At 37.8% G+C, this 72,089-nt stretch overlaps 5 protein-coding genes and 3 long non-coding RNA genes across 38 annotated transcripts; 1 reads left to right on the plus strand and 7 right to left on the minus strand.

The window, feature by feature from the left end:
* Positions 1 to 9,756: 9,756 nt before the first annotated feature.
* On the minus strand, positions 9,757 to 10,704 carry LOC118480229 (N66 matrix protein-like). Its single transcript, XM_035974963.1, has one exon. It carries the CDS (start codon positions 10,702 to 10,704, stop codon positions 9,757 to 9,759), a length of 948 nt encoding a protein of 315 aa, XP_035830856.1.
* Positions 10,705 to 11,653: 949 nt separating this feature from the next.
* LOC110866445 (SH3 domain-containing protein C23A1.17-like) lies at positions 11,654 to 12,244 on the minus strand. Its single transcript, XM_022115592.1, has one exon. The coding sequence runs from the start codon at positions 12,242 to 12,244 to the stop codon at positions 11,654 to 11,656; it is 591 nt and encodes a 196-aa protein (XP_021971284.1).
* A 2,964-nt stretch (positions 12,245 to 15,208) lies between these two features.
* LOC110866446 (probable CCR4-associated factor 1 homolog 11) lies at positions 15,209 to 16,410 on the plus strand. The gene is made up of 2 exons (XM_022115593.2): positions 15,209 to 15,817; positions 16,387 to 16,410. Exons 1-2 carry the CDS (start codon positions 15,209 to 15,211, stop codon positions 16,408 to 16,410), a joined length of 633 nt encoding a protein of 210 aa, XP_021971285.2.
* A 4,155-nt stretch (positions 16,411 to 20,565) lies between these two features.
* Positions 20,566 to 21,615, minus strand: LOC110866191. The gene is made up of 2 exons (XR_002551213.2): positions 20,859 to 21,615; positions 20,566 to 20,783 (listed from the first exon to the last, which is right to left on the minus strand). It is a non-coding gene; the product is annotated as an uncharacterized LOC110866191 (long non-coding RNA).
* A 5,143-nt stretch (positions 21,616 to 26,758) lies between these two features.
* On the minus strand, positions 26,759 to 27,739 carry LOC110866192. Its single transcript, XR_002551214.2, has 2 exons — positions 27,052 to 27,739; positions 26,759 to 26,976 (listed from the first exon to the last, which is right to left on the minus strand). It is a non-coding gene; the product is annotated as an uncharacterized LOC110866192 (long non-coding RNA).
* Positions 27,740 to 35,421: 7,682 nt separating this feature from the next.
* On the minus strand, positions 35,422 to 40,906 carry LOC110867757. 31 transcript variants are annotated; one of them, XR_004862331.1, is made up of 14 exons: positions 40,750 to 40,906; positions 40,477 to 40,662; positions 40,263 to 40,361; positions 40,120 to 40,159; positions 39,899 to 39,997; positions 39,425 to 39,490; positions 39,251 to 39,314; positions 39,030 to 39,114; positions 38,644 to 38,733; positions 38,138 to 38,258; positions 37,628 to 38,071; positions 36,473 to 36,633; positions 36,189 to 36,343; positions 35,422 to 35,850 (listed from the first exon to the last, which is right to left on the minus strand). It is a non-coding gene; the product is annotated as an uncharacterized LOC110867757 (long non-coding RNA). The 31 variants fall into 31 exon arrangements; XR_002551860.2 differs by having other exon boundaries at positions 39,046 to 39,114; positions 39,385 to 39,490; XR_004862333.1 differs by having other exon boundaries at positions 39,037 to 39,114; positions 39,385 to 39,490.
* Positions 40,907 to 41,401: 495 nt separating this feature from the next.
* On the minus strand, positions 41,402 to 45,049 carry LOC110867756 (PI-PLC X domain-containing protein At5g67130). Its single transcript, XM_022116759.2, has 7 exons — positions 44,917 to 45,049; positions 44,714 to 44,839; positions 44,489 to 44,626; positions 43,251 to 43,349; positions 42,565 to 42,868; positions 42,262 to 42,485; positions 41,402 to 41,799 (listed from the first exon to the last, which is right to left on the minus strand). Exons 1-7 carry the CDS (start codon positions 44,992 to 44,994, stop codon positions 41,515 to 41,517), a joined length of 1,254 nt encoding a protein of 417 aa, XP_021972451.1. The 5' UTR covers positions 44,995 to 45,049; the 3' UTR covers positions 41,402 to 41,514.
* Positions 45,050 to 54,538: 9,489 nt separating this feature from the next.
* On the minus strand, positions 54,539 to 56,577 carry LOC110867758. Its single transcript, XM_022116763.2, has 3 exons — positions 55,973 to 56,577; positions 55,686 to 55,871; positions 54,539 to 55,175 (listed from the first exon to the last, which is right to left on the minus strand). Exons 1-3 carry the CDS (start codon positions 56,414 to 56,416, stop codon positions 54,888 to 54,890), a joined length of 918 nt encoding a protein of 305 aa, XP_021972455.1. The 5' UTR covers positions 56,417 to 56,577; the 3' UTR covers positions 54,539 to 54,887.
* Between the last annotated feature and the right edge of the window lie 15,512 nt (positions 56,578 to 72,089).

The raw sequence follows: 72,089 nt of genomic DNA on the forward strand, positions 1-72,089 counted from the left end.
TAAGTTTAGCGCTGGTGTCCTTCCCTATCCGAGGACAGTGGTAAGTAGTCTAGTAATGGTGTAAGTATAAGTTCTGTCGTAGCTAATCAATCCCATTCCCAACCCACCGGGAATCCCATGCCTTAGGAGTGTGAACTCACCTTGGTTTGCTCGGCAGATACACGAAAAGGTCACTTGAGCTATATGTGGTCAACCACGTCCTAACATGGTTACCATACAAGTCAAGTCTACGTTCAAGTAGTGCACATAAGTTTACACATAAGCTAACAGGTTACGAACACGTATTGATCATGGCAAACATGTATAACACATTAGCAGTCAATGGTATAAAGGCCTAACTTGTGCGACTCGGGTGATTGGGCCATCGAGCTTGTGCGAGCCCAATCATCTTGTGCGATTTGGTAACAGAAGCCCAAAATGCATTCCGCCCAAACAGATAAACAAGGATCACTTGTGCGGTCCGGATGGACTTGTGCGACTGACCAGTCCTTGTGCGATTGGGATTGGACTTTGAGGCCCAACAGTGAAACAGTTCAAGTAGTTTGTGTGTGGCCCAAGCCTTGTGTGATCGACACTGTCTTGTGCGATCCACAAGTCTTGTGCGATCATGCATATCCTGGTTGTACACTGTGCTCTATGTGATTGTACCCAGCTTGTGCGATGCACCTTGTGCTATCAGATCAGATCTTGTGTGATCTGATCTTGTGCGATTGGGAGCTTGTGCGATTAGTTATGTGGTTTCCTAAAATCATGCAATCCGTTTCTCTATTCTGACAATTTCCATATTTGCAATTTATCAATCAACAAAATCAACAATTTCTAACCATCCATTAATCGATCAAAACAAGGTTTTATCAATTGATTTATATGAACCCTAATCCATTCAAGCATGAACAAAACACAAGCAACAGTCCTAACACTTATGCATATTAACATGATTCATGATCTCGATCTCTAGCATGCATACTAACATAATCAATCCAACCAATCCTCCATACAGACTTGTCTACAGCCGATTAATCATGCAATCGATTCTAGATCATCATCAGCATCTAATGTGCGTTAGGTGTAATATATTTTTGATGTATATTTTAAGCTCTTTTTACACTTTTAGCCAAGTTTTAAATTTATAAAACACGATATTTACTAACACTAAACACACATATGGGCAACTGCACCCATCGTGGACGTAGTATAGTGTTGGTAAGATACCGAGGTCGTCAAAGGACACAAGAGCTTTTAGTACCGGTTTATCCTCAACGTCTAACCAAATCAAAAAGTTAGAAAAAGTTTTAAACTAAGAAAATAAAAACTAACTAAATGCTGAAAAATAAAATAAAAACAGATAAATAAGATGAATCACTTGGATCCGACTCGTGTATTAGTATAACTTTGATTATTTTTGCACTTTTGCACTTGTTTAAGAGATTATCTTAGTTATTGTAGTAGGCCCCTCTTTTGAAGGCGACGTTACCCTCAACCCAGTAGTTTGAGTCAGCAAGGATACAATCCTAAAGGGTCGGATTATTGAAAGATAATGAATTAAGTTATTAATGAAAATTATGGTAGGCCCCGCTTTTGGCGGTGACGTTACCCTCGACTAAGTAGTCTGAGTCAGTAGGGATACAGTCCTAAATAGCCGGGTTATAGTATTAATAGTAGTTAACTTATGAGGGGGTCAAAGAGTTTGGATCCCCGCCATCCAATACCCATGGGCATTGAAGGAGATCCTACTAAATTTGACCCAGGTCCCTTGCAGGACCTCTAAACGCTGAACAAGGGCAAGACCCTTACCAAACCGTTCCCTTAACCCCCGACCAGGTAGCCAACATACCTCCATATAGACCGTGGAGATATGAATGGTGAAAATCTTTTATTTTATATAGACAGTAAAATAATGCCAAGACACCACGGACAAACGATAAGGAAAGATCACCTTCAACATAAGCAACTAGTTATTAAAGTCACTAATACAAAACCAAATAAAAAGTGCAAAAGATTAAAAATAAAAAGTATTATACTAAACACTTGTCTTCACCATGTGATGTAAGAGACTTAGGCAAACATGGCCTTGATTGTCAAGAACTCTTACGATCAATCTTGGATCCCGAGACGACTCACACACTCTACAATGGACAATGGATGATGGTGGTGGATGATGGTGTTATGGTGGTGGTGGGTGGTGGATGAAGTGTGAGAGAGGTGGTGTGCCAAGGGATGAGTTGAAATGAAACCAAGCACTCCTATTTATAGGCTGAACAGAAGGCTGGGCACGGCCCCGTGTCCGCTGGACACGCCCCCGTGCCCGTCTGACACTCTCTCTCTTCATTAATTGTAATTCGCAATTACAATTAATGCGCCTGCTGTACTTTCGCCACGCCCCCGTGCTCACTGGACACGGCCCCGTGGTGGGCAATAGAAGCTTCTATAGGTTTGTCTTTTCTGCTGCTTCTTGGGCACGGCCCCGTCCTGGCTGAGCACGGGGCGTGTTCAGTCTTCTGACTTCTCTTTTCTGCTTGGGAGGATGCCGTTGAGGGGTCGGGCAATCCACTTTTGTTCCTTTTGTTGTATTTATGTTAGAATTAGTTGTCTTTTTGCTTCTTTTGTGAATTTGAGCTCATTTTATCCTGAAAATACAAAAGGAAGACAAAAACACTCTTTTTCCAACATTAGTACTTAAAAAGGGTTAGTTTTATGCCTCAATTGATGTAATTTATATGTTGCATTTTACACACATTAAATATCCCCACACTTGAACTTTTGCTTGTCCTCAAGCAAAACTCTTTAATATGTGGCTTACACTCTCAAATGGAATGGGTAAAAGAGAAGGTTTTTGGCTTGTCATAGAGTGTCGGGAATCCAAGATCTTTTTGGGTTTTATTTTTATTTATTTACATTCCTGTTCGTCATGATTTATTTAGAACGTTTCATAAGAGAAATTACTTATTTGGGCATAGCATGCCTTTTTTAAAATTTCATTTATATACAAGTTCACATACCTCACGGGAGAAATCACTCAACACTCGGCCGAAGGTGTATTTTTAGTGAATCACTCGAGAGCGGCATGGAACTTATTCCTACCATAAGCTTGCCAAGCAATCAATCCTCCTCCTTTTTAACTATATACCTTTGTAAATATCAAGAGGACTTTTTGGGTGAAGGGTTAGGCTTGGGCTAAAGGTGGGGGGTTGGGTTAGTGGTTAGTAAAAGGGCGAAAAGCGTAAAAAGCGTCAGTTTTCGTAAAACACTTTGTTTTAGTGACTTTTTATTTCGAAGTATTTCTCCAAACAAGCTTTCATTTTAATAGCTTTGTTTGTTTATTTCTAACTTCATCATTTTTTTTGGTCATACGAAAAACCGAGCTTGTTACTAAAATAAAGGGTGAAAATAAAAAGGGTTTTGGTGGGTAAAAAGGTTTAAGGGTAAAGAAATGAAAGGTTTAGGCTCAAAGGGGTTAACTAGGGGGATTTTGGGTAGGTGATAAAAAAATTGAAAAATAATGGTGTAGAAAGAAAAATGGTTAGTCCTAATGCCTCCATCATTTACTTACTTGGGTTTAAGTTGGTAAGGACCGGGAATGAATCGTCGTGGCAAGTTCTAGAGTTGTAAGAAACAAGCGGCTATTCACACAAGAAACAAAAAATGAGCATTTAGTCTAAAGATGTAAATTTGTATGCTCAATAAAGGCTCAATACTCACTTTTGTGGGAATGGGTTTTTATGTGATCAAGTATATATAATCAAATTCTAACTAAGCTTGTCATGCCGTTTCATAATTTTCTTTTGTTGGTTCTTGTTATCACGACGCTCTCGGTTGTAAAATTGTAAAAATATAACCTTATTAATCTTAGGATTCCTAACTTAAACTTTAGACAAGTAAAAAAATGAAAATTTTTGAAAAAATTTGGGGTGTTTAGCGGTTCCAATAGAGTTTTGTGTAAGGCTTGTTATTAGGACTTACAAAATTTCAAGGTTTTAGCTTCCCCCCCCCCATACTTAAATTACACATTGTCCTCAATGTGTCCCAAAAATAAATTTTTAGGTTGATTGGATGTGTAATGTGGTGTTAAAAAGAAAAAAATTATGTTTGTCTTTTCTGCTGCTTCTTGGGCACGGCCCCGTGCTGGCTGAGCACGGGGCGTGTTCAGTCTTTTGACTTCTCTTTTCTGCTTGGGAGGATGCCGTTGAGGGGTCGGGCAATCCACTTTTGTTCCTTTTCTTGTACTTATGTTAGAATTAGTTGTCTTTTTTGCTTCTTTTGTGAATTTGAGCTCATTTTATCCTGAAAATACAAAAGGAAGACAAAAACACTTTTTTTCCAACATTAGTACTTAAAAAGGGTTAGTTTTATGCCTCAGTTGATGTAATTTATATGTTGCATTTTACACACATCAGCATCATATGATTAACAAACCCTATATTGATCTACAATACTGTACATGTGAGCCGATTTTATACCAAAATCAATCATATATCATTCATAAATCATTGTATGAGAACATAACAATCACAATATCATTTAATAAAACAATAACCATTAGACACTAACCGATTCAAAGGTAGAACAAGAATGATCCGAACAAGAAAGCATCGGGAGGTGGGGATAACTTGCCGTCGGCTTCGAGAGGAGGGAAAGAGAGAATAGAGAATTAGGGTTTTGTGTGTTGTATATTTTGCAAGTAATGAGAAGCAACCCCCACACATGGGTGCTTGTATTCGCATAAAAGGGAGTGGGCCGTACCCGGCTTTAGGCTGCCCTTGGTTTGATTACCAACGAATGTGGGCCAAGAGTGATGTGCCCAAGAGGGCTTGTGCGATTACATTATATATACATATATAACACATATTCACTTAACATGTAATATAACATTCAAACTCATGATATTACATTGCAACAAACACATAAGTTAATCATAGCACGTTTATACAGGTTACACCAAAGTACAAAGAGAGGTTTGAAATACGAGTTGTCACAATAACAACACATATTCATCAAGATTTCTTATGTATTCAAGTTTATGTTCAAGTTTCTTTCTTGTGATTCTTAGTGTTCTTCAAGATTATCATTATATAACATCTTTTAACCACTAATATAAGATGCAAGATAGCAAGATCAAGGTTCTTACCACTAGCTCAGGCTAGGGATGATCAAGTGAAGATAAGAGATGGATAAAAGCAAATGAAAGAGGTCCTTCAACTTCTACAATCTCCTAGCTCCTTTGTGCACCTTCTAACACACTTGCATATGCTTGAAATGTATGAGGGATGATCGAAAATGGTGAGTGTGTGTGTGTGTTGAGTTTCGGCCAAGAGCACAAGGGGAAGAAGGAGAGAGTTGTGTGTGTTTCAATGTGTGTAAGAATGAGCTCATGACCTTGATGTGATATACTTATATCCAAATTGTGGCTTTAACTTATGGTTTAAGTGTTCTTAAAGAAGGAACACAATCTAATATTTAATTGCAAGAAAATCACAAGTGTGGGGGCCATGTTGGTCGTCCACTAGGTGGGGGGGGGGTAGTAGGCTAGGTTTGTAACTAAGTTAGCTACTTAGGTTAAAAATCAAGTATGTAGTTAGGATTTAGTTACTAGATATTTTATGAGGTGTTATGATGTTCGGGGACCATAACTAGCTTGGTAATGCTAAAACAGTGCTTCTAGTGTAAATTTGGTGTTTCGGGTAGTGTCCGGTTATTCGGTTGGTTACCGGTTCGTTAAGGTGCTAAACTATGCAGTTTAGTGTGCTTTATGTTACTTTTTGTGACACTTTTGATTCCCGATACTTAGGAAAGCATCCAGGGCCATTTAACCATATTTCTGCATGATATTAGATTGTCTAAATGCTGAAAATTGCTGATTTTTGCTGAATTCAGCACTTTGGGTGAGTTTTAGACACTTCCCGGCACTTAAACTATCACTAGAAAGGCATTTTTATGATCCTTACTTTCCTACACACTATACTAGTGTAGTACTTGGTTTCTGGCTCATTCTGTGTCTCAACACACTGTCTGTCTATGTACTGAACTCCGTCAGCATATTTCTGATTTATCTGATAACTGTGCTAACTGTGTTTCGTGCATCATTTGAACTAATAAAGTTCTCATGCAATAATGATATGACATTAAGCAATATGTGATGCACATGTATGTGTATGGCAATAATAAGGAAACAATTAAAGTCATTAACTGAAATTCAGCACAGTCATTAAGCACTAATCATGGTTTAATAGTTGTACGGATACCTGAAATTTTGACAGTTGTCAAATTCTCCCCCTGTTAAGAAAATTTCATCCCGAAATTTTAAGCTTTACTACTAGCCGCAGGGGTGTTGGGGAATAAATGTAGGTACTTTGCTTTCATGCGGTCTTCATGTTCCCAAGTAAACTCTGGGCCGTGACGCGCGTTCCATCGAACCTTGACAAGTTTAACACTACTTCTCCGAGTCTTGTTAAACTTCCAATCAGTAACCTCAACGGGTTCTTCTGTAAAGTGAAGTGTGTCTTCAATGTGAACTTCGTCAGCAGGAATAACCACTGTTTCTTGTGTTTTACTCTTCTTGAGATTAGATACATGGAATGTATCATGAACGACGTTCAGTTCCGCTGGTAGCTCCAACTTATATACTACAGGACCAATCCTTTCCAGGATTTTTAACGGTCCGATAAATCATGGGTTTAACTTTCCACGCTTCCTAAAGCGTGCCACATCTTTCCAAGGTGAGACTTTTAACAGAACCTTATCACCCACTTCAAATTCCAAAGGTTTCCTTCTTTGGTCCGCATAGCTCTTTTGTCGATCACGAGTCGCCTTGATGCGCTCTCGGATCTGCATGAGCTTATCTGTCATCTCTTGGACCAGTTCGGGACCAACCAACTGTCTATCACCTGCATCTGCCCAGCATAACAGTGATCGACATTTGCGTCTGTAGAGAGCCTCGAACGGTGCAGCTTGAATGCTTGTATGGTAGTTGTTGTTATAGGAGAACTCAACCAAAGGAAGATGAGTGTCCCAACTGCCACCCAAATCCATTACGCAAGCTCGCAACATATCTTCAAGCGTCTGAATCGTTCTCTCACTTTCACCGTCCGTCTGTGGATGAAATGTTGTGCTCAAATTCAACTGAGAACCAAACGCTTCTTGGAAAGATTACCAAATCCTTGACACAAATCTTCCGTCTCTGTCAGATATAATCGAGATAAGCACTCCATGACGTGCGACTATCTCCCTTAGGTACAGCTCAGCTAGTTTCCCAGTGTTATCCTTCTCTCTGATCGGCAAAAAGTGCGCAGATTTTGTCAGACGGTCCACGATTACCCAAATCGTATCATGACGTCTGGGAGTCTTTGGCAAGTTCGTTATGAAATCCATTGAGATCTGTTCCCACTTCTACATGGGTATCTCAGGTTGCTGCAGAAGACCTGAAGGCTTCTCATACTCGGCCTTCACTTTGGCACAAGTCAAACATTTTCCAACATAAGTAGCCACATCACCCTTAAGTCTTGGCTACCAATAATAATCCTTAAAATCTTGGTACATCTTGTCAGATCCTGGGTGGATCGAGTACCTCGATTTATGACCTTCATCGAAAATCACATCTCTAAGACCATCAAAGAGGGGAACCCAAATTCGTCCCATAAAAAACAAGGTTCCTTCCTCTTTGGGTACTAACTTTTTCTCCATTCCACGGAGATATTCATCCTTAAGATTATCTTTCTTAAGAGCTTCTCTCTGTGCAGCACGAATATGCAACGAGAGGTCTGTCTGTATAATCATCTCCAAAGCCCTAACCCTTATGGGCTTAATCCTCTCTTTCCGACTTAAGGCGTCTGCCACCACATTCGCCTTTCCTGGGTGATATTTGATTTCGCAATCATAATCGTTTAACAGCTTCACCCATTGTCGTTGTCTCATGTTAAGCTCTTTCTAATCGAATATGTGATGTAGGCTCTTGTGATCTGTAAAGATCGTGCATTGGGTGCCATACAAATAATGCCGCCATATCTTCAAAGCAAACACCACTGCGCCTAATTCCAAATCATGTGTGGTGTAATTCTTCTCATGAACCTTTAACTAGCGCGAAACATAAGCGAAAACCTTCTGTCGCTGCATCAGCACGCAGCCCAATCCCTGACGCGAGGCGTCACAGTATACCACAAAGTCATCGATGCCTTCGGGTAGGGATAAAATAGGTGCATCGCAAAGCTTGTTCTTAAGCAGCTGAAAAGCTTCTTCTTGTTTATCTCCCCACTCATACTTCTTGTCCTTTTGAGTAAGGGAGGTCAGCGGTTGAGCGATTTTAGAAAAATCCTCAATGAATCTGCGATAAAACCTAGCTAAACCCAAAAATTGTCAGATCTCGGTTAGCGTCTTCGGAGTTTCCCAATTCTTAATCGCCTTGATCTTGGTGGGATCCACATGGATTCCATCTTCATTCACTACATGACCAAGGAACTGTACCTCATGCAACCAAAACTCACACTTCGAGAACTTAGCATACAGTTTCTCCTTCTTGAGCAGCTCTAAAATGGCTCAAAGGTGTTGCTCATGTTCTTCCTTCGTCCGCAAATAAATCAAAATATCATCGATAAACACAATCACGAATTTATCAAGATATGGCTTGCAAACTCGGTTCATCAAATCCATAAACAATGCCTGCGCGTTTGTCAGACCAAACGACATTACTAGAAATCGTAATGCCCATAACGAGTTCTAAAGGTAGTCTTCGGTATACTCTCTTCATTGAATCCACAGCTGGTGATAACCTGATCAAAGATCGATCTTGGAATAGTAACTCGAACCTTGAAGTTGATCGAAGAGATCATCAATCCTCGGCAAAGGATACCGATTCTTGATGGTTAACTTGTTTAGCTCTCGGTAGTCAATGCACATAAGAAAACTACCGTCCTTCTTCTTGACGAACAGAACTAGAGCTCCCCAAGGCGAAGCTTGGTCTAATGAATCCCTTGTCTAGAAGCTCCTGGAGCTGCGTCGACATCTCTTGCATCTCGGAAGGCGCAAGTCGATAAGGTGCCTTGGCTACAGGCGCAGCGCCTGGAACCAAGTCAATACGGAATTCGACTTGTCGTGGAGGTGGCAATCCTGGCAGGTCTGCAGGGAAGACTTCAGAATATTCCCTTACCACAGGGATATCTTTCAGCTTCGGCTCTTCGGCTTCTTTATCAACAACGTGCGCCAAGACGGCAACACATCCTTTCTGCAAAAACTTTCGGGCCTTCAAACAACTGATAATCCTTAGAGGCGTATCATGCTTCTCCCCATGAATCACAATCGTCTCTTCATTCGTCATCGGGATGCGGATAATCTTCTCATGGCATACGATCTCAGCTTGGTTACTTGACAACCAATCCATTCCAACTACCATGTCAAAACTTCCCAATTCGACTGGCAGAAGATCAAGCGTAAACTCACGCTCTCCAAGCTCTATCACACAACCTCTAATCACTTCGTTCGCTTCTACTAGCTTTCCATTAGCTAGTTCTATTGAATACGGGATATCTAACTTACTGGCAACTAACCCAAGTATTTCTTAAATTCTAGAGATATGAACCTATAGTCGGCACCAGTATCAAATAGCACAGATGCAAAATGTTGGTTGATAGGGAACCTACCAGTGACTACGTTCGGATCCTGACGAGCTTCCCTAGCTCCAATGTTGAAGACTCTTCCCTGAGCTTGATTGTTTTTCGGGCAATCCCGCTTGAAATCCCCAACATCTCCACAACCAAAACAACCCTGGCTTCAACCATTCCCATTTCCATTTCCATTTCCGCCCTGGTTGTTGTTTGCTCCACGGTTTCCGTTCCCATCTTGATTTCCAGAACCACCACGATTTCCATTTCCAGCGAAATTTCCATTTCCTCCTTGATTACGATTCCCAATCTGATTCCTATTACCGTTTCCACCACGGTTTCCATTACCATTTCCACCAGATCCTCTATTTCTTCGTCCAGTACCGTACCAGCACGCCTCCCTGGCATGCCCTACCTTGCCACAGTTCTCACATTTCCCATACCTACATCGCCCTGTGTGATGATGCTGACAAATATCACACTTGGGCAGGGTGCCCATGTAACCTTTCCCTTTGTTCTCAGAACTTGTAGCACCAGTCCTGACCTCGGCTAGTGGATTAGCATCTCTTCTCTTGTTACCACTGTTGTTATTTCCTTGGGTACCCTTCTTAAAATTCGAGAACTTCCTCTTGTTCTCTCCTGATGACTCGACATGAGTCTCCTTCTTCTTTCCCTCAGAGATTGAAAACTTGTTCAACCTAATTGCTTCTTCAGTCAATGCCACGCTCAAATCAATGGCTTTAGTGATCGTTGGAGGCTTGGAAGTAGTCACTATGCTCATAATTTGGGGTGTTAATCCCCAAATGAAACGTTCAACTCGCTTGAACTCTGGCTCTACCATGTAGTGGACAACACGAGACAGGTTATGGAATCTCTGTACATACTCAGCAATCTTAGGTCCATCCATTTTCAGATTCCAGAACTCAATTTCCGACTTCTGAATCTCTGTCCTTGAACAGTACTTCTTGCGCATCAGTTCTTTCATCTCATCCCAAGTCATACCATACGCTGCAGCCTCACCTAGAGTCTGAACCTGGAGGTTCCACCACGACAAAGCTCCGTCTAGGAATAGTCCAGAAATGTAAGTGACCTGGTGCTCTGGCGCACACTTGCTCATTAGCAGCACGGAATCTGTTTTCTCAGCCCATCTTACGAAAGCTACAGCACCTCTAGTGCCGTCAAAGTTTAGAGGCTTGCAGTCTAGGAACTGCTTGTAAGTACAACCTGTACAAGCAACATCATTCACAGAAAGAATTAGCAAATGCACATGGAATGTCCAAACGTATTGTAATGTGTCTTAGGTGACTTAAACATTATCGTGAGGTGGGTTATTTCCTGAGGTACCTCCACTGTGTTCAGAGCGCAAGGCCTCATGTTGCGCGATTGCCTGTGAAATCCGTTCTTGCAGTTCTGCCTCTGTTGTGGGCAACTGAGTATTCCTTCGAGGAGGCATCTTCTATAAAGAAGATTGTATAGGTCAGGTCTTAATCGTATAATAAATAGTACGTATGTAATAGTGTTTATCATAACAAGTAAGCATGTAATCACCACAATCATAGCACAAGCAAGTAAATTAACAACGTATTTAATGAGAACATGACGATTGAGTTTTCATTGATCATCGACCACAAATATTGTTACATGTTATACAAAAGTATCGTATCAAAAGGGAACACAGGGTCACACTACCCTTGTCCAAAATGTCTATCAATCTACCAAAAGTCATACAGTCAAAAGGTGGTCTCCAAAAGGCTTCACTAGCTCATCTCAATAGTGGTGCTCTCATCAAAAGCAAGCTACCTACATAAAACCAAAAACCGGCTATGCTGATGGTGGTGGAGGAGGAGGTGGAGGAACAAAAAGCAAGCTGCGCACATGCGCAAGCTCCTCCTCAAGCTGATAAACATGACGTAACAGGTAACTGATCTGCTGCTCAATGGTAAGAAATCGAGTATCAAAAATGGAGTAAGCGGTGCAGGAGGATGCGAAAATGGGGACGGTGATGAACGAGGGGGAACAAAAGCAGGCTGACACGGACATGGTAAAGGACGCGGTGTCATCTCAAGCTATAGAATCCTACGACTCATGATCTCATACTGAAGCTGAAGTGATAAGAGTAGCTCATCCCGTGTGTAACCAGTAAAGTGCGAGGGATGGTAGGGATCCGAAATCGGCATGGTGTAAGGTGGAAACCATCTGAGTGGCTCATTAAGTGGTGAAGAAGTAAAATGAGCATAAGGTGCAGACTGGGGTATATGGGGAAAAGCTGCTGAAACATGAGGGTCATGGCTAGGCTGCTGGCCTGAAGTGCCCTCCCCTGGATGGGGTGCGGGTATGTCCTGCAAGAAAACAATAGGGAGATCAACACGGTGAACATTAGACTCCACTGGGTGAAAAGGAGCAACATTAGCAGGTGTGGGTGCAAGTGGAGGAGTGACTGGCTCAATAATAGGAGGGTCAGCGGGTGCAGGAACTGGATCCGGTATGAGAGGTGCAATGTCAGGTAAGCCAAATGGAATAGGGTCAAGATCAGGTAAAAGCTCAGGAGCAGGTATCGGCTCAGGATCAGCAGGTGCATCAACAGGCTGATCAGCAGGGACAAAATCAGGCTCAAGTCCAGGCTCAAAGTCATGTGGAGGAGACTGTGCAGCTGACATGGCCGTATCGTCATTAGAATCAGTGCCATAACGTCACAATCCAACTGCCTGTAAGGCGGAAGATGACACAGACTCAAAGGAATCTGGGACAGAGTGTAAGCTAGAATCAGAAGAAACCTCAGTAACGGGGATCCCAAGAAGTGGAATAGCAACAACGTCCTCATCAAGCTCTCCGTCACCATGAGCATCATCGGGAGGATCATTAACAAACAGATCAAAATCATCGTCAAAAAGATCATCAAAAGACCAATCCTCAGGTGGGATGACCATGAGAGGAATGGGAGCGAGGATCGGTGCCACGACATGCTCACCATCGGATCGTGAACTGGAATGGGAATAACAAAAGGATCCTCGTCTGGAATACCATCAGCAATCGGTAAATCATCTCCAAAATCAGGCAACGCAAATGGCTGGAAGTCGTCGTCGTCTAATATCATCTCTGGGTCGCTCTCTGTATCAGAAGTAAAGATCTCTAGCTCTGGTGCAATCTCGTCATCTGAGACTACAGCCATAGGGTCATCGTTATCGGACAATTCGCTCTCTGAAGACGACATACCGCCTGTAATATAGCAATCATAACATATGCACATATATTAACCACTACATTATGCAGTCAAAGTTAATGAAATCATGTAATCAAGTATCCTTCCTAGTCTCCCAGACTAAACCACCCAGTCTCCCAGACTAAACCGCCTAGGTAACTGTGCATTGTGTTTCTTGTCTTTTTATTTTGTAAAAATGTCTGTTTCCTTGGATCTGGGCGTTTCGTGTATGCAATGAAAACATGTTGTAAAAATATTTTCGTGAGTGCCCTAATGATTGTAGTCTAGACTCGAGAAGGAATCCTAGTTCGTTACAATCGAAGCTCTGATGCCAAACTGTCACACCCTGACTTTTGCGGAAGCGTGATTATGTGTGACTTGCTTAATATCATTGCATTCAATCATAACAACAACTATATGATAAAACCATAGATGTTCATCCATTAATTAAGTTTAAAAACATCACAAACATCATTGTTGGAAACATAGACTTCAAATTCAAATTTTACAAACCATACGAATTGTTTAGAGTTCCACAAGGACTCATCAAAAGACTCTAAATAAAACCAGGCTTTGGGAGATGCGTCTCGTCCAGGATAAGACACACTAACCAAACCCTAAGACAACGGATGACATCCTTTATTCTTAATGCAACTTGGAACATCCAAACGCCCGCTAGATCCACTTTTAATTCCCTGAAATACACGTAGTTTGAAAACATCAATAGAAGTTGAGCAAGTTCATGTGTTTGTCTTGTGTGCACGAATAAACCTTTGAATCAGTGAAAGTATGTAAGTATGTTTGTAAATCCTGGTATGAAAGAGAATATGAACAGATCAATTAATGGTTTGCAAGGCCATCAACATGTGTGCAACGGTGTAGGAAGGCTCAATCCTTTGCGTATTTCGTACCGGGACTCCCGGCTGGAATGACATAGTCACCACATACGGTCAACTCGCGGACCCACGGGTGGGGCTCGCAACACCCAAATAGATCTATAACTCATGCCCCTCGGTCCTTATAAAGGATTAATGGTCTCAGGTTAACGCCTACCCATTCACATGATCTAACAGTTCATTTCTTAGTTATTCATTTGTATCATAATCATTTGTAACATGTACTTGACCCCCGAAGATATAAAACGAAAACAATTAAACAAAAGGGGGATATGAACTCACAGTCTCGCGTCTTCGTAAACACCGTAACTCAAGGCTTCACCTGGCGTACACGACTACCGACAATGTACTAATGTCTATTAGACGAGCGGGTCGTGCCTTGACTTAGTATTAATTAGTGTCTTTATTATTATTCCAAGTTATATAATTATTTGTTAAAATATTAAATATTTAACTTAAATTATATTTATTAAATTTTGGAATAATAATATATTTTGACTTGATACTCTTCATTTATTTCCTTCCCAAGGATGAGTGTATTCGTATTCTTGTATTTATATATTTTTGCCATGTATTAGGGTCGTATTCCGGTGTGTATTTATACGTATGAAAATACGTATTTTTATTGTATTCATTAAGTATTCTTATGCTCAATTTCGTATTAACTTTTCCCGAAATATTATTTTTAACAAAAGTTTACCAATATATATTTCCAAAATATATATTTTAAGAAATATTATTTATAATTTTTCTTTGGCAAAAATATTTGTATTTTCATATAGGTTCCAAAAATAAAATATTTTCAAGTCTAACTTAGAAAATATATGTAAACTTATTTTTCTCCAAAAATGATATATTTCATATTTATTTGAGAAAACATATCTTTAACCCCCAAAATATTATATTTCATGTTTGTTGAGAAAATATATATTTCTTTCAAAAATAATATATCTTCTAAAAATTTCAAGAAAAATATAATTTATACTTGCCAAAAATAATATATTTTCTCTTGTAAAAAATATGATATATTCTTGTAGTAATTGTAAAACTCATATGTTTGTTCACTTAGTGTCCAAAATATTATTTACCAAAAGTATGCTTGTGAATAAATTTTCCGGAATATTCTGTAAGTTACATTCTTTTGTTCGGTTTCACCAATATTTTGTGTAAATGTGTATTTTCATATTCTTGGAATTTTGGTAATATTTTGGATTGTAATTTTTGGTATTTTATTGAGTTATATTATTTCAAGTCCTAAAATATTAGAACTAATACACATAATATACAAATAAGGATTATTGGATTTTATCACCCCCAACTATTGGCCTTTGGCCGTTGCCACCCGCAACTAACACTTTGACACCCGGCACCCCCAACTTGACTTTTTGTTTGCACTGGCACCACCCAGTTAAATCTGCTCTAACTTGGTTAGTTTTTTGTCCGACGTGGCACAATTTTGCTGATGTGTACATGATTACATGGCGCTAATGTGTTATATCCTACTTAAAAAAATCCAAATAATAATCATGTCAAACTGTGTCGATAAAACCATCACGATCCGAGAAGTATGGTCTCACAACTTACAATCCGAGTTCGATATGATCCGATCCATCATTGATAGATACCCATATATCTCAATGGACACAGAATTCCTGGGCGTTGTATACCATCGATCCCACAAGCATTGTCGACCGTCATATCATTATCAGCTTCTTAAGTCAAACGTTGACGTTTTGAACCTCATCCAGCTCGGTCTCACCCTCTCTGATTCTTCCGGTAACCTTCCGTTTATCCATGGGTCCCGCCAACGTTACATTTGGCAGTTTAATTTTTATGATTTTGATGTCACGCGTGACGCCCACGCGCCCGAGTCGATTGAGTTGTTGAGGAATCAAGGGATTGATTTTGACCGCAACCGGGTTGATGGGGTTGACTCGGTTGAGTTTGCTGAGTTGATGATGTCATTCGGGTTGGTGTGTAATGAATCAGTGAGTTGGGTGACGTTTCATAGCGCGTATGATTTTGGGTATTTATTGAAGATTCTCACGCGCCGTCGTCTGTCGGATGGGTTGCCGGAGTTTTTGGAGAGTTCGAAGGTGTTTTTTGGGGATCATGTGTATGACGTGAAGCATTTGATAACACATATGCAGCCACGTAATCATGTACACATCAGCAAAATTGTGCCACGTCAGACAAAAAACTAACCAAGTTAGAGCAGATTAACTGGGTAGTGCTAGTGCAAACAAAAAGTCAAGTTGGGGGTGCCGGGTGTCAAAGTGTTAGTTGCGGGTGGCGACGGCCAAAGGCCGATAGTTGGGGGTGATAAAATCCAATAACCCTACAAATAATCACGTACATGGTTACTTCTAAATATATATATTTTCCTAAATACATATTTAGTCACTTTTATTTATGAAAACCAACCTCCAATATTTATATTTTTGTAACAAAATTTATGGCAAACTTTATGTGAAAAATTCATGGTTTAAAATACACTTGTAAATATTTGTTTGGAAATAGTTTTCTAAGTGTTTAATTTTTAGAAAAATTTTGCCATAGTTTCCCCTAAAAATGGAGGTTTCCATACCTTGAAGGTATATCATTTTCTTTTGTAAAATCAACACAATCAATTCACAATCAACAACAAACAATCTTTACTTACCAATTTTGCCAAAAAACAAGCATAATCTACTACTTCATGAACTTGAAAATTTGTAAAAATTTATAGTAACTTACTAGTGTTCTTAGTAAGCCTTGTTACCCTTTAAAGTGTAGTTATTTATTCATACATCACATTCTTGAAGAATTTAGACTTTCACAACTTGTAAAATGATTTTTTCTAAAAATCAATCATTTGAATTTTTCTTGTTAACAACATATTTCTACACTTGATTTAACACTAAAACATGGTTGGTTTCTTTAAAAATCATAGTTATGTAAATCTTGTAATTTAAACTTGGTTTCTTGAGAAAACTATCTTTAAAATCATCCATGTTCAAGACTAATAACATGTATCCATCTTCATTTTACACAAAATCATCTTTGTTTTCAAGTTCATGTTTCACATATTAGGATGATCATCTTGATTATTCACAAGATCATCCTCTCACTTGCTAGATCATGTGTTTAATCACAATCTAGCAAGTCTCATATGATGTTCAACATAAACATGTATGAAGAACAATCATCAAGCATAACAACACATATTCATCAAGATTTCTTATGTATTCAAGTTTATGTTCAAGTTTCTTTCTTGTGATTCTTAGTGTTCTTGAAGATTATCATTATGTAACATCTTTTAACCACTAATATAAGATGTAAGATAGCAAGATCAAGGTTCTTACCACTAGTTCAGGCTAGGGATGATCAAGTGAAGATAAGAGATGGATAAAAGCAAATGAAAGAGGTCCTTCAACTTCTACAAGCTCCTAGCTCCTTTGTGCACCTTCTAACACACTTGCATATGCTTGAAATGTATGAGGGATGATCGAAAATGGTGAGTGTGTGTGTGTTGAGTTTCGGCCGAGAGCACAAGGGGAAGAAGGAGAGAGTTGTGTGTGTTTCAATATGTGTAAGAATGAGCTCATGAACACTTGATGTGTTATACTTATATCCAAATTATGGCTTTAACTTATGGTTTAAGTGTTCTTAAAGAAGGAACACAATCTAATATTTAATTGCAAGAAAATCACAAGTGTGGGGGCCATGTTGGCCGTCCACTAGGTGGGGGGGGGGGTAGTAGGCTAGGTTTGTAACTAAGTTAGCTACTTAGGTTAAAAATCAAGTATGTAGTTAGGATTTAGTTACTAGATATTTTATGAGGTGTTATGATGTTCGGGGACCATAACTAGCTTGGTAATGCTAAAACAGTGCTTCTATTGTAAATTTGGTGTTTCGCGTAGTGTCCGGTTGTTCGGTTGGTTACCGGTTCGTTAAGGTGCTAAACTATGCAGTTTAGTGTGCTTTATGTTACTTTTTGTGACACTTTTGATTCCCGATACTTAGGAAAGCATCCAGGGCCATTTAACCATATTTCTGCATGATATTCGATTGTCTAAATGCTGAAAATTGCTAATTTTTGCTGAATTCAGCACTTTGGGTGGGTTTTAGGCACTTTCCGGCACTTAAACTATCACTAGAAAGGCAGTTTTATGATCCTTACTTTCCTACACACTATACTAGTGTAGTACTTGGTTTCTGGCTCATTCTGTGTCTCAACACACGTCTGTCTATGTACTGAACTCCGTCAGCATATTTCTGATTTATTTGATAACTGTGCTAACTGTGTTTCGTGCATCATTTGAACCAATAAAGTTCTCATGCAATAATGATATGACATTAAGCGATATGTGATGCACATGTATGTGTATGGCAATAATCAGGAAACAATTAAAGTCATTAATTGAAATTCAGCACAGTCACTAAGCACTAATCATGGTTTAATAGTTGTACGGATACCTGAAATTTTGACAGTTGTCATAGTTAACCTCTCTTAATTGGTAAAACATAATCAACCAATAATCAAGCTAACCGATGAACGCAAATAGCCGACCCATACACCCACGAGGCTTCAATTCACAACAATAGAACCCAACTTAGAACTAGCTCTCCTACCGGTAATTCTATCAACTGTCACACCCCGAAATATCAGAGCTTGGCGTGACTGGACCGGTATCTTCATTGCACAGCGGAAGCAAATAAGCTAAGACTTCTAGAAAAAGAACGCCGCTAAGAACTCGAATTCCCATGGGTTCTCCTATTCCAACCGTTCCATAGTTTTGAAAATGCAACCTGAGAAAGAACATGCGAAAAAGTCAACATAAAGTTGAGCGAGTTCATAGTTTGTTTTGAAAAAGATTTAAAACAAATCTTTTTTTTTTTTATAACCGGTTTAAAAGTTATTGAGAAAATATAGTAAAATCATTTCTCGGCATGATATATGAAAGTTGTGAGTCTAGCCCACGAGAGTCTTTGTAAGCAGGACCAACTCGTCCTCTTACTTGTACGTAAGTTGAAAACATTATCAAAGTTTGTAAATACATGTATTATGAGTTTGCGTCAAATGAGTATTAAAACATTTGAAAGTTATAGTGTTGCAAGTTGGTATGTAAAGCGTCTATGAACATGTTGATCATTAATGTTTCGCGAGGACATTAATATATGCGACGACATAGGAGGTACTCAACCCGCGTAGGCAAATTTTTAGTGTCGAATCACCTCGACTGGGACACAACAGCACTCTAAGTGGTCACCCATGGACCGTGAGTGGGGCTCGCCCGTACCCGTTAGATCTAACCTTTGTTCCTTGGTCCTCAAAAGGATTAATGGCACCTCAGTTACAGCCTATGCTCACATGATCTAAGAGTTCATTCCATAACTTAATCATACCTAAGTTTGACATGTATTTCCCCCCGAAAGTTGTAAACCGAAACGTTGAAAGAAAAGGGGGACATGATCTCACTGAGTTGTCTCGTTTTTCGTACGCAGGCCAACCCAGTTTCGTTGTAGTAACTAGGACATTCCCGTCACTAGTCATGAAAATCATGCACGTTTTGTAAAACCGGTATGTTTGTATAAACTGTTCGTAAACTTTTCGAGTTCGTTGAAATTCATTTGCAACATAGTTTATAAATATGTGTTTTCGTTCATCAAAATAGTGTTTGCTTTTGCAAAAACTTGCATGTCTTTCCACCCTCGAAAACATTTATAAAAAAAATGTAAAACAGTAAAAAGTGGGGGTTATGAACTCACCTGGACTTCCATGTGCTATGCTAGCCTAGCGTGATTCTGTGGTGTCATTCCAAGAATGTGAACTCGCTAGCGCGCAACTAAAGCATTCCTAATCAAGGAAAAATTATGAGTTTCTAATTTAAACGTAGCTAAACTACGTGTCCGAGCTCTACCGAATCGTTAACTAAACGATTCTATAAAGGTGTTGTTAGTTTGACTAAGAATAACCAATCGATGGTTATTTGATCCCGTTTATAATCGGGATGATACTAAGTCGTGAAAACGACTTAGTTTCCGAGGGTTTAGGATATATATATTTATATATATATTAATATAAATATATTTATGAACTCGTGTTAGTTGTCATGAATAGAATTACGTGTACGGATAAAGGCGCTTCTTGCTGTGTCGTATATAATGCGGTAATATACCGTTGTTTTCGTATGATGGAAATAAATAAATATATACATATATATATGTATATGTATATATATCTATTCGAATACTTGACGTTGAAACGAATATAACAAATATATTCTTTTTATAAAACTGTTCGAACTCTAAATAGTTGAGATAAACATAAACAATTATATTTATATATATGATTTTCGAATGCTAAACGTTTGAAGTATTAATTCCGAATCGCTGACGTTTGGAACAATCCAAAATATATACATCTATATATATTTACCATATCTTATGAAGACATAACATAGTATATATGTTCAGATTCTATTTATATATTGTTTCAAAAGCATGCATGAATATATATGCAGTACTTATATAAACTTTATCAAAGTTTATTATAAAATAAAGTTGTAATTTAGGTCTTAATGTAAGACCATGAGTATACCAACATATATACAGAACTATGTTGTGAAATAAATTATTGTCGAAAACCTTTCAAAGTAAAGAGAAAATATGGTACAAGTATCCGAGTTTTGTTAACTTATAACGTCATCGAAATAAGTATGCCTTTATATTTATTTTATAGGAAAGATTCGAATTTCGATAAGTGTCGTTTAGACAATATAATTATGTTTGTATTTCGGATTTTTTACAAAATCGGGCAGAGTTACCTCTGTTTTTCGAATAACCTCGACAATCAAAGTTGTCGTATTTGTCAAACTCCACAATAATTCAATCAATGTAATCAAATATAAAACTTTCGCCGCGAAATAAACTATCGACTAAATATAAAATCTTGTAACGAAATGTCGGTTCGAGCTCGGTCGCGTATAACTATACTAAAAATCTAAACTAATTTCCGCGTCACTAAAACTTTACCGCGTCTCGTGTTGACTGAGTTTGACCTCAGTTGACCGAGTCAATCAGAACTGTTGACCGTTGTTGACTTATGTTGACCCGAACCTGAATCGAAAATAAGAGGTCGGAACCGAGTAAAATCTGAAGTATGTTTTACTCAGATTCGAAACGTAACCAAACCTGAACCGAACCAAGTTAACTCGTCTGACCCGAGTTGACTCACCGACCGAGTTGACTCGTTTGAGTCATCCGAACCGCCTGACCGTACCGAACCCGAAACATGGACCAACATCACATCTGCATAGACTGAATTGAATCCGGACCAGAACCCGGACCAAACACCACCGTTGCCGTCGGCCACCGCCGGTAACCCATCGGAGTATTACTGCCGTTGTCGACCACCAAAACCAATCTGATCCGCTGAACTATAACTGAGACTGCAAGACCCGAGATAAAACCCGAAACAAAACAAAACTGCATACCATTCGAACAACCAAGCTGAACTGAACCTGACCTGAAATGTGCTCACCGTCGGACCGCGACTCCGATCGTCGCCACGCCACCGTCGACGGCGGCGGCTCTCCTCTAAACTCTCCGGTTTCTCTCTCTCAGTCTCCCTTAGATATCTTTGTCGCTAATATGTTTCGTCGACGCCACTGTTCACACCGAAAATCAAGGAGTTAAAAGGGTGGTTGAGTGTGCGTGAGTGGCCGGAATATCAGAGCTGAAATATCACCGGAGTGTCGCTGGAATCTGGCTCCGGTTATCGAACCAGAAGAACGAGAGTTAAAGGAGATGAGGGTTTATAATCTGTGACTTTTGTGTGTGTATTTGAATGATTTGTTCTTGTTCATAAGTATGAGTTAGGGTTTCTACAAAGGTATGAAAAGAAGGATGGAGAGAGATGAGGGAAAACTAAATGGTAAGGGGGTGTTTACGGCTGATGGTATGAAAAAGGGATTAGGGTTTCTCACTTTAATACCACTTATATATACTAGGTTTAGTTAGTGGGCTTTGGGCTTGGGCCCAAGGCCCACAAGCCCAATCTTGTGTTTTAATTGGCCCGCTCGTTCCTACGAACCCGTTGTCAAAACACGAGCATTATCTAAGATCGTAAAATAAAATTGAAAGACATGTAAAATTAGTGTCGGTAGATGTCGTTTGCGCGTTCGTTCGTCGATAACGATAATAATCGCGTAAAGTCGCGTCATTCGTTGCTTTAAACCGTTTTCCGATCCGGTTTCGACTACTGATATAAAAATTTAATTTCAAAGTTCAAATGCATTGTAAAAATTTAATATTTGTCGGCGTTGTTAGTAATTTTTTTCCGACATCAGTTCATTAGCGTTTATCGTTACGCAGTTGTTCCGAAAATTGTCATATGCGCATTTTAACGTCCGATAAGCGTTCGTAGGCATCCAGGAGCCTAATTAAGTTAATTCGTGCTTTAAACGCTATTTATTATCGCTCTAAACGTTTGTTAATCGCGTAACTAAAAAGGCGTTAATTACGGGTTGTCACATTCTCCCCCTGTTGCAGAAATTTCGTCCTCGAAATTTAGATCATGCTATCTCCTCAGAGTTGTGTCGTTCGCAGGTAAGTCCGAAAAATTCCAAAGTGAATGACAAGGGATTGAATCAAGACTTATTCAAATTACGTGAATGCAAGGACATTCTGTATCAATATGAACCCAACGGTTTAACAGAGTTTGTTCCAGAAATCAATGTCACGTGAACGAGATGTTGTGATACTATCACCAATGTGACTAGGTTTACTAGGTTCAACAAAAGAGGAGATTCAACCAATGGAATTCCAAATGAACATTCGCAAACTGCAAATCAATTTTTGAAGCAACAGAATTTACTACCAACAGAATCTTGCGTTGGTTGTTGTATGATTGAAACTCGAATTCAACAAGCTCAAATAAATAGAATCATAAAAATGATTTATCAACTATCGAACCCTTAAACGAATAAAATCACGCGTTGACATTATTGAGTTGCAAGGATACACCGAAATGAAATTCAACCGAACCTGGTGTATCATCGTCTTAATACATAGTTGCATTAAGACTACTTAAATGATTAGTCAAACAAAACGCATACATAGTTTCGCATGAATTATTGATCATGATTAGCACAAGCTACAAGTTTATACCGACGCCACAAGGTGTCGTAGTGATTGAAATAATTCAATAATAGTGGGGACCGAACAAGCGTCACCGTGTTTCAATTGAAATGAAGCAGATGAATAATGTTTTTCGATCGAAGAAGATGGAAAGCAACGAATATCACAAGATGTCCGATCGATACTGAAAGAACCGTTAAGAGGTACACCGAAATATGACATGAACTTGTGTACCATTATCTTAATACACGATTGTATTAAGACTGCCTTAATATGATAAACCAACAAAGCGGATTTAATATCAATAAACAAATAAATAAATAATTAAATCCGTACATGAGGTGAGCAACAAGGTTAGCGCAAGCTTCAAACTTGTGAAAGACGTCACCACAAGGTGATCGTGATTAAAGAAACAATTCAATGAAGTTGAAGACCAAACAAGCATGTTATGGTTCAAAGCAAATGAAGCGCTTGTTGGGATTATTTCAAATATGATGGCCTCAATCCATCATATGGAATCTTGAATCGAATATATATTACGAGCAAGTTCAAACAATTGAACTTGGTTTAGGCATACTCCAACAGTGGATGCATGTATCAACAAGAAAATTTCGACATGGTTACAATGAAAAACCATGTATGTAGCTTGAAAGGAAATGAGTTTCAACGAGTTCGTTGACCCGATATCAAAGAGTCAACGTTGTGCAACAATACAGTCATCCAAATCACAATGCAAGAATCGACATAGCGAAACAATTTCGAGTGAAGCCACATGCGTAACGAACAACGCATGTGTAACATATGAATTTGTCAAGAATGAAGCAATTAAGTGTTCGTTATCATGAAATAAAATCTTCGTGATGCAATAGCCATTAGGGGGAGTAGAAATGCAAAAATCTACTCACTATATGCAAGAAGTCGAAATTTCAACAAAAGAAATGTAAGGACTTTACCTGGAATTCCGAACATAGCGTAATCTCCATTAATGAGGGAGGGGGAGTGCGAAGAAATGTGACTTCTTATGCAGTGCCCATAGTTGTGAGTCTCATTAGACTAAACACCCACTGTTATGAAATCTTGTTTAAGCATAACTTAGCGAGATTCGAGCCGTTTGCAGGATCATGTGGCAAAGTGTCGTATTTCGGTTGGTAGTTCTCTTGCTGACGGGGTTAGTATCGTTGTTGTCGTGTCCATTTGTGTTTTCCCCAAGGCCTCGCCTCGAGAGTCGTGTGTGATGTACTTTGACGTCCGTTGACGTGTAGTTTTGGTTTCATGTAAACTTGTGAACTAGCGTTTCGTTCCGCGTAGGTGTTACCTGCTCGGGTAAGTAAGATAGCATAGACGACATAATATAATGGCGTTTGCCCGAGTTAATAGTTGCAGTTCCTACATAATGACCTTTAATGGATTTTGACATAAATTCTCCAAAGGTCCTAGATGCATGTTATCAAAACACTCAAGGTTTTTGTTTAATGTATGAATCTGTTTCGTGAACCGTGTATCAACACAACACTTGTGTATGTTTAAAACCAAAATTGTGGACTCATTGTTTTCGGCAACGGTTGGAAACCCATATTCAGTCCTAGGCGTTCTGTATGTGCTCAAGTCTTAATAATCTAAGTCCCCAGAGGATAGTGAGGTTAGAGCCTAGGTATCTGATCAGAGACCTAATTCGCTGAAACCTATAGCTCTGATACCAATCTGTCACACCCCGAAATATCAGAGCTTGGCGTGACTGGACCGGTATCTTCATTGCACAGCGGAAGCAAATAAGCTAAGACTTCTAGAAAAAGAACGCCGCTAAGAACTCGAATTCCCATGGGTTCTCCTATTCCAACCGTTCCATAGTTTTGAAAATGCAACCTGAGAAAGAACATGCGAAAAAGTCAACATAAAGTTGAGCGAGTTCATAGTTTGTTTTGAAAAAGATTTAAAACAAATCTTTTTTTTTTATAACCGGTTTAAAAGTTATTGAGAAAATATAGTAAAATCATTTCTCGGCATGATATATGAAAGTTGTGAGTCTAGCCCACGAGAGTCTTTGTAAGCAGGACCAACTCGTCCTCTTACTTGTACGTAAGTTGAAAACATTATCAAAGTTTGTAAATACATGTATTATGAGTTTGCGTCAAATGAGTATTAAAACATTTGAAAGTTATAGTGTTGCAAGTTGGTATGTAAAGCGTCTATGAACATGTTGATCATTAATGTTTCGCGAGGACATTAATATATGCGACGACATAGGAGGTACTCAACCCGCGTAGGCAAATTTTTAGTGTCGAATCACCTCGACTGGGACACAACAGCACTCTAAGTGGTCACCCATGGACCGTGAGTGGGGCTCGCCCGTACCCGTTAGATCTAACCTTTGTTCCTTGGTCCTCAAAAGGATTAATGGCACCTCAGTTACAGCCTATGCTCACATGATCTAAGAGTTCATTCCATAACTTAATCATACCTAAGTTTGACATGTATTTCCCCCCGAAAGTTGTAAACCGAAACGTTGAAAGAAAAGGGGGACATGATCTCACTGAGTTGTCTCGTTTTTCGTACGCAGGCCAACCCAGTTTCGTTGTAGTAACTAGGACATTCCCGTCACTAGTCATGAAAATCATGCACGTTTTGTAAAACCGGTATGTTTGTATAAACTGTTCGTAAACTTTTCGAGTTCGTTGAAATTCATTTGCAACATAGTTTATAAATATGTGTTTTCGTTCATCAAAATAGTGTTTGCTTTTGCAAAAACTTGCATGTCTTTCCACCCCCGAAAACATTTATAAAAAAAATGTAAAACAGTAAAAAGTGGGGGTTATGAACTCACCTGGACTTCCATGTGCTATGCTAGCCTAGCGTGATTCTGTGGTGTCATTCCAAGAATGTGAACTCGCTAGCGCGCAACTAAAGCATTCCTAATCAAGGAAAAATTATGAGTTTCTAATTTAAACGTAGCTAAACTACGTGTCCGAGCTCTACCGAATCGTTAACTAAACGATTCTATAAAGGTGTTGTTAGTTTGACTAAGAATAACCAATCGATGGTTATTTGATCCCGTTTATAATCGGGATGATACTAAGTCGTGAAAACGACTTAGTTTCCGAGGGTTTAGGATATATATATTTATATATATATTAATATAAATATATTTATGAACTCGTGTTAGTTGTCATGAATAGAATTACGTGTACGGATAAAGGCGCTTCTTGCTGTGTCGTATATAATGCGGTAATATACCGTTGTTTTCGTATGATGGAAATAAATAAATATATACATATATATATGTATATGTATATATATCTATTCGAATACTTGACGTTGAAACGAATATAACAAATATATTCTTTTTATAAAACTGTTCGAACTCTAAATAGTTGAGATAAACATAAACAATTATATTTATATATATGATTTTCGAATGCTAAACGTTTGAAGTATTAATTCCGAATCGCTGACGTTTGGAACAATCCAAAATATATACATCTATATATATTTACCATATCTTATGAAGACATAACATAGTATATATGTTCAGATTCTATTTATATATTGTTTCAAAAGCATGCATGAATATATATGCAGTACTTATATAAACTTTATCAAAGTTTATTATAAAATAAAGTTGTAATTTAGGTCTTAATGTAAGACCATGAGTATACCAACATATATACAGAACTATGTTGTGAAATAAATTATTGTCGAAAACCTTTCAAAGTAAAGAGAAAATATGGTACAAGTATCCGAGTTTTGTTAACTTATAACGTCATCGAAATAAGTATGCCTTTATATTTATTTTATAGGAAAGATTCGAATTTCGATAAGTGTCGTTTAGACAATATAATTATGTTTGTATTTCGGATTTTTTACAAAATCGGGCAGAGTTACCTCTGTTTTTCGAATAACCTCGACAATCAAAGTTGTCGTATTTGTCAAACTCCACAATAATTCAATCAATGTAATCAAATATAAAACTTTCGCCGCGAAATAAACTATCGACTAAATATAAAATCTTGTAACGAAATGTCGGTTCGAGCTCGGTCGCGTATAACTATACTAAAAATCTAAACTAATTTCCGCGTCACTAAAACTTTACCGCGTCTCGTGTTGACTGAGTTTGACCTCAGTTGACCGAGTCAATCAGAACTGTTGACCGTTGTTGACTTATGTTGACCCGAACCTGAATCGAAAATAAGAGGTCAGAACCGAGTAAAATCTGAAGTATGTTTTACTCAGATTCGAAACGTAACCAAACCTGAACCGAACCAAGTTAACTCGTCTGACCCGAGTTGACTCACCGACCGAGTTGACTCGTTTGAGTCATCCGAACCGCCTGACCGTACCGAACCCGAAACATGGACCAACATCACATCTGCATAGACTGAATTGAATCCGGACCAGAACCCGGACCAAACACCACCGTTGCCGTCGGCCACCGCCGGTAACCCATCGGAGTATTACTGCCGTTGTCGACCACCAAAACCAATCTGATCCGCTGAACTATAACTGAGACTGCAAGACCCGAGATAAAACCCGAAACAAAACAAAACTGCATACCATTCGAACAACCAAGCTGAACTGAACCTGACCTGAAATGTGCTCACCGTCGGACCGCGACTCCGATCGTCGCCACGCCACCGTCGACGGCGGCGGCTCTCCTCTAAACTCTCCGGTTTCTCTCTCTCAGTCTCCCTTAGATATCTTTGTCGCTAATATGTTTCGTCGACGCCACTGTTCACACCGAAAATCAAGGAGTTAAGAGGGTGGTTGAGTGTGCGTGAGTGGCCGGAATATCAGAGCTGAAATATCACCGGAGTGTCGCTGGAATCTGGCTCCGGTTATCGAACCAGAAGAACGAGAGTTAAAGGAGATGAGGGTTTATAATCTGTGACTTTTGTGTGTGTATTTGAATGATTTGTCCTTGTTCATAAGTATGAGTTAGGGTTTCTACAAAGGTATGAAAAGAAGGATGGAGAGAGATGAGGGAAAACTAAATGGTAAGGGGGTGTTTACGGCTGATGGTATGAAAAAGGGATTAGGGTTTCTCACTTTAATACCACTTATATATACTAGGTTTAGTTAGTGGGCTTTGGGCTTGGGCCCAAGGCCCACAAGCCCAATCTTGTGTTTTAATTGGCCCGCTCGTTCCTACGAACCCGTTGTCAAAACACGAGCATTATCTAAGATCGTAAAATAAAATTGAAAGACATGTAAAATTAGTGTCGGTAGATGTCGTTTGCGCGTTCGTTCGTCGATAACGATAATAATCGCGTAAAGTCGCGTCATTCGTTGCTTTAAACCGTTTTCCGATCCGGTTTCGACTACTGATATAAAAATTTAATTTCAAAGTTCAAATGCATTGTAAAAATTTAATATTTGTCGGCGTTGTTAGTAATTTTTTTCCGACATCAGTTCATTAGCGTTTATCGTTACGCAGTTGTTCCGAAAATTGTCATATGCGCATTTTAACGTCCGATAAGCGTTCGTAGGCATCCAGGAGCCTAATTAAGTTAATTCGTGCTTTAAACGCTATTTATTATCGCTCTAAACGTTTGTTAATCGCGTAACTAAAAAGGCGTTAATTACGGGTTGTCACATCAACGCCTTAAAATGAGGGTGAAACACCAAAGACTCTTAGAAACCTCGGCTATACACACAAACCAAGAAACTCGGTAAGAACCATACCTAGGGAATCGCCCAATACCCATGACCCGTAACCCACTCGTACACTGTGCCATGGTGCACCAAGTGTCGCACTTATAGACATTTAGTCGGAAACCGACACCTTACCATCAAACTACTATTCAATCAACCTACCACAACCATCTCACTGGTCAACCTAATTCCCCATACATATTCTAGACATAGTAACCCTAAACATACATGCCAATACCAATGAAGCTTGACTACCTATAAGTCCATTTTGCTAAAAAAAATACTTTTCAAAACCAAGTTTTCCACGAAAATTTTCATGCACAACTTTTCTGATGTAAAATACGTTCAATGGAAAAAGCTCACTGCTTAAAACCTTCTCAAAATCACTAATACGCAATTCTAAATCTAAACACGTGGCCAGAAAAATTTCATAAGATCGGACAACCTACAACGTATGCGAATCCAAATTTTAAACTAAAATAGCATTTCCTTTACAAACAACATCTTTCGTCGTAAATTACTACTTTCTCCCAATACCCTCTCGACATTCACGAGTCTGATTCTCCATTCCCAACGAACCCGATCTACTTGATTCAGCAAACTCAATGATTTGTTCCATCAACCATATACACATGCATATCGTTATACATGTTTCAACTTATACAATCAATATTTCATGACAATCTTACACATATCAGTATTCACACTTCGATTTATATAGTCAAAATTATAGAATAAACTTGTGTGTGCTTAACCTCATTTATACTTCAACTTATACGCTCGATATTAGAAGTTAATCTTATACGTGTTTGTCATCAATCATACTCAAATTCATACATTCTCACTACGTGGTACTCATACTTGAGTCCATACATGTGCATAACCTGAGTGGTTTTGCCTACGTTAGACACACACATACTTAAATACAATCATATATACATGCTTAATTTTTCATACGCTATCACACACACATCCTAGTTTGTAATGCTAAAGTTCACCCTTGACCCATACACTACTAGTAGAGACTATGCAGATCATGCAATGGCCAGGATAATCATGGGTGCACACGAGATTATAACGGTAGGCGCATGAAAAACCGTAGTAGGTTCTATTGTGTGTCGTAGCATGGAACGTAACATGACATCGAATAGCGAAACGGGTGTAACATGGTTAAAACATGGTGGATACGCCGCTTGTACTTCCTATATATAAGTGTTCCTACCATGTTAACAAACTTTCATAAAAGGTGCCATGTAAAATTCGGTGTTATTCGGACCTTAGTAAATACGATCATCTAACAACAAACTATGGTGCCTCACAAGCCTTTCCTTGGTTATACCCAAACTCACTTTGAAACGCTTAATACTCGGTTTGTCTATAACAAAATCCCATACCCAAAATCGTTAGCCACAACGGCTACAACTATCACTACCATCCTTCAACGCTTTACGTTCACATTTGATCTGGTACTTTTGCTATTTTTACCTCTTGCGTATAGCTATTAAATCGCTCATCCACACCTATGACAGAATCATCCCCAACTATTCACTCTGCATTCCGTCTAAATCTTATATATAGTAATTCGGCCTAAACACTCATTCCATTTTAGCAAGTATTCTCACAAACTCGATTCGGCCAAAGATATTTTGGAAATTTTATTTCATCCTTTATTACACTCAAACACCAACTAGTTGGCCCATTTACTGCCAAAACCTTTTGAAAACCATGAATATTTACCATCCTATTTTCTCACCAATAAACATTTTCCTACGACTCGTGATTTTCCTAATACGCTTTAGAACCGATAAGATTTTTTCTTACAAACTACGGTGCGGGCCGCCACATTACATCAGATTACATCTTTATTTATACTAAAACTTTTTCACTCCATAGGTCGCATTTTCTAAAGGCAAATTGGAAATAAATAATCCCACCTAACTCAATTTGGCCGATAATAATCCAAAGTCAGTTATTGGCCGATAATAATCCGATCTGGTTAATGTTTTTTGTAAAATATTCTGCTATTAAAATAGCTTAACGGGGTTAAGTTTTTTTTTCCAAATTATAAATCGATGTTGTAGGGCTTTTGATCAGAACGAGGATACGAGTCGGTTGATGTAAAACTTACCTCGAAATACTGCCCCAACCCACGAAAACGGTGCTTCAATTCGGGTGTTTAAACTTCCAATTAACAAAAATCAAGCCATTTCGAGCACAATTTCGAGGTGAGTTTTACATCAATCGACTCGTATCCTCGTTCTGATCAAAAGCCCTAAAACATCGATTTGTAATTCGGAAAAAAAACTTAACTCCAATAAGCTATTTTAAGGCAAACTATTTTACAAAAAAAAAATAATAAAAAAAATTGACTTTTTCGGATTATTATCGGCCAATAACTGACTTGGGATTATTATCGCCCAAATTGAGTTGGGTGGGATTATTTATTTCCAATTGGCCTTTTCTAAAACACTCCTTTCACCGAGTTGTCCAAATTCGGTCAACTTCGCATCGCCTATATAAACACATACACATTTTACTTATTTTACACTTACGTACGGTTGATGTCCCAATCAACCGTGAACTACCAATTTAGCCAAAACTTTGACACGTACATTTTTAAACACGCTTATACATAAACGATGCTTCAGCACTAATCAATAAAGTTTCTCGTCTTAGCCAAACATTTTAACCAATTATCACTCATATCGAACCACCAGAGAACCATCTATTCGCCGAGTGTCCGCTTGAATAAATTTCAAGATGAAATTTACTAAAGTAGGGGAGACTGTAACGCTTCGCATTTCTGTACTTTCCTTATTTAGAAAATGTATTCGTATTTCTATTTCTAGAAACTAGTAATCGTATCGTATTTGTATTTCCTTTCCAATCTTGTAATCCGAGACCTTGATCCTAATGTACGCTACAATCTTTAATGCATGTTTATAAACGAAAACCGATACTTGAAATACTTGAATTGTCAGTTATACATGCATTTATACTCACACACTACTCTAATATACTTGATATACTTAAAACCGGCTAAAATACGAGAAAATGGCGCAACATAACCCTCTCACGTGGACCACTTCTAGTACGGACCACCCTCCCACACAGATCGCACTCTCTCGCATGAATCACCCTCACCCGCACGAACCACTCACCTGCACGAATCACTCATTCGCACGAACAACACTCACTCACACGAAACACACTCATTCACATGAAACACTCCTTCACACGAAGCAACGCTGTGACGGGAATTCGTGCAAATCAGCAACAGTGAGCATTTTTTTTCTTTTTACCTTTTTCACCCTTTTTCCAAATCCCAACCACCACCAACTTCATTAACTACCTAAAACCTAATCCCACCTTATAAATAGGAACCTCCATACACTCCTAAACACTTTCCAAACACCTTAATCGCTCTCAAGTTCTCTCATTTCTCTCAAATCTTCAAGTTCTTGGCAGAAAGTTCTAAGTGTTCAAGTGAGCTTTCAACTCACTTTATTCTACATTTCTTCATGTTTTCTTCTTTCATTCTACTTGGATAACCTCTAGGAAGGTTTCCACAAGTTTGCCACGGCAAAGTAAGGTGGAACCTCACTATATTTGAGGTCCAAAGTAGTGTTATAATTCTGCTTTAATTTATGTTCTTATTACTTGTATATTTTAATTGAAGCTTGGTGAAATCTTGTGCCCACCATGCTCCCTACTTTGCTTATAGTTTTAGGCTTGTGTGTGAATAATTTTCACCAAGAAATAAGACTCAAAACCTCTTTTAAATTTTGTCCAAAGTATTCTGAGTGTTGAAACCATCCAAGCTTTCAACCTTTAATGTTGAAAGGCTTGTGTTTTGCTAAAGGTGTGAATCATGGAAGCCTTCGCTCTCCAAACTTGTCCCACTACCTCACTTGTTCATACTTTAGTTTAGATTCCCACTACTAAGTCTCAAACGATTTCCATAAAGGGACAAGACTACATCACGTCCCCAAACACTTTTCATGATTGGGAAGCACGCATCTAGTTTGCTCACTTGGTCATTTATAGATTCAGTAGGTTAACGTTCTTATTCTTCTTATGATTCATGACCAACCAAGCTTATCAACTATGTTTATATACTTGTGTTTTGGTGAATCATACAAAGAGGTTTAATGGATGGAAATCATTTTACCTCCATGTTTCACCTACATGATAATACTTGATGGACGAAATGATAAATATACTAAATAATATATAATATATACCTTTTAACCGAACTCTTGATACTAACCGGTTTATAGTTTGAGGTCAAGAACATAGGGTTAGAGTATCTTAGTTTCTACTTTCTAGACTCCTAGTTTAAGATTCTAATGGGCGTATTAGTGACCATGAAAACACATGAAAACATAATGTCCAAACGAGTATCTAGATGAGATATATTTTTGTTGCATATATACTTTTTCATATTCAACTCCGAATCCAAATTCTCTATGAACTCCATATATTCATACAACTTTGTTTCCCCAATGTAGGGTAACCTTGGTGCTCCAAACTCAAGAACTCATCCAACTCACTTTCGTGGGAACTCTACGTAAACTGTGAGTATACATGACCCCCTTTCCATTTTGACACTTTTGGGTGCAATATATATAACATATTAAAACTCACACAAACACGTATATGCAAATACTTTATTCATACAATCGAATCCAATATACTTGCTTTATACGTTTATACTTAGAAGTACATGCATGTTAGAAGCCATTCTTGCACTATACTTTATCATTAACTTCGTACAAGCCTCCCTTACCATGTATGGCGCTATAGGAGTAGCACACCGCCCGTATTCTTGTGGTCATGTTAAGTTTATACATACAAAACGATGTTGTCGTTGCGATGATAAGATTACGCTAGTGGAATCTTTGGGTTGACAAGTATGTGAGGCATGCTAGACTATGTTATGTTATGCCCTTGTATACGTTATTGCCAAGCAGATTTCGTTAAATTCTTTTATACATATGCTAGTATACTAAAACTTGTATGCTCGCCAATGCTTTATGTGTTGACATGTTACTTTAATATATATTGCATGATTGAGATCTCGAAGTGTTGAAAATAATCTAGTAGGAAGGACTAGAAACGCACCAAACTTTAGCCGATATGTCACTTTGTTGTATCTTTGGTTTCAAATCATGTACTTGAACTGTTAGCAATGAAATGAAAATTTACTTTTTAAGTGCTTGTCACAATTAGTGGTTGTGATGTCTCTTAAAATCTCGTTTTCATCTCACTCCGATGTTTCCGCCATCGTTGGGGTGTGACAATTGTGGTGTTGCTCGGGCCTTGATTGTCTGAACCATAACCTTTCAAGTTCTAGCCAAAAAAGGGAGGTTTCATATTTGAATTCATGGCTTAATTTTTGCGGTGTAAATTGGGATTTCGATGTTTTGGGGGTTGAACTTCGTCTAATGGATGGCCTCAAAAGTTTCACAAGGGCTGTTGGTGGTGGTTGCAGCCTGGTAGGTGGTAGTGGTGGGTTGGTGATGGTGACTAGAGATGGAGATATAGAGATAGATAGAGAGAGAGAGAGAGAGAGAGATTGTTTTATATATTTATATATAAGGACAATATGTAGAAAACCATATGAGTTCAAGAAACTAAAAAATATATGGTTGAAATTGGATGTTACAAACGCTACTTCGTGTTACATATTTTTTACATTAAAAGGTGTAAAAACATGTAGCAGATTTTTTACTTTCACTACACTTTGAAACTCGTAAATTCTATGTTCGACAATGTTACACATTATAAATCCTGCAAAATATGCTATTAAAAACCAAAAAAAATGCAATATGTGATATATATATATATATATACTAGCCGTTTACCCGCGCAATGCGGCGGGAAAAATATCACTTAGGTTGGTGAGTTTAGGGCTATGTACGGGGCGGTTCGGTTTTGAGCCATAACCAAAACCAAATTCGCGATGCAAAGAAAACCACAACACTTGTTAGTAAGTGTAAGGGTGTGCATGAGAAGGTTCAGTTCAGTTGGGTCGTAACTAAAATCTAAATTTTTTGTTAAGATACTTCAAAACCGGTCATGGGGATTTAAAGAGTTTTAAAAGGATGTAAACAAACCGAACTGCGCCAAGCCAACAAAAGCATAACCATAAGCTCAAAACTAATCAAACCAATCCGCCTGTAATTTCTGATCTATATTTAACATTCAAAGCATCGACTTGAGGGTGTTCAAGAGCGTCAACATAAGTTGCAACAAATACGTAACTCGGTAAACTCGTATAAAAGCATAAACACGTATGATTCACGCATAAATTTAAATGCATATATATGTTTACAAAGTATACACTTTAATCACAAAACGTCTACATCAAACAAAACTTTATTTACATAGAATTAGAGAACCTTTATGGGCGTTAATATCCATCCAAAAACCCAAATAAAGAGCCAATGTCACAAAACAAGTATAGTTGATGGGTCGATTTAAGGCTATAGTAACTATAACCATAACAAAAGCATTCAGTAATCATTTTTCAAGAAGCAAAACTGACCGATTAACAACGGTTCAGTTAATCAGTTACGAAACCATGAAGTGTTCAGTTATAAAATTTTAAAAATCTGGTTTACGGTTTTGGTTAATAATCAAAAATTTAAATTAAAAGGTCAACAAATTTTAAGCCAATGAATATTAAAATTAATAAATGTAAGCTGACATGTGAAAGCTTCTTTTTTAAGCAACTAATAATAAGATTAGTTGATTAAAGCAACGATGTGGGCTGCCTTTATAAGGGATTTGTTATTATAAATGGCTTGAGTAGTTGAGTTATTAATGTGGGACAATGAAATTAACATTTCTTGCTAGCATAGAGAATTAGCAGGTTAAACAAAGAGCTACTAAACAATCAAGAGGTTTGGGAGCACCCCCTTCGTGGTTCGAATCTCTACATCCATATATCAAATAGATTTTGGCAAAAAAAAAAAAATCAATACATTATGTTGGGCGTTGGCAATTATTAAGATAAAATACATAAAATCAATACATTATGTAGGCAATTGCCAAAATTGCCAAAACCAATACAATACAACTCGGGCCAGTTGGATAACAATTGTTCTAGACTTTGCTTAGCTTTTCTACCAAAACCAAAAAAATTAAGTGAAGATATGCAACATGTCTACATGTTTGAAGATGGACCAAAATCTCACTAACTTTAGCAGTTATGGCAGAAATTAAGCTGCAAATCAACCCTGTGACTCATCTTGTGCTTGTCCAACCCACCCCTTTGCCACCTACAATGACTAAACCTTTGCAAAACTCCCAAGGCCAGAAGTTCCAATGAACAATTGCAGGCATAAAGGGGAAAAGGTTTCATGACTGGTCCCAAAGTTGTATAGCACATCAGCTGCAATTACATTAAATGATTTTAGTTAATATTACAAGTTGGGAGACTTTGATTCGTTTCTTTTTCAGCTTATTTTTTACTTATCTAGTCTATTTGACCCATTTAAAGACAGGTAATGACCTAGACAGGTAATGACCTGAATCCACCAATTTATTAAAAAATGGGCCGGTACCGCCACCTGACCTACTTTAACCAATTCAACATCATTAGTCATAGCAGCAGTATGCAAAGACAGGTCATAACATGAATGAACAAAAAATGTGTTCGATTATAACTTTCTTCATGGAATTGATTAAGATTAGGCGCTAAAAGACATGGAAATATGAGTCTGTGCTTACGTTAGATTCTTTGAGTTTGAAATTCCCATAGATTTGCAGCCCGCATGTTCCAATATAACATGAGCACACTCTGTACTTTTTTGTCACGGCTCTATGCAGTATAGATTCACCTTCATCATCAACTGCATTTGGATCAGCACCAGCCAATAGCAATCCTATTGTCGTTTATAAACAATATTATTACGATAACAAACCAAATAATTAGTTACAATGACTTGGCCCGTTTTGAGATAAAACACAACCCAAATCGATCTATTCATAAGTAAAGATCGTAACAAACTTACACGCATACAATCAGGTTGGCCATGATACGCGCAGACATGAGCAACGGATGGGCCAAACCCATCCCTTAACCGAGATCTGATATTATCATATCTACTAAGAAGAGCCCGAACACATTCGGGGGATCCAGCTGCAAGCGCAAAGACAAGTGGTGGGTCCCCATCTGTATCAAGAACATCCACATTGGCCTCTCCAATAAGCACCACACAGTCCCAAACAATCCAATGAAACAAATTTAAACTCATAAGACAACCTTGTATTTTCCATGGCTGATCCACACATCAAGTAGACATATAACTACATTTTAATAGAATCGCAACTGCGATTTAAAATTCTCACTACCTTAGATGCAATCGAACATCAAAAAGAGTGAATCAAGCCATCAAAATTAATAATAATAATAATAATAATAATAATAATAATAATAATAATAATAATAATAATAATAATAATAATAATAATAATAATAATAATAATAATAATAATAATAATAATAATAATAATAATAATAATAATAATAATAATAATAATAATAATAATAATAATAATAATAATAATAATAATAATAATAATAATAATAATAATAATAATAATAATAATAATAATAATAATAATAATAATAATAATAATAATAATAATAATAATAATAATAATAATAATAATAATAATAATAATAATAATAATAATAATAATAATAATAATAATAATAATAATAATAATAATAATAATAATAATAATAATAATAATAATAATAATAATAATAATAATAATAATAATAATAATAATAATAATAATAATAATAATAATAATAATAATAATAATAATAATAATAATAATAATAATAATAATAATAATAATAATAATAATAATAATAATAATAATAATAATAATAATAATAATAATAATAATAATAATAATAATAATAATAATAATAATAATAATAATAATAATGGGTAAAATGGGCCAAGTGGGTCGAACAGACACACAATATCCCACCGTGATAACCTATATCTCAAATATCGGTCCTCGACCGATATCTAACTTTTTACCGCATTAAATGCTTAGGTTGAAAAGCCTAAAATAAACAGATGCACGTATAAACTTTTCTTTGAGAAACACAAACACTCGCTAATAAGAATTATTGGTTATAAACAAACCTGTGTATCCAAAAATGTACAAGCGGCCTCAAGTGCAACTTCAAGAGCCCTAAACTCAAACGGCAAGTAATCAGGGGACGTTTTCAACTCACCCCCTTCTGACCGCCAAACCTCACCACCCCCCGGCCGCCTTTAATTGCCGTTGCAACCCACCACATACTGCAATACATAACTATCAAGAGAATTCAAAAGTAACACTTCATCGGCTGTTATAATGCACCGAATTTGCTCCAAATTTACAACAATAAACTTCTCTCTTCCCAATATTGTTGACAGATAAACAAATAACGGATCAAGCAGGCGAAGATCTCGTGCAGGAAGATCACAACGACGCATTATCGTGAATTTATCGACCTCAATAATTTGGGAATCACCAGTTGCAGCGTCAACACGAATCCATGAACGAAGACCTTGACCACGTTTTTTGAGCCCTAAAACATCAACCTGCAATAACGTTACTTTTAGAGGGCGATATTATTGTATTTTTTTAATTTTATCGTAAACCTTTACCCCTTGAAACGGTTGGCGGCCAGATGCAGATGGCCTATAAGATGTCTCTCTGTGGTTCGTAGCTGAGGCGGGTTTTGGTGGTAGCAAGCGTTCTTTTAGGTCTGCCACAACAGTGTTCTGACTGCAGAAACATGAATGCTAATTCGTAAATCTCAAACTACTTATTAAAAACAACTTATTTCACCCAAAATCAGCAAATAAAGCACGATTCTTCATCCACACGATAAACAGATAAGTTGTTTAAATGCATATAAAAGAAAAGGACACTTTAAGCAACAACCACAAACACAAAATCCAAAAAAACATATAAAACTGAAATATTCGGATCACAACAAACAATTCTTCATATGTTCAGTTTCAAATTCACCAAAAATTTCATGAAAACTATATATTCCATCATCTGATCTCAATCAATCAAAATACACCAAATCAACTCTAATAGAAACCTATTAACCTAATAACAACTAATAATGGTATAGATAAGCATCTGGTGGGTATGTATGAACCAGGTAATAATGGTAGCCTCACAACCCTACAGCTGGAGGCGGTTGATTGACCAAAAGCACCTGGCGCGTACGCACCACAGAGTGTGTTACCTGTCACGAAACACACGTTAAGTTATTAAGAATATCATCTAAAACCGCAGTTAGTTGTCTAGTCCACATTATTCACTAAACAATTAAATGAACCCACAAAACAAATTTTACCAATTCACATTACAAAAGACAATCTCATAAACAGAAATTTGGTCACTTTTTTTGGAAAAAAAAATCACTAACTGGAACAGAAATTTGGTCACTTTTTTGGAAAAGAAAGTCACTTTTATGCGCAGAAGAGCATAAAATTAATGAAAGTCAAAGATAGAAATCAAATAAAAACCCTCATTAGGCACCAGTAACTTGAATTACTTCAAGAGCAGACTCCTCAGCAGGCCTTTCCATCTTCACATCAACATCTTCAGAGTAATATTTATGAACCTACATATTCAAACACATACAAGGATAACAATCATGTTAACTCAACAAAACCATCCAAACTCAGGTACAATCAGTTAACAGAAGTACCAATTATAAGAGTGAATAACTGAATGTCATGAAAAAATGAACATTTTACCTCCAGCAATTTCCCAATGTCAACAACATCCCCATGTCTGCAGTTAAGCCAATCGCCCAAACAACTGTAGTAACCCAATAATGTAAAAGGTATGAATGTTAGTGAAGAAACTTAAGATAGTGAAGAAACTTCACCTCTTCCGGGATAAGGAAAAGTAAAGCATTTCATTTGCACCTTCTCCTTAGCTTTATACAAATTCTCTGGTCGAAAGCAGCTATTTTGGCTTCCTCGCATTTCATCCTTAAACAGGAAACAAATATAAGTTAGTGACAGCCTACCAAATTCGCACAAAATGGTTTTAGCTAGATCTTTTTATCTTTCTTGTTTGACCGATTAGATATAAAACATAAACCAAGTCCATATATTTAAAAGTAAATGGGTCTAAGCGTCGGCTGTACTTAAGCCTCTATTTTTTTAGACTACTTATTGGATAAATAAATCTTTCTTTAATAATTAATAGACATAATTATAGTTAGTATTTCAATTAACTGAGTGAAGATTTCTACTGGTCAACGTTCTAACTTGCAAATCATCAAAGATGCATAGAAAACTAAAAATTTCACAACTAAGTAAAAAAATTAGGGCATCTTTGAACAAGAATTATTCCAATATATTATAACAAAGGTAAAAACCAGGTAGCTAACTTACCTTCATAGGGTCAGTAGCATCTATAACAAAGTTGGACACCATGGCTAGGTGGCAAAAGAGTCGCGTACACATCGAAACTTTTTTTGTCCACCCTTATTCCTTAACTTACATAAAAAACTAAATAAGATTATAAGAAGTATATTTACAAATAATCCAAAAAATACAAGTTAAAACCAAAAAAACACGAAACTGAAATAGTTTTTGCCCTAGTTTGTGCATACCTACGGTGGATATTGCTTGATTTCAAAATTCAATGCAAGTCTGCAAGCAACAAAGATTATTTATAATATCAAAAGAAGGAAAAAAGAAACAAAACTAATAAACGATTCTTCACAAGAAAATCCAGATCCAGTTCTTTACTCACCAAAATCTTAATGGATTGACAAAGTATGTGCCTTTTAATCGCAACCACGCTAATCAACAGTGTAAATCCAAGTAGATCTGATGCACAATCAGAGTCAAACTAACAAAAGCATATTCAACAAAGAAAAATTAGGTCAAGATAGACACATTAAAAGAAAAAAAGACCCTGAACCAGTTACTAAGCATCTCAAAAATGTGAAATTTGACTTTATTACCTGAATAGAAACCGAGTGGCAGCGGCTTTTTAAATCGCACCATAAGTTCATCAGATTTATCCATGGGTTCTTCTTATGGAAGCTTCGTACACTCAAAAGAAGAACAACGACAGACGGAATCGTTGTGGTTCATCCTCTAATGGCTTTACCTTCGCTGGAACCCTAGTCTCCTCCGATCGCCTTTGTCTGATTTCATGTATTGCAGACCCCGTGGTTCAGCGTTGTTGATGAATTTGAGAGAAAGAGAGAGAGAGAGAGAGAAAAGGAGGTTACCTTCATCGATCTGGTGAGAGATCTGGCGAGATCCGAGAGAGAGGCCTGATGAAGTCGCCATATAGCAATCGCCAGAGCAGGATGAGAGGATGAGCGGCGGACCAACAAATGAGAGATGAGAGAAACCCTAGTTTGTGTGTCTGCGTGTATAGATTTAGGGGAAAGGGTATAAGTGGAAAGTGAAGTTTTCTAGTGCTTAAAAGACTTGTACATCATGCTTTAGGAGTGTTTTAAGGAAATTTCAATGACCTTAAGAAGTCCTTTGGATATGTATATTATATATAGTATAGATATAGATATATATATATATATATACACACACACATATATGTGTGTGTTTTTATCTAGGTTAGGGCCAAATAACAAACCGTGTAAAATTTGAAAACGTAAAAGGCAAATCTCATTAATTTTGAAGCAAAAGCTATGTATTGAAATTAGCTATATAGATAAACGACAATTTTTATAATTTACTCTATCTATTTTCATGATATTTCTAATCTAAAAATATATGGATTTAATGTGGTTGTAAACCTTAATTTTAGTTAGGGTTTGAAGTTTCGTATATTTGGATTTAGCTTACATGGATTAGTTAGATTCGGGGTAAACCGGCAAAGACAATTGGCGAAATTGAAGATGTGTTGGTGTTTAACTCATTTAATTTTATAATTTAAAAATTATCATACACAATAACTTAAACTAATAAGCACCTCTATGCATCATAACAATCAATCGAGACTAAAGAAAGGCTATTGGTGCTACATAAATTTACATTACTAATAACATGATCAATGTAGTTAAAATAGCCAAATAAAACCACCGTGGTTGAGCCGATGCATGTGTCGCGAAACCAAAGCCCCCGAAACCTCCAAATGACCCGTCTGGGCTGTCTGGGCTTGTCTGTACCTGCGCAGGTGGCGGAGGTGAAAGAACTGGAATATCACATGTCCCGAACGGTGCATTCATCCTGCAATATGCAATGTTCGGACATCCACATGTCAGATAACCATTGGCTACATCCACGGCTTCTGGTGCTCCTCCGCCATCACTCCTCTATAATCAACAACAACCATCAAAAAGTTACAACTTTTCATATTAAGCCATGCACTACTAAACAAATAATCTATATATGTGTGGACGTTCGGGGGACAAAAGTGAAAGTGCACTAATTTTAACATTATTTTACTAATTTCATGAAAATAACGTTAAAAGAGGGGGAGGTTAATCGTGAATAATGTGGAGGCGTTGATGGCTGAAAGACAAAAGGGTACATGATTGTTGAGTGTTATGTGCCTTGTGTTCAAGGCTTGATGCAAAACTACTATCGAGCCGGTGGTCTCACTACTGTCTACATATTACCCTCCGCAGACTCTACCTTATCTTTGCTATTGATGGGATGATGATGATTACTAAACAAATAAAGAACACATACATACTTAAAAGAAATTCGGTATAGTTCGTAGATGATGGTCATTTGTATAGTAGCAACATAAATGATTTGTTGATAGTTCATACCTGGTAGAAATCAACAGCAATAAAGTTCGGCCACCGCCCGCCAGCGGCTTGTTGGCATGTTTTCATCATCGAGATCAGTGAACCGGAGTTATCGATACAAGCTCCGGTCACATTAGGGTTAGTAGAGAAGTAGTTCTGAAGAACAAGTGATCGTGATGTCGTGTTCATTGCCAAAGATTCAGACCGGTTATGACACGAACCCGCAACCTGACCCTCAGTTCCATCTGGGTTCAATCACTTTGTTACAACTTATATTACACGTATATGAAGCACTTAAAATGTTAAATTAATATCTAAACTTACATTGGGTTTCTACTACGAATGACCACTCGTAAGCGATACCCTCAGATGCTTCTCTTGCAGATTTGGATGTAAAGACAACCAGGCGTTGGTTCTGGAGGACCATATCGGTGATCGTTGGCCAATCGCCACCGTCTTTGGGCATCTGACTCACCGGAAACATGTATCTGGTGAGGCCAGATGCACTAAAAACTTTGTTCAATCCATCTGGGGATGTGACATAATCCTCGATGAAAAGGGTGACAATTTCTCTAGGATTTGCTTCTAAAAACTTTTGAACCTCTCTTAGCACATTGATCGCTGGTTGCTAGACAAACAGGTTGCATTAGTCATATGCATACAAATGGTTTCTTTCTTGATCATAAAAATAATATATGAATCTATCGAATATATATAACTAATTCAAACTATAACTCATTGCCGATAATATTCTCTAACTCTATACTGATAACGTGACCAGTGACGGTGTGACAACAGTAAACTTTATTATGGTTGTCAAGGGCAATCTAAAGTAACGGAAAAATAACTTCATGTAAATCAGAATGCTTGTAAATTGCTTTGAAACTACATAAATAAAAGTACGGATTGATCATAGTACTGGCAGTACCGATTATTAGCAACCAGTTAGTGATAGTATGAATTGTTCAAATCTAATTTATTTTAAGTATAGATAACAAAGACATGCTTACATATGCTGTTATGTTGTAGCATCTGCCACCGAAGGAATGACACATCCAGATGTCGTTATTGAAGTCATACATATCCAGCATTAGCCCTCGAACACCATTCTACATAGAGGAACAAAAAGTCAAGTTACATCAACCCATTTATATCGGTTTTTTTTTTTTTTTTTTTTTTTTGTAAATTATTACAAAAAACAAGATTCGATAATATTAATGATCCAGTCCAGCAGCCAAGACAAAATCAGATGACGGACAACATGGTTTTATATCATACGCTGATCGACGAAGTAAGAAAAGGTCAATCGATAATTAAAACCTAATTAATTAACTAAAAACCTATTGGCATTTTTAGAAACTAATGTAAAGAATAATTAAAAGCATATTGGCATTTTTAGAAATTTATCGGCATTACAACTTACTACTTAGAACCTTTGAATTATAGGGGTAGTGTTATGGTTGGTATATATTTCAACTTAGGAGAGCATCATTAATGAAAGAAAAACAAACCATTATGGTTGGTTGTGAGGCATCGTGTGTCACCAAATCGGGTTAACTTCGCCTATAATTGTAGCTGAGTTGGTTCTTTAGACGAAGGCCCGAGTTCAATTCTTAGCATCATAATAAATAAACCTGGGCTCGAGTTCAATTCTTTAGACTATGGCTCAAGTTTACGGAAAGGCGTTCTCATTCTACATAGATTTTATTGTAAATTCTTTGTTGAAGTTTTATGATTTTTCATAAAATCTTTGATGAATGAGGACGTCTTTTTATTAACTCAATTTACATCTTAAACAATTTTACGATTTTGCTAGACTTATTGACCAAATTAACACACAAGACCCTTAAATTACGTGAACTATATTTTCGAGAGGTTATTTTGAAGTCAAATGGTAGCCATTTTTTCTTCAAGTGACGAACCTTTTGAACAAGGGTGACCGAGCACATAACATTTCTTGACTTTACACATTATGGACCACGCACGCAGCCGTTGAAAACCAAGAGTTTCAATATGTGACAATCAAGAATCATAACTTTCCAACAAAAATACCATCCTAAACGGTTTGACCACGCATTATATACTTGCACAACACGCATTAAGTTAAACCCTTAACCCTTTCCAAGTAAAATCATGCAATCAATTAATTAAACACCCATTTTTTTAATCATTTTCATATTTATTAAACGAGACGAAACAAATGAACATGAACATGAATATTTCAAACCAGAAAGACAATCTTACTTACACGTAGTTGCGACGATACATCATCTTCCTGGTTAGCCGGGCCAAGCACCGGAGACCCACTAGGGGATTTAGAACCCGAAAGCGCATACGAATTATGTGTCGTTAGCCATGAATACCGATTAAACGGAAGCCCATTCACCTGTTCCACAAACACATACTCACACAAAAACCCTAACCAATATTCATCAAACAAACAATATTATTAATTCATCAACAACTTTAACACCTTCGAAGTAGGACTGATCGGTTGGATCCGAGTGCATCTGGGACGGGTATTGCCACTAGCCGGGCATGTGCCACACCGCAATCCGGCGTCGCATTGGTTGCCGTCCATAGAACATGTTTCACCGATCTAAAAACGCAAGAACATTGTATTATTAGGTGATGAGGGTTAGGAATAAGAATTATTTGATATATTAATTAAGAGACCTTTAGAGATGATGATGGTTGAAATATAGAAAGAATTGAAATGGATAATATAGTGATGATGAGGATAAAATGCGGCATTTGAAGCCTTGTTCTTCGCAAGATTCGACGGAGAGAGAGAAGCGGAGAGATTATATGGTTGTTTTCAGATATTGTTTTAACATCTTCAACAATGGTATATATGGAAACTAGAAAGTAGGAGAAAGTCAATTTTATTTACTCTTTTCATGTTTTATTCAAACCTTTTTTTAATAAAACTAAATGTAAGAAAAGTATTTTCTTCTATCGACAATTTTGTATATTCATATTTTTGGATTGAAAAGTAAGTAAAATTTTGGGATTTTATTACAGACTTTTTAAGGTCCAATTCTTTTATGATATAGTCAATACAGTTCTAACAAGTTGCTATAGTGATTAATTATTTAGTTTCTCCGCGGTTTAAAGTTAAACTTCCACTAACATCACTTTAAAAGACATTCATGGTGGCAATGGAGTTTAGAACTAGGCCTCTATGGAGGTCACCGGTTTAAAACCGAGCCGAACCGGATTTTACCGCAGTGGGCCTTCGAGCGAGCGGATTTTCCCTGGAACCAGTGGCTGGGATGGCTTGGGTATGCATCCAACTCTGACCTAGAGATGAGCTCGGTACTATCCGTACCGGTACCGAAAATCCCCAAAAGTGGGTACCGGCACCGAATTACGGTATGGTTTGGTACCGGTACCGGTTTGGTACTGGTATTTGAGGGAAAAAACCTGTAGGTCTCTAGAGGAAGATCTAGTTAACCTTATCCTTGTTGTTTAACACAATAACCAAGTGCGGAATCCCTGATTATGTGCAAATCAAGCCCAAGAACACACAAACACAAAAGGATTTCACTGATTAAAGCTCAAAGTATAAATTCCAGCAGAGTAGTAGTACAATATTTGAACAAGAATCTCTCAAAACTCTCTGGGTGTGCTCTTATCTAAAACAGGGGATAAGTCACTGGTATTTATACTCACACCAGTGAGTTTGCAACGTAACAGAGCCTCTGGCAACGACACATAATGAAACAGAACAATATACATCGTACCATATGCATGGAAACACAAAGAAATAAAAAGAACATTATCGAAACAATAATCAAATGTATCGAAATAGAACCATTTCTATTTCGATATTCCTCCAAAAAAACTCCTGTTTCGATGTTTTTCCATTCTTGTTTCGATGACATGTCATGTCTTGTCTACATTCCTATTTCGATGATGAACATGGCATAAATATATCAATATAGACTTGCTCTGATATCATCAAAACAACCATGTATTTTGTTATCATCACATCATCGAAATAGGAATATAATGGTCATTATACTCATGTGTTTCGATCCCTTGAAGTTGTCACCAGTGGCGGATCTAGAAAATTATTATAGAGATAACGTTTCAAAGAAAAAGGGTAACGAAATCGAAAAAACGTTAAATTTTTCCAAAATTATACTAAATTTACACTAACATCGAAGCGTCAAGGGGTAGCGAAGGTTACCCCTTCTTGAAGGGTAGATTCGCCCCTGGTTGTCACATAAAGTTATCCTATTTCGATGACATCATACTCCAATATCAGCCATGTTTCATAGACTTGAATTCATATAACTATAATGAATTAGCCTTTATTAGTTTACAATGACATCATGCTGATGTCATGGCAACTCTTGCGTCCGTGGCTCTTCGTGCTTCGTGTGTCGTTCTTTGGGTCGCATGACAGAGGAATTTTGCGGCGTCGCTTTTGAACCGAACCGAGCCACATCCACACAAAAGTGCATCAACAAAATCCCCCTTGGATGTTGCTGGTGATGGTTCGTTCTTCACACGACATGATCTTGAAAGTCCTCACGTGTCACAATGAGGAGGTGCATCAAAAAAACTCCCCCTTGAATATTCTGCATGAATCTTTGGTCTTCAAAGCTTCAGATCCTCGTGGTATTGATGAGTGATCAGCTGTAACTTGATCATCTTGATCCTCTGACCGCATCCATATCGTGTCGTCATTCCACAGCTTGTCATCTGACTTGTTCTCTTCACCTTTAGCTGGTTCGGATGCCGCATCTGCACATACAACAGAGCTAAACGCGTAATGAGAACAACCGCTAAGGATATATTCAACCTTAGAAAATTTTTCAAACGAAAACCTTACTAAGAGCTTATATCAAACAATATAAGCAGACGACACACATATGACCAACTCTCAATCAACTACCAACCGACAACAGTTTGAAAGTTTCAAATTGTTCAATTTTAGATCTTTAACTTTCAAAACTTGTTAACTTCGACCGTTTATGGAGATGCAATTGTTTTAGGTTTTCAATCAGGATTTGATGGAAAGATTCGAGTTCCAACATCAGGCAATCAAAAATAAAATAGAAATAAAATATTTTTGGTTTTTATAAAGTTTATATTAAAACACACTTAAAATCTTTTTGGTATTTTTGAATATTTCAAATGTAAAGATGGAAAGCAGTAAATAAATATTTACAGACATGCAGAAACAGAGAAACATAAATAAATATTTACGGACATTTTTTTGCGAGTTTCGAGGGTAAGAGAATCATATCAGTGTACAGTCATGCCAAAACACCCTTGTTGTTCGATTAGTTAACATTTAGATAAGTATCCTATAACGATTATCGGTATTGTTGTCCACTTAAACTCAACAATTAGATGTAATCATATGACTTGGTGATACGCTAAGGTATGATTTATACTTACCGACCTGTGTTCATCCACTCACGACTCATTCCCGTATCAAGGTATGCACGAGAGTTTACTGGTGTGTATACCATTTATCATCTATTTTAACGTATGATGTGAGATATTCACTTATTTGAAGATGAATACAAGCCCTATGTGATAAAATATACTTATTAATGAGGAACTTGATATTCGGATGCATGCAGGGCATGAAAGCCAAGTGATTCTTTCTTGTCTATCTGTTTTTACTTTTATCTTATTTTTGCTTTTTAGTTTATCTTTTTATAGTCTTAAAAATCTTTTCAGAAAGTTTGGTTCGATTAGACATTGACGATAAGCCACTATTAAAAGCTCTTGTGTCCTTGGATGACCTCGGTATCTTGCCATCACTATACTATGTCCGCGATGGGTACACTTGCCCTAACGTGTGTAGAGTGATAGTAGAATATCGTGTTTTATAAATTTAAAACTCGAGTCGGCTAGTAAAAAAGAGCTAAAATATATCTAAAAAATATATATACACACCCGCACACGTCATAATACAATAAGAACACATATATATAGGAAGTACCAGCGGCGTATCCACCATGTTTTTATTGTATTACAATCATCTCGTTATTTAATCACTCTAGATTTTATGTCATCACACTTAACAGGACTCACTATGGTTTCCATGTATCAAATTTCATAATTATGTGTGCACCCATAATTACTTAACTCGTTGCATAGTCCGCATAGCTCATCTTGCCAAGTGATGAGTTATGGACAGGATCAAAGATGGATGCTTTGTTTCAACAATTGGAATAATGTGTGCGTCTCACGTGTTTTCCACTAGCCATAAAGACTGTACGCGTTTCACAGATAGACGGGTTCATAGGTAAGGAATGTGCGATCACAAATGAGATGCATCACGAGAGTCGTTCAATTTTATAAAGAACGAGAACTCCGTATTTCGATATATCGATGCACATTACACATATATGCACAAGCATATCAGTTTTGTAAATGATATAGGAATATTAATATCATTAAAATAACTGAAAAATGTATATGAGTCTTGGATAACAAAGGAGATCGAAATGTAAAATCCTAGTTGTTTATAATTGCATCATTGTTGGCACGAGCCTCATTAACTCCAGCATTAAGAGCACGTCCCTGAGCAGGGTTGTTAACAACTTGGTTTTGTGTAGCAGCAACTTGGCAAACGTTAGCCGTATGTCCAAAACGCCCACAATTTACGCATTTTCGACTACGGGCGCTGGCATGATGGTGAAGGTTACATTGGTTGCACAGAGGTGCAGTTCCATTGTATGGTTTTCTAGCAGGGGGTTGTGCTGGTTGGTTGGGAGTAGCATGGTTTGGTTGAGTAACCACAGCAAAATTTTGTGAAGCCTTACGCTTCATCGATTTCTTGGAAGGTTTGGCTTTAGTTTCTTTGGGTTTATCTTGTGTGGTTTTAGCAGTCTGTTCCTTGTCGCATTTGCGAAACAATTTCCCTTTTTTGATTTGAGATTCAGTCACGGTAGCAGCTAATTCGATAGCCTGTCTAACAGTAGCGGGGTTGCTACCAGTGACTATATCCTGAACCGGGTCAGGAAGGCCATCAATGTACTTCTCGATTGCCTTATCCAAAGGCGTAACCATTGTAGGACATAACAAGCTCAACTCCTCTTAACGGTCGGTGTAGGCACGATGTTCTCCACTATCTTGTTTCAGATCTTGGAATTCGTTCTCTATTGCCCTTTGCTTGTGACGTGGGCAGAATTCCTTTATCATAAGAGCTCTGAGCTCTTCCCATGTCTGAGCCATCGCTACAGCTGCACCCCTATCCCTCATAATTCTGTTCCACCACGTGAGTGCTCTCTTTTGGAACACGCTTGATGCAAATTCTACTTTGCGCTCATTTGGACACTAGATATGGCTGAATGTGCTCTCTAGACTCTCAAACCATTGTAGGAGCCCAGTTGCTCCCTCAGAACTGTAACATTTTCAAAAATTTTATTTATAAAATTTAAAATAAAGTATATAAAAACTTAGATTATTAAACGGGTAGATGATAGGTAAGTTGGCTGTTAGAAATATGAGATATTTAGACGAACATAGGATCTGTTTAATATTTAATTATAAAAATACATTATATTTGACCTTACTCCGTTTTTAATGAAACTTATGTCAAAATGTAGATAAAAATATTCTCGTTCTAATGACATATTCATCATTTTATAAAACGTTATATTTTAGAAGTTATAAACGCCAAATGAGTGAAGCAGCTGAATTAATTATAATATATATTAAATAAAATATTAAAACTAAAATATGAGAATGTAGTGTACGTGAGGCATGCATATGTCTACGTGTGTATTGCCGTCTACTCCAAGTCTTCTTTTTAGTATAGTAGGAAGAAAGAGAAAGAACATTTCAAATTGCTTCTTTTCGTCTACTCCAAGTCTTCTTTTTAGTATATTAGGAACAAAGAGAAAGAACATTTCAAATTGCTTCTTTCCCTTTTGTCCTCTGTCTCTCGCCCTCTCCCTTTCTAAGTCTATAGTTTTTTTTTTCCTCAAGTATTATACCTATAATACTTCAAAGCCTGCCTCGTTTGGAGTGTTTTAACTGCTGATCACTAATTCGATACCCTGTCCTGATCTAACCCAACAACGCATGTCAAGGCTTTGCCTGACTAAGTACGTTGGGGTTCTGTCTCGTGACGTATTGATAAAGTTAAATTGTGTTATTATACTTAACACGAGTACATTATATATTTTGTTAAAAATCTCAGGAGTTATACCCAAGATTATACCAGAAGGCCTGCAGTTGAACCCTAAAGTTACAAAGTGAGTCATTCTCTTTTTCTCACAGTTTATGAGCCATTATATTTAAAATACTTTGCAAAAACCCTAAATGTTTATCAATTATACTTACAGTGATAAGTCTTTGTATTCTACAATTACTGCTGGTATGTGGGGTTTTGTATACACTACTAATCAAGCGTTACCATTGGACAAAGAGTTAGCCAACAGTAATATGACCACAGTCATAGTAACTGCCAACGTGACAAATACTGAATGAGTAATTGGGTAGATATAAACATTGTAATCGCTCTTAATACTGTAAAATTAAAAAGCTTATTTTTATAAACTGGAATAAACTCGCCCATATTTCTTGCTGATAAAATATTTTTAAAACGCGTTTCAGTTAATTTGTTGTAAAGATAATAGAAGCCAGCTATGGAGCACAGAAGGCTTAAATAAAGTGGCTATAAATGCCTGGATAAAAGAAGAAATTTATATTTGTTAATTTGGATTTATCCCTATAAAAATATTTGAATGAAATACGGGTTTTAACCCATTTGTTTAATATTAAAAATTTGGTATTTTAGAAACTCTGAAATTGTTTCCTAACTACGATCCTGATGAAAAGTTTTTCCGCTGCGTAATTAATAAACACCGGTACCACTTGACTAGTTCACGGCTCCCGCTCCTAGGGTGGGGTCGGGGGTTGTGACAAGAACCACTAAACTTGAGTAGTTTAGCTGAGTTAAATTGTTTATCGTTGCATGGAGCAGGTGCATTGTTGTTGTTATTGTTTGCTTGGTTTAACTGAGTCACAAGATTTGGTAGCACAGCAGCTATTTGTTGAGCAATCATAGCCACCATATCGGCTTCCTTAGCAGCATTTCGACGGAGAGGCATTCTAAAAGAGAAGGAAATGAGAGAAAACGAGTGAGATGATATTTGGATAATCAAAATTGGATGTTAAGAATATCGACGAAGCATAATGATTATGATCATTTGTTTGTTATTTAAAACAAACAATTGACACAGTGACTAATCAAAGTAAATGGGTCTTTATAATGTAGCGCAAAGACATGCTTTAGCCTATAGGTGAATACTCACCCTAAGAGTTCCCAGGTAAGAGTGACTGGTCTGATTATGCGGATTTGTACGAACACTCTAGCTTAGACAGAAAATTCAAGGTACAGGCATTTACCCTTCCGGATTGCACGTGTTCATATTATTAAAACCCAAACTTTGACGAGATTTTGAAAATTTTTGAAGGCATAAGCCCAAAAATAAATTATCTAAGGATAGATGATTGATTTTCAAAATGAATTTGTAACTTCTGGATTTGTTTTGGTAATCACCTAAGGATAGGTGATGGTATTGTTTTAAGCACAAGATAACTTGTGTTAGAGTCCTAAAAAGGGTGTAGTCTAGGTCAAAAGTATTACTAATAACCTAATTCTCTATAACCATGGCTCTGATACCCATCTATAAAACCCCAATCGCGTAATATACAAAAACACGCGACGGAAATATTAGAGAGTTACGTTACAAATTGTTTCATAACACATGACTCTTAAAGTTTTGTTTTCTTGAAAGACTAATTACCCGTATTGTAAGTTTGTAAGTTATACATTAAATTAAAAAAAAGAAACTTTTAAGTTTTGAGAATATTAAAATATCCTCTCTAATACATTATATCTGTTTGTCAACATATTTAACATGAGATTTTTTTTTAATAAGAGAAAAGTACCTGGATAGTCTCTGTGGTTTATCCCGATTTCACCTTTAGTCCTTACATTTTCAAAATTACAGGTATAGTCCCCAACTTTGGCAAATTCGTTCTCAGATAGTCCCTGAAGCTGATGAAGGTCGGTTTTCTCAGTTAAGTAGGTGTGAAATGACAAAAATACCCTTACTTTTAAATTAATACCCAAAAAGTTAAAAGGAAATATAATTTATGTGGGACCATCACCTACCCACCCACTTCATCTTCCTCATTCTTCATCACCACCACCATCTCCACCTTCATCACCACCACCATCCACCTTTCACCACCGTACCCCATCCTTCACTCCGAACTGTCGCCACCCCATTATTCCAGCAACCACCCCGCCGGTAATCGGCTGTTTCAAATAACACAACCAATGCATAATATACCCGAACGTAATAAAATCATTAATCCACACAATTCTAAACCATCTTAACATAGGTAAACATACGTCAACCCAGATAAAACAACAATCGTAAAGAAGCTCTGTACTAACCGGATCCGGGTCGGGTCCGTTGAAGACGTCTGATTTCTGGTCGAACCGTTTTGTAACAAGTGAATAGATTAAGGAATTTGACCCGCTGACGATTAGAGGTAAACCTCGTCGGAGTTTAAGGTCGGAGATGTATTCCGATGCGAGTTTTCGGAAATCTGAAGGTGTGAAGACCGGTTTTGTCGGGTCAATTGTTCCGAGAAGGTGGTGGGGGACATTTAGTTGTTCTTCAGTGGTGATTTTGTTTGTTGTGACGTTGAGACCACTGTAAACGTGCAAGGTGATGATAGGAGAAAAAAGCTGCTATAAATTCACTCATTTTATAATAATCAAGTAATGAAGCAGAGGAAAAACCATCATCATGGCCATTGTTATGATCTGTAAAATCGTCATGCACTGTATCTCAACCGGTGCGGTACGGTGGTGAAAGGTGGATGGTGGTGGTGATGAAAGGTGGAAATGGTGGGGGTGAAGAATGGGAAAAATGAAATGGGTAGGTAGGTGGTGGGTTCCACATAAAGTATATATATATTTTTTAATTTTTTAGGTATTAATATAACAGGAAGGGTATTTTGGTCATTTCACACCTATTTAACTGAGAAAACTAACCCTCATCCACGCCAGGGACTATCCGAGAACGAATTTGACAAAGTTGGGGACTATAGCTGTAATTTTGAAAATGTAAGAACTAAAGATGAAATCTGTGCAAACCACAGGGACTATCCAGAAACTTTTCTCTTTTAATAAAGAATCACCTAACCATTTATAATTTACACTTTTAGGTGCTGTTTGTTTTTTCTGCAGGAAAACCTCTTCTGCTGCAGGCCACATCTGCAGACATCTGCAGGAGAAGATGTGGACCAAATGTCTACAGTCTGCAAGGAGAAGAGGGTTTGTTTTTTTTATATAAAACCTCTTCTAGGTTTAAAACACACACAACATCACATACTACACTGATCTCTCTCTACTCTCTCTCTACAATCTGCACCACCTCCGCCACCACTTCACCACCGCCATGACCACCGTCACCACCGCCACCACTTCACCACCGCCACCACCGTCACCACTACACCACAGCCACCACCGTCACCACTACACCACAACCACCACTGTCACCACTACACCACAGCCACCACAGATCGATGATGATGATGATGATGATGATGATGCAGATCGATGATGATGATGATGTTGCAGTTCGATTTGGAGGGTTTTGTTTCAGATCGATGATGATGTGAACGATTTGGGGGTTTGTTTCAGATCGATGATGTTGTGAACGATTTGGGGGTTTTGTTTCAGGGTGTCGGAGCAGGGGTGTCAGAGTGGATGGCAGAGGTGGAGGTGGTGGAGGTGGTGGCGGAGCAGGTGTGTCGGAGCAGGGGTGTCGGAGTGGATGGCGGAGGTGGAGGTGGTGGAGGTGGTGGCGGAGCAGGTGGTTTGTTTCAGGGTGTCGGAGGTGGAGGTGGTGGCGGAGTGGAGGTGGTGGCGGAGCAGGGGTGTCGGAGGTGGAGGTGGTGTCGGAGGTGAAGGTGGTGGCAGAGGAGGTGGTGCCAAGAAGAGGTAAACGTCTGCTCCAAGAAGCTTATGGTTTACCTCTTCCTCAGAAAGAGGCTGGGGAGAGGTAAAAAGCACTTCTCAAAAAAAAAACAAACACTCTTCTGAGGCTAAACCTCTTCCCGCGTCTGCACGGTGCAGACAGAAGAGGCCAGGAAGCTCTTCTTGAAAAAAACAAACACCACCTTAATGTCCGATCGAAAACTACAACACGTAGTTTACAAATGACATGTTATACTTACATTTTGGATTATCTACATAAGAAAATATTATAATCAGAAAATAGTCGACAAATTAGGATTTGTTAAAGTGAGCATTGTTTCTCTGACTTCAATAAACACTATAAAACTTTAATTACAAACACAGACTACTTTGTTTCTTTGTTTGGGCGTTATTGCATCTGGTTGTTGACATTCATCGAACTCCAAACAATCAAACAAAATCCAAAAATAAAAAAAAGATAATAAATATAAAACTCACTAGTCCCATAAAAACATCAAACAAAAATTTAATATTCCCAAAGGTCACCGACGATGTTTCAAAGGCCAATCAGATCAACGGCTCTCTGCATCTTCTTTCTATTTCAAATTCTTTCGAGTGTAATTTTTAAAACTTTTTTTTATAACGGATTCTCACACGCTCACTAAACCTACTCAACAGAACAAGAGTTCTTGAGAGAAACCGGCGTGTTAACAGCCTTGGCGGGCTTATAAACAATGGCACACGACACCTTTTTGTAGAACTTTGGCTTCACCAGTTTCCCTAGCACGTAAGCCTTGGCTTTAATCGTGAAATTTAGGTTCAGCGGCACTGGTGCAGTTAGTTTACCGTTCTCGCTGCTCCAGTTCACACCACCACCGTACAATGGGACACCTACACCGTGCACGTTCACACTCACGAGTCTGTGACCCTTTCTTGATTGATAAAACTTCTTGATCTGCACATGTTAAACAGTTATGTAATCGAATCGCCCTTCTAGTTAACAGACTAAGGGGATGGAGTTAACACAGTGGACTAAAATGGCAACGTTTGAAACTATTTGGACTAAAATGACAAAATATCCCACACAACAAGGACTAAAATGACATTTAACTCTTTTATTTTTAAATAATTTTTTACACATAAATACCACATAATCTTGTACTTGCAAAAATTTACCATATAACATTACACCTGAATTTTTTACACCACCTAAATACCACACCACAAACACTATATCTCGAGGGACCACTAGGTCAACAAACAATTTTTACACCGCCTAAATTCCACACCACAAACTAGGTCATGTGTTTAACACCTAAATATCATATAACATTACACCTACAAGGATTTGAACTCTCATTACTTTTATGTGTGCACACACCATACCAGTAAATCACTAAGTTACGGTAAACATGATTCGAGTAACATAACACCTCAACGAAACCGAAATCAAACTGTTGCTTACCGTTCCGGTGGCCAGAGTTAGCTCAGTGTACGCAAGATCTAGCATCGTGGAAGATACATGGACGCCAAAAAACGTACCCCGATTGCGAAAATTAAATTTCACGGTAGCGTTTAGTGTCACCATCTCCGTGGCTACCCCAGTCGCATCCGCCCCAGCATTGACCACAAATTGATCAAATGCAATACTCTACAAAAAGTCAAAAAGCCCACCCAGGGTTAGTTAATAAAAGGAGACGGTACCCTTGTAAATTTTATTAATATATAAAAAAAAACACACACACACAATACCCGCATGGTGATCACGGGCTTTTGCGGTCTAGCAACACCCCACAACACGAGACTAAAAAACGTGAAGAGAATAAAAAAGCCAACAACAAAAGCCAGAAAATAACATCTACGAGGAATGCCGGTCCGACCGGATTCATCGGAGAGTCCTTCTTCCTCGATCGCATCGAATCCTTTCTCGCCTTTCCGTTGGTGCTGTCTGTCTTTTCTGGATCCGGGTCTGAACGATCCGGAATATCGGGTGGAAGACGAGTTCCGGGACTGACGACCGGGTGACCCGTTGGGGCTTAGGACAGGGGTTGAGTGGAACGAGTTGGTGGTTTTTTCGCCATCATGCGAGTCGCGTGACGGGCTTTGTACGTAGTAAACTGGCCGGCCGTGTGATCTTGTTGGTGATGAGGCTGTTAAGCTTGTTACCTCGGAATCTGTCTTTGTGTGTGTAGACATTTTTTAACGGTTTTGATTTGGTGTCGGGGTGTTTGGTGGTTGAAAAAGTGGAAAAGGGTGTGGATCTTTGGCTACTGAAAGTATGTTTGAGAGTGTTTAGAGTGAGAGTAGACAAAGGGGAAGATGGGAAGAAGGTTGTAATTGATTACTTGGAATTTTATGTGTGTGTGTATGTGTCATAGAATATATGTATAGTGTCCATCGGTTTTTTAACACGTAGTGTCATCAACATTTTTTGTTTTGTTAGACTTATGACATTTTACGATTGTCTCCTACATTTTCTAGGATAAAGAATTTATTAAAACCTAAGCACACATACATGTATGTGTTCTTGGGAAATATACTTAACTTAAACAACTAACTCGTTCGAATTTTAGCTCTGTTATATATAGTTATATATACCTTTGTAAAAATTATATATTGTTATATACCTTTGTTAAACATAGGCTATAATATTTTAACCACTTTGTGAGTAAGACTATTGTTTACAAACCCGCTAGCCTATAAGCAATTTCATATAAATCTATAAACTTTTTAACTTGTCTAAAATATGAACGTATACATTAAGTCAAAGTGGGTTGATGCAACAATTATTGTAAATGAACGCCCTAGAAATGACTTTTTTTTTTGTTAGTGCACATCAGTTATATTTTTACTTTTTTGAACGGCAACGAACATTAATCTAAGTTCGGTCATTTGGATAAACTTATTAGCAAAAGGACATCCACGCTCTATGTAGGTAGACAGCTCACCAAACCCACCTATCATTCTAAGGAAAACACACCACCTGAAAGCCTACTGTTGTAAAACCTCTGATTCACCTGAAAAAAATACAAGTATGTCGCACCAAATGAGACTCAATGAATAGTTATTTCAATCTAATTTTGAAATATTCGTAATATAATTTATTAATTAAACGAGATATAAAAACTTTATTCTTTTTTTTTTCCTATTTTCAATTCATTAATAAAAACTTTATTTTTTTTCCCTATTTTCAATTCATTAATATAGGAAGTGCAGAATCATTTATGTAACATATCTAGATTCTTGAGTCAACTCATGTTTAATTGAATTTGTGCTTTTACACGATTATTGTTTTTAGACGATTATTACCTTACTAGATTATGTTTAATTGAAATTGTGCTTTTACGCGTGTACTACACGAGTTTAAGGATATAAATTTATAGTGCAGGGTTCAAATGAGAAAATTTTTTTGTAAAAGAAAAAAGAAGAATTTTCAACAAAAAAAAAAATGCTTCATTTACTTCAATTAATATTTGTATTTAACGAGTTGACGCAAACCCGCGCGTTGCTGCGGGACTATTAAACCGATCAAAATATATACGTTAAAAAGCTGAACCACGCACACGCGTTGTTGATCGTGACGTAAACTATTTATGATATGTGCACTTGCTACAACAAAGAAAACCTAAATGCTCAAAATAGTTTATATTGATCAATAACCATAAAGATTGATGGTGTTGCTGATTGGTTTTTTTCTCCCTCTCATATTATAAAAAATTATTTGAAGTTTACATGAATTAAACACACAACAAATATTTATCTTTCTTGAAGGTATTATAGTATAAATATATAAAAAATAGCAACTTTTATAAATCTCTTTAATTCTTTTTGACGTTTAAAAGAATTTGTTTTATACACACTCAATTAGCTTGTTGGGTGATGAAATAAATGTGTATAATATTTAGTGGATATTGAAGACGTGTATGTATATTATTTTATAGAATTATGGTAAAATAGTGGGTGAGTGAATGGTAAAAGGTAGGCATCAAATACCAGCAAACAAAGACCACCATTCAAAGTGAAAGCTCACATCTCCGGTATTCAAAGTTACCCATATTTTTTACAAAAACTCAACACATAGATGCATTAAAAATGGCATCAAAAGAATCGAAGAAGAAATCGGTAACACGCCAACGCCACCACAACAGCACCAATGAACCATCGCCACCACAAAAGCACCAACAAACCACCGCCCAATTTTTATAACCAAATATCTATCTGAACCCTAAAATCCTCATCATCCACCATCGATGATCTTGTTCTTGTCCTGTATTGGCGCCATTTGGTGGCTTAGAATTAATTTTGAATATGTTCGGACACGTGATAACATGGCGAGAGATATTTGGTGGCGGTGGGGTTATATAGGCCGTGTAAGGGTGGCAAACGACGGGGAATCGGTGGTCGGAAGAGACGCATGGGTTTGGTTATTTTTGTCGAACGTCACGTCGTGATACAGTGTGTCCACCACCGAAAGAGTGTGAGAAGAAAAAGAGTGTTTTTGTGTTGTCGGAGCGTGACTTTGTTCTCGGGTTGTTTTGCGTGCTGGTTGTTGGTTGTGGGAGGAGACACGTCGTTTAAGCGAGTTTGAATCGGTTTTTGGTTAATTGATGGAATTGGTGTACGGAAATGGGGTTTGGATATCATATTATTTTTTTTATGGTCGCGTTGGTTTGTTAACAGAAGTGATGGAACGGTTGGAATAGTGGTGGCTGTGAGAGAGTGGTTATCTTAAGCGGGCGGCGACGTACTGGTAGGGTTGGTATTCCGGTTACCCCGTCGGGATATAACACAACGTTTTAAAATGTAATTTAATTAGTTTTCGGTTTTCTTCAAATTTTGGTGGACGCGTCGTTTGAATGCTTGTGTTGGAATGTATGAGGCGACCCATGTTATGTAAACGGTGAGAAAGGGACAATATGATCCTTTTATTAATGCATGACGTTAAAAAATATGACACGTTCGAAAATTGCTTTAAAATTTCAACCGGTGTCACTTCATGAAGCAAAAGACGGGATGTTTAAACATACCCCAAGTTACTATTTGTATAAGAGTATAATTTTAATATAAGGGTATATTGGTAAACTTACATAAATCATTAATTTGTATGCTTCCCCTTTAATAACTAGCTAAATTAAATTTGTAACTACTTTTCAAAATATACATTTTTTCCAAATTAAAAAAAACAACTTAATTTAAAGTGTAAAATAAATTACTAGTTGTGTAGAATAAATTACGAGTTGTTTAAGATATATTTCGAGGTGTGTAGAATAAATTTCGATTGTGTAGGATAAAATTCTATAATGTGTAGGTTATTTGTAGGAAAATTTTGATATGTGTAGGTTTTGTAGATTATATGTAGGATAATTATTGATTAGTTGACTAATTAATTAAAGAGAGAAAAATTAATGATATTAGTTATAAATGAAATAACATTTTACTAATATGCCCCTTCTTCTTTTTTCTTCTCACATTAAATTTCTTCTCAAATGAAGTTTCCCATAAATTTATAAATTATTTAAATTTATATTGTCTTCAAAAATTTACATAAGTGATTTTTTTACGATAGATGACACAACAATTGGTCATATGTAAAAACTGATTCTTTTAGAAGCAAAGCAACTTTACATAGAAATTGTTCTATACTTTTATTTATCGTCATAGCAAAACATAAGGCGAGAGGAAACTGCCTTCTTTTCAATTTAAACGAGATCCTTCTATTTGACGGTATTAAACGAAATCTAGGGATAAACGTTATTTCATTTAAATAGTTATTACTTTTCAGTTATCAAAGGGGGAGGGTTGGAGTGGAAAGCGAGTTTGTCCGTCTTCCCCTCGACACCCCCCCTCCCAATTCCAGGGTCACTTTTTTTAAAGGGAATCAGTATAATAGCTTAGCGATTAACAAAGAGAATGGAGAAAAAAAGAGTTATGTTTTTAGATTTTCAATTAAACTAGTATTAAGCACCCCCCGCGTTGCGGCGGGAGCGAACACTAATTTCAAACTACTGCCATCGTTCACCGACATTGAAGTTGCGGCGTGTTAATGCGAAGAAATTAAACCGACACGTAAAACATAGAATAAAATAACTAAGTTGATCTAGGACTCGCGCGTTACGATGACCCCGCGTCTATTTTTTCTCGTTTAACAAGTTCATCGTAATCTATATATAATATATATCATTACCACTATACAAACCATAATGCATAAATTACAACAACCATTGCATCAATATATTGCAAATTATATTTATACAAGAATTTGGCTAAATTAATTAGATTATTAGAAATAATAATAATTTACAAATAAAACAACACAACTTTGAATGGATCAAACCGATTTAATATGGTAAGATAAACCGATTGAATATGGTAAGATAATGAAACCATTATTTGACAAGGTACAACCACTTAAGCACAATTTACACCCATACATACATACAAAACAAATTGAATTTGGTAAGATGATGAAACCATTATTTGATTAAGGTACAACCATTATACAATTATACAAAAAGTAACTTGGGGTGGCACAATCACACCATCGTATCGCTTCATTTGAAAGGAAACGATTCATTCAAAATAGAAACCCATTCATTCATATATTACCTTATATATAAAAGTAACTGCTCTGTTTACGTCACAGCCCATTCTAACCGTAACACCGATTCGGTCATTTACCATATTATTCATAAAAAATGCCTAACTACAAAGTGACATATCGGAACAACGGCAATACACACCGTCCTGTCTTCACTTATAACAATGGCGTCTCCTCCCACCACCGTTCCCTGTCGTTTGCCACCTTTTCACCAACCTATATAACCATCACTGCCACTACCGTAGAAACCGCCGGTCATTCATCGATACAACAATAATTTGATTAAAGTCTTCAAAAATGGCACCGATGAAGGATAAGAACAAGATGAGAGGAGCAAGACTGAAAATCTGAATGATGCAAGGGAAGTCGCTTATAGGGTTCAGTCACTCAATCCCAAATAATAACACCTTTAGGCCGCAACGCAATTCGCCGCAAAACATCAACGTTTTCGGCACTAATTTCAATGATCTTCTACTATCTACACCGTCACTGTTCAAAAGAAGAGACGACAGATGATGGTTCTTTTCAACAAGAACCATGTGAATAACTTATCCAAAAATCAGTAAGAATCATATTTTCAATTAATATCATCAAATTGAAACCAAGAACATCACGTTCGACCATCACAAAAATCAGGATAACTTATTCAAGAATCTCCGATCAAAAGGAAGAAGAACAGCAGTTACTCTGGCTGAAAAAAAACCCAACAAAAACGAAGGATAAACGCAACGGTTCAAAATTGTCTGATACGCTGTTCAATAAAAAAGAAACGGTGCAGAAAACGGCAATGGACGCACGTAGCGGTGTCTGCATCTACAGAGAAGGATGATATTCAGATAGAGAAGTTGAGGAATCCGTTTTTACTGTGGGCAATTTGTTTGTTTTTAACTTTTTATTTTAAAAAATAAAACTTCTTTTACCCAAATAAATAAATAATATAGAGTTAATTACCAAAATCGTTCCTGAGGTTTAGGGAAGTTTGCCATTTTCGTCCAAAATGACACTTTTGTACCAAATTGCCCTCAACGTTTGTAACTTTTTTCTATTTTCATCCAAACCACTAACTTATTTATTTTTTCTGTTAGTTGAGGATATTTGAATGAAACTGCCAAATATAAAACCACAGGGACGATTTTGGCAATTTACTCAAACCCTTTTAATTTCTTTTATTTAATTATTTTTGTTACATATATAATAAAAAAGAATATACATGGATTTTTAAGAGAAAAAATTACTAGTTTTGTCACATAATTTTTATAAATTTTTATCCAAATCACTAACTCAGTTTATTTTTTCTGTTAAGGTGAAGGATGTTTTAAATTTTATAAATTAAGATAGAAATTAATTTACAACTTCTTTATATAAATCAGTTTTATAAAGAGAAAATGCCATTGGTAGGATTTTTTTCTTTTTGTACTCTAGAAGCCGAATTTTTATTTTTCTGTATGTGTATAGCTATTGTAGTATTTTGCATTATGGAAGTCGCGCTACAACGTGCGCGGGGCGAATTACTAGTTTAAGTACAATTTACAACCAAACAATATAAATGTACAATAACACCTTGCAAGACAAACCTTTAATGCACAACTTATAACTTACTAATGCATTCACTTGTTGCAAAATAAAAGTATATAAATTATATAGACTAGTTTTAGGGAAGAGTAAATTACCATTTGCGTCGCTATGATTTACATTGTCTAGCATATTAAGCCCTAACTTTATTTGGTCATTTGAGTCCCTTGACTCACAATACGTCTATTGACCATTAGTCAACTAGGGTATATTAATCATTATATTTTAATTGTAAGGGGAATTATAGTCTTTCTACAAACTAAATAAGAACACTAACCCCTAAAACAAAAACCCACCCACCCACTTGTTTTCCCCAAACTCTTTATGCCTAAAAAAAGAAATAAAACCTAATTTGGCTATATGTCTAATCCTCTCTCTTAGGGTCTGTTTGGTATGGGGTAATGGAATGGACGAAAGAATGGAATGGACGAGGTAATGGAATAGACGAGGGAATGCAATGGATCATTACCATTCCATGTCTTGTTTGGTTACCATGTGAATGGAATGAATTATTATTGTGTAATGTTCGGTAGGAAAGAAAAACGGAATAATAAAATTAGTGGTGAGTGGTGGTGGTGGTCGGTGGTAGTGATTGTGGGTGGTTATAGGTGGCGGTGGTGGGTGTCGGCGGCAACGATGGGTGGTGGTGGTGGTGGCGACTGGCGGTGCGGTGGTGCCGATGAGTGGTGGTGGCGACAAGGTGGCCGTTGGTGGTGGGTGGCAGCAAAGGTGGCGGTGGTGGTGGTGGCGTCGACGATGGTGGTGGGCGGAGGCGGCGAGTGGCATTGGCGGTTGGTCGCAGCTGTGGGTTATAACGGTGGCGAGTGGGTGGCGGCGGTGGCTGTAGGGGTGAGGTGGTGGCGGTGGCGGTGATGGCGTCGGTGGTGGGTGGTGGTGGTGGTGGGTTGTGGCGAAGGTCGTGGGTTGTGGTATTGTTGATGAATGGTGCAAGAGGGGATGAAATGGAAAAAAAAACATGGGGGTGGAAGGAATGATTTTGAGGGAATGAAATGTCTTTTGGAATGGGTGATTCCATTCCATTGACCAACCAAACACTCTTTTCTTCATTCCCTCGTAATCACTCATTCTATTCCACCTCTCATTACTGCATACCAAACATTACTCTAAAGTCTTTCTCCACCATCGGCGACGACTGAGTGCCGTCATGAACCACCGACTTTTATACGTGAATCACAAGTGTTGCAAGGCAAGATTCACAAGTAGGCCCAAATCGGGAGATCTAATGTTAGATGAATCAATTGTTCTTGTAGATGAAGAATTAAAGGATTTGAAGAACCTGCCAATAGTTTCACGTACTCCTGTTAGTTTTGCCACCTTTGATTGCTTAAGGTTTCTTTAGAAATGTGAAATATGTAATAAAGCTTATTTAGGAAGAGGAAATATGTAATTAAATTTAAAAGTTGGGGAAATTTGTAATAAAGCTTTTTAGGAGGGAGAAGTATGTAAAAATCCCTTTAATAAATTCATTAAGGGTGAAATAGTAATTCTATAATAATATTTTAATGAAATGGATAAATATGTAATATATGAGGTTTAGGAAAGTGAAATATGTAATTAAATTTAGGGATTGGAGAAATATGTAATAAGGCTTCTTTAGGAAGGGGAAATATGTAATTAAATTTAGGGGTTGGGGAAATATGTAATAACGCTTCTTAGGAGGGGGAAATATGTAATAAATCCAAAAAAAAAAACTATACCTCACCAAACCCCCCCCCCCCTAAAAACCTAAAAAAACCTAACCCCCACTCCTAAAAACCTAAAAAAAAACTAAAAAAATCCTAAACACCCATCACCACCCAAAAACCTAACCCCCCCCCCCCACACCTCCTCTCGACACAAAAAAATGGGGTGGGTGATGGGGGGGGGGGGTGTTTAAGTTTTTGGGTGGTGGTGGGTGTTTAGGTTTTTTTATTTTTTGTGTAGTGGGTTTTTTTAAAAGCTTTCGTACCCTTCTTACAATAAGAAGCCTTTGTATTTGATCCTAATACATAGGGTAACTGTGGGGATAAATGATGGATGATTATGAATGTTTGATATGCCATTGTTAAAATAGTTATGTATGTATATGTCATAGTAGTCATTTACACTTTTAGTCCCTGAAGAGTATTATAGACATTTCACCATATTATTTACAATCAACGGGCCGAATGTAAGTCAAGGGATTCAAATGATCAAAACGTGCAACCACGGGGACTCAGAGGAGTAAAAAAAAGTTATGGGCTCAACGTGCAGGTTGGTGTAAACCACAGGGGTTACTTTTTTCACCGGGAGTTGGTAGTAGCTTATGATTAATAAGGTGAATCGAGAAAGGGGTTAATGTTTTAGATTTTCAATTAAACTAAATAACATAGTTTTAAGGAATTATGAAGAAGAGTAAACTATAATTTTACCCCCTGGGGTTTAGGTCAATTGGCACTCTGACCCCCTCTAATGAAATAATTGCAATTCCCCCCCCAACGTTGATGTTATGTCGCAATATTACCCCCTGTCGTCAGTCAACGGTTGTTTGACTGTTATAGGCAAGGGTATTTTGGTAATCTTACCCCATATTTATTATTATTATTATTATCATTATTATTATTATTATTATTATTATTATTATTATTTTTATTATTATTTATAACACACCTTCTTCTTCTTCAGCTGACCAACACACCCTACCATTGTTCATCTTCTTCTTATTCATCTTCTTCTTCTTCTTCAGCTGGTGAGTTGTTTATGGGAGGTGATGCGGCGGTTGCCGCCGCCGGCGTTGTTGTCTGCGGCGAAGGTGTGTACTGGATGGAGAGATGTTAGTAAGCGGTTGTGGAAAGCTGCTGAAGAGCTTAGACTTAGGGTTCCGGTGATGTCTCCTTCGCCACAAACCCCCACCGTGTCCTCCGCCACAAACCCTGATATTCGCTAATTTACACATATTTTAGTCCCCCGTTTTACCCCCATTTTATGCGTTTTCGGCCGTAAAACCGTCATTCGGATACTTAATTATCTACATTTTGGTTTACAGGCCTAAAACAGCATACCAGACGAGATGATACCAAAAACAAGGACTTTCCGGACAAAACGATGAAGCTGCGAAGATTCTGTGGAAAAAGACTGACCTGGGCGTTTGGCACGGTCATGCGGCCATATGCACGACCGTGCATATCCGACAAACCAAGAAGATCCGGCAGTGAACCAGGCGTGCAACTCACCGTGCAAGGCACTGAAGGCAAGCCCGATAAGGAACGACCGTTCCCGATAAAGAACGATCGTGCGGATCCGAGGTCAAACATAAACTCGGAAAAGAACGACCAAAGAACCGAGCGTGCAACTCAAACCTCGGAAAGGAACGATCGTGCCAAACCAGGAACGACCGTGCATGACCGAAGACCAGTCAACGATCTGTGACGTCATGCAGTATGGTGGCCCACCACCAATAATGCTTAAAGTGCACGGTCGTGCGATCTGAAGAACGGCCGTGCAACTTCGAAAAAGCATTTAAACAGAACAGAACCATTTTATCCGTAACTCTGGACATTTTGGGAGCTCTGCAGGCGATTTTGAGGCTCCGAAGGCTTCTGCTTTCACTCGGATTCAAGCCACATTGCCCGGTTTTGCTCGTTTACTATCCAGATTCTCATTCTTATGCTTGTTTATGGTTTGGTTTCTCAAATCTTTCCATAATTTTGTTATGTTTCAAGCATCTAGACTGATTATTATGTATTAATGTAAGCCTTTGGGCAAAAACACAACAATCCCTTGCTTGATTATAACCATTAGTATGTTAATCTATGTTTGTAATGAAATTTGGAAGTGTTTTCTATGATTATCTTTGATGATTAGTTTGCAACCTTGTTATTGATATTGATTTCTTGATTATAAGTAATTGTGTTGGATGATTGGTGCTTGGTTAGGTAAGATAGTTGCAAAATGAAGCTTATTTAATCATGTATTAGTAAACTTTTAATTTGGTTAACTAGTTTAACTTGGTTAAAATGTGGGCACCATGATACTCTAACGGGTTAGTGGTTTAATAAAATGCAATTATTATTAATCAAGAGAGCTTGCCCTCACGGAAGGACTCTAACGGGTTAGATGGTGTTGTTACGAATTCTTGCCATGATTTGTTAGCTTAGTTAGTAGTTTCGGCCAAAATTGCTATCTTGGTGAATTTATGTGCAAGATTTGTAAAATGAACTCGGTTGTGATTTAATCTAGTTTATGCTTGTCTCGGTGGTTGCATTGTGTTTATCGGTGTTGCTTTCCTTGATTAAGTGAGGTTAGAAAACTCCTAACGGATGACTAACTTATTTTTAGGAGATTTTTGTAGACATTAATCAATCGCACGTTAAAGAACAATTTTAGGTGGTTAAAGTGTGTCTATCATTTTAACTTTCCGAATGATTGTCATGTTAGGATTCCCGAAAGGGATACTAACTGTTTCAAAATGGAAAATTGACCGAATGCTTCTAGTGCCAAAACTGACTTAGTTGACATGCTGTGGTTGTGTATTAAGCAAGGCTATTTATATATATATTTACTATGTTTTATAAGTTTTTATTTATGCTTACTTTAGTTTAATTAAAACCAAGACAATTTATGTTTTTACCGGTAATTTAGTGACAAAGGTCTAGTATTATTTCTCCGCCCATTTCCGTGGATCGATACTTGGTTCTTACCGATACTTTACTACATATATGACGGGGTACACTTGCCTCTTTCGTGTGTGTTTTGATGTAAAAGTAATAATCACTTTTATAAATTTAAAACCAATTCGTGTGTAATTTGATTGTAAAAATATGTATAGTCACGCACGTACTAAGTTTTTGGCGCCGCTGCCGGGGAAGTGGCGAGTTTTAGGAACGACCCGAGTCATTGTGTTATCGGTGTATATACTTGTTAATATTTGTGTATACTTTCGTGATTATTTATTCGTTGATTTATTTGTTAATATTTCTTGTTTTTAATTTAATTTATTCGTTTTCATGATTCTTTTGTACACTTGTAAATTTTTATTCTATTTATTTGTTCTAATCCGGATTTATTTATTCATTTATTCTTTAAATTTTCGGCTCTTAAAAATCGTTTTTGCACTAGCCGATTCGATTATTTTCATTGCTTTAATTTTTATAAAAATTTCGGCCCATTTTCGGAATTTTATAAATTTTTCAGCCCATTTAAAATAATATTCTGTTTCTTTTCAGCAAAAAAAAAAAAAAAAGCCTTATTATAATAATATAATATTCTTGTCAAGCAATTTTTCATGTCCTCAACGCCTGCTCCCGACGCTGCTGAGCCTTCAGACGAACCCGAGCGTGATTTGAGGAGACGTCTTCATTAGAGATCCCGTGCGGTTGCGCTGCAACTCGTAGTAGCTGTGGACGAGCAGGTGGTACCCGCTTAGGCCGAGGACCCAGCCGATGAAGGACACATCATCATGGCTGACGACAAGAAGCGTGTTTACGAAAAAGCTTCATTCACGTTGGACAGGACCATACACAGTAAAAGAGGTATTTCCTTATGGGACTGTTGCAATAGAGAACGCGGACGGCGTTATTTTCAAGGTAAATGGGCATCGGTTGAAGGTTTACGTTGGAGGGCCGATCGAGTCGGCGGTGGAGGTTATCAAGCTCCACACCCCGCATACAGCTTAATTGTGGGGACATGAGTCTTGCAATCGACTCGCCGACAAAAATTTAGCATGAGTCTTGCTATCGACTCGCCGACAAAAATTTAGCATGAGTCTTGCTATCGACTCGCCGACAAAAATTTAGCATGAGTCTACGCTACTGACTCGCCGACAAAAATGTAGCAGGAGCGTCTTTGGCGCTATAGGGGCAAAATTGTCCGTTTTTATGTTTTTTTAGTTGTAGCGTAATTTAGGTTAGTTAGGTAGTTTCCGATAGTTTGTACAGTTTCTATTCGTGCCGAGCGAGGGTTCTATGTTGCAATATTGTTAGAACAGTTGGTGTTTCGAAAAAATGGCGAAAAACGGACAAAACAGCTGCTGGAAATGGGTTCTGCAGAAAAATCTGATCTGCAGCTGATGCACGCCCGTGCCAGGATCCGCACGACCGTGCGTTTTCGAGGTTCCGGCACGGTGGGTCGCACCATCGGTGCATCACCGAGGAAAATGGAAATCGCCGGTTTCGCACGACCGTGCCAACGGACGAACGACCGTGCGGCAGGCTGAGGGCATTTTTGTCATTTTGCACATTATATATACCCTCATCTGCAGAAAAATCTATCATTCGCGAACCCTAGCGACTGCAGCCGTTCCAGAGCGGTTTTTACACCAAATCGCACGATTTTTCGCACGATCTCGCACCCAACTTCGCACGGTACGTCTCTAGTGTTAGATTTCTTGTTTTCCCACTTTCTAGGTTAGATTTATTCCGATTCTTCAAGGAAATTTTTAGGGTTCTCTTCATAAACAAATCGAAACCCTAACCCTTGTTGAATCGAAGTATCGTGAACACCCGGTTGACTTTCAGACCCCTGTTGACCCAATGCTTGTTAAAATTTTATAGAAATCAGGTTGTTCTAAGTACAGGGGTCGAAAACTGCAGAAACTGAACGGCACGGTCGTTCCTCAGGTGGAACGGACGTGCAGTTCCTACTTTTTCATAATTTCTGTTGTTGATCGGTGATGCACGGTAGTGCAACGGGTTGTCCGATTTTGCACGGTCGTTCCGCTTAAGGAACGGGCGTGCGTGTCCGACAATCACTGGGCTTGACTGTTAGTTCTCGGATATGCACGACCGTGCATATCGAAGCACGCACGTGCCATTTGCCCAGTTCAGTTGGACAGAAGCTTCATAATTTGCTGCTCGGCTGTTTTCAATTCCATTTTCTCCTGTTTCTGTCTTTCTAACAATGTTCCCCATTACAGATGGATCATCCCTTCCTACAGTTCGATCCTAACAACGAGCGTGAAGCTTTGTGCATTCCAAAAAGAGACGAGTTATGGGCCCGGAGGGGGCAATTTGGAGTCCCTAGATGGCTTGATTGGGAAGTTATGCAAGAACTAAATCAATACGACCGTTTAGAAAATATGATGAGTCGTCCACTTATAAATCTGGTCGGTTGCAACCGACCCGTGTACTTGGAGCTTACCATAGAGTTCTTTGCATCATATGCTTATGAGAAGTCAGTTGCTGCTCGTAGACCCAAATTCCGCCACAAGGAGCGGATAGCTTTCCGATTGTGTGGTAAATGGCACCGGTGGTCGGTTGGTCGTCTGGGAAGGAGACTCGGTATTTACACTAGGGAAGACATGGATGATGCCAGTGTCTTCACAGAGCAGTTCACTTTCCCGTCTGATGCAGCACGGGATGAGTTTTGGGCAGCAAATGCTGTTGGGGACCCATACAACCCAAGGATGTCAAAGGCCTCACGACTTAAAGACCCTCTGGTACGGGTGATGCACCATGTGTTTAGCCACACTATATGCGGGCGCATGGACAGTCTTGGTAACTGTCCAACACCAGATCTGATTTTTCTTTACGCATTGGTGGAGAGGGCGCCAATTAATTTAGCGGCGCGTATGGCTGAATACTTTGTGAAGAGCTCAGGAAGGACCCCTAACAGTCAGATACATGGCGGTCAATATGTGACCGAACTTGCATACAACGAACACCTCATGACTGACGAGGTACTTCAGAGTCTCACCCTGATTACTGAGGGAGTGCATGTTGACATCAGGTCGCTGAAGGCGATGGGGGTTATTGTCGAGACTGATCACGGGGATAGGTTGAGGGGGCTGAATAACGAGGTCTGGGACCCGTTACCCCCACTCCCAGCAGAGGAAGAGGAAGAAGATGTAGAGATGCACGAGCAGCACTAGCCACACACACCGCCACACCAGCCGCAGCACCACGAGTTCTACCAGCATCAGGATTGGCCTGAATTTTATCAGCAGTTCCAGCAAATGCGGGTCACGCAGGAACAACATGGTACGTATATCGATCAGATCAGGACCAGCCAGGACCAGATCCGGGTCAGTCAGGATCAGCTGCGGACCAGTCAAGATCAGCTGAGGCAGAGCCAGGAGAGCTTGTATCAGGGGGTGAGTGCCGGGTTTTCGTACCTATTTGGGGAGATGCACCATGCATTTCCCAACTACTTCCAGAACCCTCCAGAGTTCCCACCGTGGAACCCTCCTGGTTACGGTGGTGCGGGCCCGTCCTTCACGAGACACGATGACGATGATGACAAGTAGGAGTTGGCGGTGATGATCATGGGTGGTTTTTATATTAGTATTTGTTATTTCGGGTGTTATTTTTGCATACTATTTCCAACACCCTCGGATTGTTTTGTATTTTAAAACATTTTACTTTTTGTTATGTCTTTATTTGAACTATTAGTATGCATGTACATTATGGTTTATTTGTGTTTATCTATTACTGTTCTGTTTTGCTGTGCCATATGCCATACTTGCAGATTCTGGCTATCAAGTCTTTGATCGGAGCATATGACCAGACGTAGCTTTGGAAGTCTCGATTCATTTGATATCATCTTGAGGGGAGTACTATTATCCTTTTTCTCTATATTTCGGGTTTCGCATTGGGGACAATGCGAAGTTCAAGTGTGGGGAGGGGGTTAACTTTGTTAACTTTGTTTGTCCTCATATATCTCTAAAAAAAAAAAAAAAAAAACAGAAAATCAGAAAAATCATTCAAAAATACCTGTATTTTGTATATATTTTAGTAAATAAACCGGTTGATTGTGTTTTAGAAAGCATCGGACTTGATAAAAACTCGACAAGCAAAATATTTTTGAATAAAAACTCGACAAGCAAAATATTTTTGAAAAAAGGAAACCGGAAAGCGTGACAAACAAAGAAAGACTTACATGATAGTTTTCACACTTTTACCCATTCCATCCGTTACGTGAGCATATTTGAGCCTATATATATTTGTTCATTTCGGATATAGGAGCGAGCCGGATGTTATGTGTAATTTAGAATTTGTCACTAGTATGCTTGTTAAGACCATGAACTTGTGAATTCGTGTAAAAGTGATAGAGGCACTTAGATTACCCCTTTGTTGTAAACCTTGTTCTTTGTGTTGTGCTTCCCGTTCACCTTATATTACCCTTTAGGATTAACCATGTCGAGCCTTCCCGTTTACCTTTGTTTACCCACATTATCGCCCACTTAGCCAAATTTAGCCTTTGTATGTTTTTAAACCCTTTTTAGTGTTGAAACTCGGACAAAATAATCGTTTAACTAGCATTTGTTTCGGTTTATTGTATAGTTATTTATATATATATATAAAAAAAACACAACCCAGAAAATAAAACACCCTAAAATAGGGTGAAGTTGATAGAAATCAAGCAATTTTGAATGCTTAAATGTTAAAATTTCGTTGATAAGCTCGATTGCGCTTTAGTCGCCTTTTTAAGGCGTTTGTATGTATAGTTGTATTATGTTCTTGCTAGTTAAACGCTAAAACCGAGTTTTAACCATTTTCGCCACTTTAAATGTCTACTTCCATACCCTTCGCCCAAGCCTAACGTTACAACCCGTAAAGACCTCTTGATTTACACTTATTTGCATGTTAGTTGGTGGAGACGAGATCTTATGACAAGCTTATGATATTGCATATTTCATTGACGTGGCATTGAGTGTTTGCACATACACATTTTATGTATGTTTCATAAATAAAACCGAGTGTGTGTGAATATTGTGAGTCGTGT

This window comes from Helianthus annuus, chromosome 7 (genome assembly GCF_002127325.2).
Source record: "Helianthus annuus cultivar XRQ/B chromosome 7, HanXRQr2.0-SUNRISE, whole genome shotgun sequence".
Lineage (NCBI taxonomy): Eukaryota > Viridiplantae > Streptophyta > Magnoliopsida > Asterales > Asteraceae > Helianthus > Helianthus annuus.

Excerpts from the sequence above, each read along its gene's own strand:
- LOC110866446 (XM_022115593.2), top strand. The coding sequence starts at position 15,209 with ATGTCAAACTGTGTCGATAAAACCATCACGATCCGAGAAGTATGGTCT. Across the intron at positions 15,818-16,386 it reads TGTATGACGTGAAGCATTTG|TTGAAAATTTGTAAAAATTT; the intron begins ATAACACATATG and ends TACTTCATGAAC.
- LOC110866445 (XM_022115592.1), bottom strand. The coding sequence starts at position 12,244 with ATGTCAGCTGCACAGTCTCCTCCACATGACTTTGAGCCTGGACTTGAG.
- LOC110867756 (XM_022116759.2), bottom strand. The coding sequence starts at position 44,994 with ATGCCGCATTTTATCCTCATCATCACTATATTATCCATTTCAATTCTT. Across the intron at positions 44,840-44,916 it reads AACCATCATCATCTCTAAAG|ATCGGTGAAACATGTTCTAT; the intron begins GTCTCTTAATTA and ends TTGCGTTTTTAG. Across the intron at positions 42,869-43,250 it reads GCTACAACATAACAGCATAT|CAACCAGCGATCAATGTGCT; the intron begins GTAAGCATGTCT and ends CTGTTTGTCTAG.
- LOC110867758 (XM_022116763.2), bottom strand. The coding sequence starts at position 56,416 with ATGTCTACACACACAAAGACAGATTCCGAGGTAACAAGCTTAACAGCC. Across the intron at positions 55,872-55,972 it reads AGCCCGTGATCACCATGCGG|AGTATTGCATTTGATCAATT; the intron begins GTATTGTGTGTG and ends GACTTTTTGTAG. Across the intron at positions 55,176-55,685 it reads TAACTCTGGCCACCGGAACG|ATCAAGAAGTTTTATCAATC; the intron begins GTAAGCAACAGT and ends TAACATGTGCAG.
- LOC118480229 (XM_035974963.1), bottom strand. The coding sequence starts at position 10,704 with ATGAGCAAGTGTGCGCCAGAGCACCAGGTCACTTACATTTCTGGACTA.